General features: G+C 42.3%; 1 protein-coding gene across 3 annotated transcripts; it reads left to right on the forward strand.

Moving 5' to 3' along the window:
- Nucleotides 1-2,807: 2,807 nt before the first annotated feature.
- Nucleotides 2,808-43,369, forward strand: CTDSP2 (CTD small phosphatase 2). 3 transcript variants are annotated; one of them, XM_075851951.1, is made up of 8 exons: nucleotides 2,808-3,380; nucleotides 32,585-32,733; nucleotides 33,408-33,446; nucleotides 36,738-36,839; nucleotides 37,557-37,613; nucleotides 38,673-38,765; nucleotides 39,360-39,545; nucleotides 41,345-43,369. In XM_075851951.1, the coding sequence occupies exons 1-8, from the start codon at nucleotides 3,317-3,319 to the stop codon at nucleotides 41,468-41,470; spliced, it is 816 nt and encodes a 271-aa protein (XP_075708066.1). In that variant the 5' UTR covers nucleotides 2,808-3,316; the 3' UTR covers nucleotides 41,471-43,369. The 3 variants fall into 3 exon arrangements, with proteins under 3 accessions (XP_075708066.1, XP_075708065.1, XP_075708067.1); XM_075851950.1 differs by lacking the exon at nucleotides 2,808-3,380 and adding an exon at nucleotides 23,852-23,954; XM_075851952.1 differs by lacking the exons at nucleotides 2,808-3,380; nucleotides 33,408-33,446 and adding an exon at nucleotides 23,852-23,954.
- Nucleotides 43,370-72,089: the final 28,720 nt, after the last annotated feature.

A 72,089-nucleotide genomic window follows, 5' to 3' on the forward strand; every position in this document is an offset into this window, starting at 1 on the left:
CAAGTTATGAGCTATTTTATATATATGCAAATGAGCTTTGAAATGGACAATTGGGCGTTTTTTTTCTCGTTATGTCCAACTGGGCGTGTATTGTGTTTTTAACTGGGCGTGTTTACGTGTATGACGCTGACCAATCAGTGACCAGTCAGCGTCATACACTCCTCTCCATTCATTTACACAGCAGCGATGTGCAGCCACATACACAGAGATTAACGTTAATCAAGTGTCCTGATAATGAATACACATGATCATCCAGCCTGGACGTCATGTGTATTCACAATCCTGACACTTCTGAATATTTTCTGTGAGATTCCAGCAAGCCATGCGTAATCTCGCGAGATTACGGAGGTAATGAAAATGAGTGAAACAGGGCGACTGACTACACCAGTTTATAGGTATAGTTAAATCCAGGGGCCCTCATGGGTTGAAAGAGGGTGCCCCCTCCTTCTGAAACCATTTAGATGCCATGGTTGCTATTGACAACTGCATCTAAGGGGCTAAAGAGGCGGGATCGAAGGTAACTTCGATCCTTCCCATTAGAGCAGGAGCCCAGCTGACTTTAGGGAGCCCGACACCCTTATTTCACAGCGCCACCTTTTCACGGTGCTGTGGCATAAGTATCCTTAATGACTGACGTAAAAACACGTATGGTCGGTCAATAAGGGGTTAATAAATGTGATACACATGATAGGAATTAGAAATTACTTAGGGCCCATGCAGGCCGTGCTCCCATTATAAAGTATGGGACCACAGTCCGTAAAATAAAAAAATAGGCCGTACTATTTTTTACGGACGTTTTCTACGGCCCGGACACCTTCCCGTAAATATACGGGAAGGCGTCCGTCGGCCATATAAATGATTGGGTCCATCATTTCAGTCCGTAATTACAGATGAAATCTACGTTCGTGTGCATAAGGCCTTAGGCTACTTTTACATCACATACGCGAGGTCCGTTTAGGAAGAAAACATTTTGATTTTGAAACCCAGTTCTCATTGAGTTGCTAAACAAGTACCATCTCTGAGTATATTATCAGTGTATTATTTTCCTACGCTCAATAGAATAAAAGGTAGACCTGCGCGGCTGCGGTACAAGGGGCGTTTCAAAATACTGCAAATCCATTTCTGTTACAGACATTTTCTGCAGGTAAAATATACAAAACGGATATAGTAAATGTAAGGGTATGTTCACACGGCAACGCAAAATACGTCTGAAATTACGGAGCTGTTGTCAGGCGAAAACAGCTCCTGAATTTCAGACGTTTTGACAAGTGCATGCGTTTTTCGCGGCGTCCATTACGGACATAATTGGAGCTGTTTTTCAATGGAGTCAATGAACAACGGCTCCAATTACATCCCAAGAAGTGACAGGCACTTCTTTGAGGCGGGCGTCTTTTTACGCGCCGTCTTTTGAGCCGTTTTTTTCGGGCGTTATTCAAGGCGTAAAACGCCTGAATTACGTCCGTAAATAGGGCGTGAGAACATACCCTAACACACACGTTCAGTATAGTATATTTGGCCTAAGTATATACCAATAATTTGCAGCTCAAAACATCATCTAACGTCGAGTGAGTTGAAATAAATATATACATACAGTGTGCGCCACTATACAACTTTATTTGTGGGTTCTCTTTGTAGTGGACTGTAGTGGACTGAAAAAAAGTATGCGGACATATATTGGCTAATGTATGCCAAAAAGAGACAGCCATGTCAGGCCCTTTCTAGGATAAGGCATATACATCAGGGTGAATTCACACATGGCAGGTTTGTTGTGGAAATTGCGGCAACCATGCCATTTATCTGCTTGTAGAAATCCATTCACCTAATGCAGAAATAACCCCATTTACATGTATAGGGCGGTTTTTCAGTTGCAAAAATTTCTGCACTAAATCTGCTGCGTGTGAATTCACCCATACAATTTATTAGGGTATGTTCACACGTGCATGTCCGTTACGGCCGAAATTACGGGGCTGTTTTCAGGAGAAAACAGCCCCGTCATTTCAGCCGTACCGGCATGTGCAGGCGCTTGAACGCCGCGTCCATTAAGGACGTAATTGGCACTGCTTTTCATTGGAGTCAATGAATAACGGCTCCAATTACGCCCCAAGAAGTGACAGGTCACTTCTTTGACGCGGGCGTCTATTTACGCGCCGTCATTTGACAGCGGCGCGTAAATACACGCCTCGTATGAACAGACAAACGTCAGCCCATTGCTTTCAATGGGCAGATGTTTGTCAACGCATTCAAGCCGTATTTTTCGGACGTAATTCGGGGCAAAAACGCCCGAATTACGTCCGTAATTAGCGTGTGTGAACATACCCTTACGCTTTCCTACAAATGTCCAATTATCCAGTCTACTTAATAATCCGGCGCCTATGACATGTATCGACGCTGGATTAAAGACATGTTAGGGTATTTGTACACTGTGACGGTTATAATTTCAGTCACCCTGTTTACAGAAGGGACAGATATTCATGTGTGCATTAATTATGACTGAGAACCGATGAGGCGCCATACGCAGCAGCTGCCATGTCCCGGTGCTTTTACTACAGTGTGTATAAGACTAGATCTGCTGCCACTACAAGTGCTGGATGTCATCCATATGCATTTCTCTCCTCTGTCCAGTGCAGTTCATTTCGAGCATCAGAGGAAAAGGCGTGGAGTGAATAGAGAGCAGGTTGGAGCTGATTCAGTTTCTTTTGTTGCTCGGCCCATTAGCTGCACAAGGCTTATGCACTGGAATGTAGCTAGATAAACACTGCATAGTAAAATCCCGCCCTTTTCATACTGCCCACATAGCCGCCAGCCAATCCTAGGCGGCAGCGGTTTCAAGACTCCCCGATCACACTGCCCAGCTCTAGGAAAACAAAGCTTAATTTCCACGAAATCTTTTATTTTCCCCGCTCTGACGATCATAGCTTTTAATTGTAAGCCAAGTTACGTTCCCGGGGTGTCTCTCCGAAGGGGATTGCAGTGCAGAAGAGGCTGATCTGGGAAGGTTGTTTATCTATAGTATTGGGGGGACCTTGAAACAGCCGATGTCCTATTTCCTCTGTTGTTTTGCTGCTCTTAGTCTGGATTCTCCATGTTGAACCAATTCTGATATTTGGGCTGGGACCTGCCTGTGTACGTATGGTCTATATGTTATGTATAGGCTTTTATTCTCAGCTGCAAGTTCTAGCCGCGAGCTCAAGAAGCGGGATAGGATTGTATAGTGAGAGTGAGAGAGTCAGGGATTTGCAGGGGAGATCGCTGGGGTGGAGATCTGCAGATCAGATCTGGGAAGACAAGATCAGCACTGGATCCGTGCAAGTATTAGATGGAAAGCAGCTGTATCATCACACAAGTGCAGAGAGAAGAGCCCCTGGTGCATCCAAAACAAGGTAATGATGCGTTTTTTTTTTAGCCGTCACTTGTTTATCTGACGCGCTTCATTGCTGCTTCTACCTATTCCGCGATGGAGGGGAATCCATCCTGTTCCTCCCCGATCATCGCATATTCTATTTCACTGTATGTTTATGATTATTTAGCTACATTGTATTTCTGACTATTCCCAGTTCTGATTCTATACAAGAGGAAAACAAGTGGAGACCCCTCCCTGAATGTAGGGGTGTGATCAGGGCACATTTTAAATAATGCTTTTTCCTCCTGATGATCGTTTCTGGGTATCCTGGCATTGCACTTGTTTTGATGGTGCCACCCTTGGTGCGGAGTGTTTTCCTATTATTTGGGCTTTTCTTCTAGTTAGATGATGCGTCAACTGTTGATTTGTCCTCCGTTCTTGTCATTGGTCCATTGACATTGTGATACTAGAGGCGGTTGCGTTGTATTAAGCGGTTGGCGTGTCGATCCCTTTACTGATCAGTTATTTTGATAACCTGTATTATTATTATTATTATATTGTTTTTACGTCTATATGCAAGATCTTTTTGGAGAAATGCTATTCTCATATTCTCCGGGGTCCGTGTAGATTTGACGTCTCTTAACATCGTACATGTGTGTGTCTGGCTTGTTTTTCTAGGTATGAAGGTTAATAACTCCGCTCCACCTGTGTTGTTCTACAAAGAAGAAATAACCTCTCTTCTATTTCTACCAAAACAAACAGCCGTTTCCCTGAGTCGTACAGGTATCTGCGCTTCACGCCTCTTTGTGGTCGTGTTGTGATATGCCGCCGCTGGCTGTACAGAATATGTCCCGCGATCAGCCCTTGTATCCGTGCCCTCGAAGTGATTTCATCAGATTCGTCCGTATGTATTTGCGAATCAGAAAAAGAGTCTGTGCTAAGCTCAAAATGGATTCCTTGCATCTGTTTAGTTGGTCGGTGCCATGTGATGGCAGTCTATCCACAACCACTAGTCGCCGAGCGCGTCCAACTCGTATGTTGTTATGGTTTTCGGTGACAGATCTGTGGACGTATAGGGCTACGACTACCTGGTTGTGAAAGGGTTAACGTGTGAATGAGTGACCTATCTGTGCCACCGGCCGCCGTGTTCATACACATTGACGGTCGCAGTCCCTTTGATGTGCACTTATCCGCTGCAGCTGTTATTTAATGCAGTGCCGTGACCCATCTGGGATGTTTTCCACAACTGGTCATTTACATTTGGCGCTGTGTACCTTTTGTATGCCATTTATTTTTGTTGTTTTTACAAATTGTGTTTTTTTTTTTTTTTTTTTTCTCCAAAATTGTGTAAACTTACTTGCAGGCGGTGACGACGGGCTCTGACAGGTGAACACAACAGCCAGAAAGTTCCCCCTGCTAGGATAATGGTCATGGAAAAGGGGCTGACATGTGGCAGATTTTATAACCGAAATAGACGCATCCCATTGTAGAACCCCCATACCTGGATTTTTCCAGGGGGAGGAATCTGTCACTTATTTCAGTTTAATAATTTGTCACCTTGTCGGTAATAAAGGGTGTACGTTTTATGTAAATGAGCTTGATGGTCTAGTACCTGATATTTGAGCCACGATGTCTTTTTCTGCTTTTACGGATATAATGACATACGATCATTTATAATCCATAATGACTTCTGGCACTTAACATTATGGAGGGGACCTTTTACCTCATGTCATTAAGCTAATTTATTCAGGAGAATTTCTATTGGAAAAAAGGGGGAGGTGGGCGGAGCCAAATATCCTGAATTTCTTGGTAAAATGCGACAAATGCATAAATAGTGTCTCTGTATCTTTAAAATGGGTGCGAAATGTTTCAGATACATACTCTGTTTTATACGAATTATCTATACTTTTTAACTTCCTGTGTGACATGTTTGTTTTTTATGTTTTAACTTCCCCTTTCTTTTAGATGTCAAACTTCTCTAGAATTTTTTTTTAAATTGAAATTAGAATATGCATGCCAGTATTTCAGAGGAGACGACTCCTAAATTACCATTCCATTTCTACCCAGATGTGTTCCTGCTTGTGTTCATCTACGTACAATTTTACAGGATACTTTATGATCACAAAGAGCGGGAAATACCAATTGAAATTGTTTACCTTCACAATACAGACATTGTTGGCTTTTATTAGGGTGAAGCCACACATTTCAGATTTGTGGCGGCTATTTTAGAAAAATTGTTCAATACACCCGATACATATGAACTCTGCCCTGCGGTTACATCACTAGGGTCAATTATTTGGTGTTGCTTGATGAGATTCATTTAAAGGGAACCTGTCACATTGATGCTGTCCAATCTGCAGGCAACATGTTAAAGAGTAGGCGTTTCATACCCTGTTTATTCTGGGTTTGAGTCCGGTGGGAGGCTCTAGTCATGGATTGACAGCTATGTAAGTACTGTCATACGGGATTGTCAATCAAGTGAGACCGCCCACTGGACTCCTAAACCCAAAGATAGCTCCTCCTACTGTATAACATTCTGCCTGCAGATTGCACATTAGCATATTTAACATGACCGGTTCGCTTTAAGTCAAATATTATTTATTTCTATCCGATCACCAACATTGTCTGAACAGATTCTCTCATCTAAGTGATCGCCTTCAATGTATGCTAAGCAGTATCTACATTTAAACTGTAAACTTCTCTATCAGAATCCCGATACTAGAGCCGGGAAGAAACAGAGAATTCAACCTTCCGCAGACGGAATATAAAAAGCAGCCTGCATTCTGCTGACGGCCCTTCAAGGCATGTGCGGATCTGTTTTATCAGAAAACTCCAGATTGTAAAAGGAGCATTTCTGATCATGCGGAATTGCTGGCGGTGAAGTTAAACGTACATTTAGTGATGAATTGAAAACCACCTGTAAACGTTTAATTTATTTAATCCTCTGTAGCAGCTGAAGTTGGCAGAATAAATACCAGAATGACCCCTAATTGTGTTAAAGTGGCGCATACTATTTCCGGAGTCCTGGTATTGAGACATTCGCAAATAACAATGTGTCGCATATGTAATCTGTATCAAACCTCTGCTTCTTGGGCCTTATAATCCAGGTATGGTGAAGCCTGCGTGAAGTGGAGGACACATGTGCGGACGTGAATTACACCATGTAAGGATTGCTGTGTACTTTCTCACACAATGAATAGCTCATTCTTTTGCTAATGACTGGGCTATCCAGGCTATTAGTGGCTTCCGGCTGCTATTATTTAGCTAGTCCGGATAGTATGAGATGATTGTATTATTAGGTGATGTTTGACCTGACATTGAAAATCACCATCTCAGTGGTCTGCAACCAGCGACACTGTTGTGAAACTACAAGTCCCAGCGTGACATGGCAGTCTGCAGCTTTCTTGGTGTTCTGGGACTTGTGGTTTACTAACACCTGGAGAACTACAGGTCACAGACCAGTTCTCTTACGCTATGTTCACACGGTGGATTTTGCTTAGCAGGTTCCGCCGCAGAATTATTCCTGCTGTCGGCTGGAAGATTCCTACTCCCATTCACTTCAATGGGAGGTTTGGGCGGAATCCCCCCCCCCCCCCCCCCGAAGATCAGACAGGACGCTTCTTTTGTTTGCTAGCTGAAAAAAATCGGCTAGCAGGAAAAAGAAGTCTGCGCCTCCCATTAGAAAGTATAGGAGGCGGAATTCTGCAGCGGAATCTGACGCAAAAAATCCGCCATGGGATGGAAAACAAGTGGATCCTGCGTGTCAGAGACATGCAGGACTCGCTTACACTGAACCCGTCCGTCCTGCAGACCTGATGGATTCAGGTCTTAGCGAATAACACAGCTGCTCTGTATATAGGATACAGAGCAGCTGTATCTCAAAATGTAAAAATAATTTTTAATAAAAACTAATTTAAAAGTGGCACCAAACACACCGACGTTTTTATTTAAAAAAAACAAAAAAATGACTTTCAAAGGTATACATAGCCTTGAAGAGCAATGTGTCACCTATAGGTGACACTATAGAGAACGTTATCTTCCTTCTGGAGGAGAGAATGGTGCATACTCAAAGCATAAAGCAATATGGAGCCGAAAGAAAGATCTTAGAACTACATGATTGTAAAAATAAAATATTCCTGATGAGCACTGTGCTCTCTGCTGTAAGGAATTCTGAGAGCTTATACCTCTGTAATATGGCCTGCAATGGCACTTACCTCAATTTTTTAATTTCCATTCATACTGGGAAATGTGCCTTTGTATAAAATTGGAGGTACAGTATTGAACCTTAGCAGGCTATGGGCCAGGGGCTTTACTTTGATTCATATGGCCCCATAGCAAAGACTGGGATGGGCCCCCACCTACAAGATGATAGTAAATTGTACTGCAGACAGCAGCACAGGAGATGGATCAATACAAAAGACACATACTTTAAATAGATATATAGTAGTGTCATATATCCGAGAAAGAGAACCCACGCTAGACCGAAAACCGAATGTCACTAGCATGTTTTTCCCCATAGAAAGGAATGATGTTATTGCACTTGTCTGGGACCCTGTGCTTTGGATCTGTGCAATACAGATCCGTAATACGGCCGTGTGTATGGTCCTTTAGGTTCAAAATTGTCCCGGTTGTCAAGTGGTTAAGGAATCATGTGATCTGGGCATCTATTGGGAGTTACCCCCTAGTTCTGCTTTAGGAAAAGGAGACCATTTCGATAGAATACCAACTTTTTCATTTTTTCCACTCATTGTTAAGAGACCAGAAATCATCTGCTGTTGTTGAAGGGGTTAACTTCCTAATCGAGTAACTAGAGACATTCAACTGGAGACATTTGACGCTTTGTGCAAGGCTCGCTGGCGTCTACGTTCTGGCTATGCCAAATAACTGTTTCTAGAAAGCAGATTCGTGTCAGTCGGTCACGTAGTTTAGTGATTTGGTATGTTCTCTTTATTTTGTATCCACTTTGGTTTTCACTTGTGTCATATATTATTTTACAGTTTACACCGTTATATATTTCCCCATAGACACACAATTCTATAAAAGTAAGTATTTTTAAAAGGCATCTAAAAGTTTTACATTTATTAAATTGGCACCTGTTTCTCCCCAGAAATCGCAAATTTTAAGAGCGAATTTGAACTATAAGGGTAAGGCCACGTTGCGGTTTTAAACCCCAGAAAGCAATTTTTCTATAGAAGTCCATGCAGGAGCCCGGCCGAAATACGTTCCGTCCATTACGGACCGAACATGCTCGTGTGAATCCAGCCTTACAGAGACAAAGAAACGCAAGCAGTTGACCGCATTGCGGTCTTCAAACGTTTCAAAACCGCGTCAACGATGCACCGTGTGACCTTACCCTAAATTGAAAGCCGTATTAGCATATTCTAGGTTAGCACTTTATTTGGCTTCTTTACCCTTAGTGTGTGTGTGTGTGTGTGTGTGTGTGTGTGGCAATTGCATAACTTTCACTGACCAGATTTATATAGGTAGCACTGTACTGCCAAGGCTTTGGGCACGACATTCGGCATCACGTTTGAAGATTGCCTCAGAGTTATGTATGATCCACTTGCATTGAAAAGGTGACAAAAAGTATACCAGTCAAATGTGTGATTTTGGCAGACTTCGGGCATCTAAGGACATGCTAGACATATAGGCTGTGAGCTTTTTCGAGTGTCCTGCCCAAACGTGATGTGAATAGAGCCAAGGGTGGCAGCTGTGATTATCATCGTTGTGATTTATTAATCAGAATACAAGTGTTCTGTTATTTACCCAGTAGAAGAAAAGGATTTCGGGTTAAAAGCGAATTCTGTTATCTACAAGCAAAAGAGCCTGTTATTGTGACAAATAGCACTGTTGACAATCCTAACCGTTGTGTGTACAGAGCTTTTCTGTTGCCTAAGAGACTAGCAAACCACGCTGACATGTCACCAAAGTAAGATCGGGCCTAGATTATATCAGTTGAGACGCGTCCAACTATTTCGCGTGACATTCGCATTCCCATTCATTCCTGTTGGGATTTGTCATGTGACATTCGCATACAACTTTACTTAATTTCTGATGTAAAGAAACAGGATGTAGAATTCGTCAAAGATTATCCTGTGTAGAGAATAGCAGTAATATGTTTGACAAGGAAACTGCTAAATTCCGTTTATTAAAGAGGAGCTGTCCCCTCGCCTGACATGTCTGTTTTAGTAAATAATTGGATTCCCCATGAAGCTAAAATTCTGGAATATCATATATTTATTTTTTTAGAACCCTATGTTGTTCCGTTCCTGTTATTCCTCCTAAACATATATAAATATATTGACAACTAGGTGTTATTAGTTGGGGGTGTCTCCTTGCACAAACTTACAATGACCAATCAGTGCTGACACTTTGACAAGGGGAATGGTAACACCCAGTTGTCAATTTTATTGATACATTTTCTAGGAGGAATAACAGAGGAATGGCACAATGCTGAGTTGTAAGACAATAATATGTTACAGAATTGTTATTTCTTGGGAAATTCAAACATTTTATTATACTAGACCGGTCAGGAGAGGTGACCGGTCCTCTTTAAAGGGAATGTGTCGCTAGAATTATTTATTTTTAGTTAGTATATACATGATTAGACATTGTTCTAATTTTTTTCACAAGTCAGGAAATATTATAAATTAGAATCTAATTTATAACCTTTCCATGTGCTGGTCACTAGAGGGAGCAATTCACAAAATTGCAGCATTGGCATGTGGTAAAGCAACCTCATTGCTTTATTCTGCAAAATTGGAGAAGACACACTCGCTCTAGTGTCCTCAAACAATCCCCCTCCTTTATCCTTGCTAGTGCTGGGAGAAAGGAGGGGGTTGAATGTTCAAACCTCCTACACTGTGTGCCGCCATTTTTTGAGCGAATGCACAGTGTAGGAGGATTAGATACAGTGGTAATCACACAGTATAACACGAATATACGTACACAAACATAATTTACCTGCTCCTGCCGCAGTTGTTGCCTCCGCTCCTAGTCTGAACATATGGCCGGAAGTAGTCGTCTTACTGTCCGGCCGCGGCTTCCGTTCCACATGAAAATGGCGCCGGATGTCGCTCTGCCGAAGACCTTCCTTTTGGTCTGTGGGAGCGGCGCATGCTCCGTTCCCACACAAACGGCGTACGCTATAGTGAATGAAACGGCTCCCGTTCGCATTCTCTATGGTGATGTATGTGCCATATTCCATCTCTGTATGTGTCGTTAATCGACACATACAGAGATGAAAAAAAAATGGCAGCCCCCATAGAGAAGTAAAAGAAAGAAAAGCACAAATAAATACAATTTATTTTAATGACATACTAGAAGCAATAACATATAAAAAAAAAATTTGTGACACCTTCCCTTTAAGCATACACCCCCCCCCCCCCTTTAGTATGGAATTAAAAGCTAAGGGACTTCCCTTTAATAGGAAATGGCCAGGGCTGCACTTAGGCTGGGTTCACACGACCTATTTTCAGGCGTAAACGAGGCGTATTATGCCTCGATTTCCGTCTGAAAATAGGGCTACAAAACGTCGGCAAACATCTGCCCATTCATTTGAATGGGTTTGCCGACGTACTGCGCCGACGACCAGTAATTTACGCGTCGTCGTTTGACAGCTGTCAAACGACGACGCGTAAAATTACTGCCTCGTCAAAGAAGTGCAGGACACTTCTTTGCAACGTAATTTGAGCCGTTTTTCATTGAAGTCAATGAAGAGCAGCTCAAGATTACGGGCGTCAAAGACTCCTCGCAAAATGCGAGGAGGAGCTTTTACGTCTGAAACGACGCAGCTGTTTTCTCCTGAAAACAGTCTGTCTTTTCAGACGTAAAAGGAAGCTAGCGTGTGCACATACCCTAAGGCTGGATTCACACGAGCACATTATGTCCGTAATGGACGGACGTATTTCGGCCGGAAGTCCCGGACCGAACTCAGTGCAGGGAGCCGGGCTCCTAGCATCGTAGTTATGTACGACGCTAGGAGTCCCTGCCTCTCCGTGGAACTACTGTCCCGTACTGAAAACATGATTACAGTACGGGACAGTTGTCCTGCAGAGAGGCAGGGACTCCTAGCGTCGTACATAACTATGATGCTAGGAGCCCGGCTCCCTGCACTGAGTTCGGTCCGGGACGTCCGGCCGAAATACGTCCATCCATTACGGACGTTAATGTGCTCGTGTGAACCCAGCCTAAGACTTTTTGTAGCGCTACTGATTAAGTTTAACTATTGAGCTGCAGTCTAATGAATGAAATCTTGTGGACTGCAGCGGTCACTCAATAGTCCAGATTAATCAGTAGTACTACAAGAAGTCTCAGTGTAGCCTTCGCCTAAGGCCTGATTTACACGAGCGTGTGCGTTTTGCGCACGCAAAAAAACGCGCCATTTTGCGTGCGCAAAAGGCACTTTAAAGCTGCGTGTGTCATCAGTGTATGATGCGCGGCTGATAGATTTTCTCGCAAGCCGCCATCATTATGACACTCCGTTTTGGATGTTTGTAAACAGAAAAGCACGTGGTGCTTTTCTGTTTACATTCAGAGTTTGACAGCTGTTGCGCGAACCACGCAGTTCGCACGGAAGTGCTTCCATGCATGGTTTTCACGCACACATTGACTTCAATGGGTGCGTGATGCGCGAACAGCGCACAAAGAAAGGACATGTCGAGAGTTACGCAACGCACTCGCGCTGCGCAAAATTCACGCTCTGCACGACCCCATAGCTTAATATAGGTGCGTACGACACGCGTGAAAAGAACGCGCGTATATTACGCTCGTGTAAATGATGCCTAAGAGACCGTCTCAAGGGGCTATCTTAATTTGGAAAGGAAATGTTTAGTATTTTTCCTTATTGGTGGCAGAGGACAAGCATATGGTGCTGCCTTTTTATGTGTACTCAATAATAGCCAGAAATAAGTGAGATAATCGGTCGTTATTCTCCGTTGTCATTTTTATTGCTCGCCTTCATATGTTTATATAGCTTTAATAAAATAAACAGCAGAGTATGACTGCCGGCTGGGCTGCACTACAGAGATTTCAGGGTTGTCCCGGATATAACGTAGTTGAACGCAATTTATCCAGACCAGTACATTGTGACTGCGGTCCAATGCAAATTTGTGGGGGCACCTGCTTCATGACCGTCACTAGACTCTGGATGGCATTCTTCTAAATCATGTCAGTTGTCTTAAAGTCCTGGCATTATGGAGGAAACCTTCATGCCTAGCTGGTAGCAGGGGAGATCCAGACCTGAATTACGATTTCCATATGAAGGACGTTTTCTAAATGCAGAACAGTCGGTCTAATATATAAAAATAATTCTGCAATTTCTTTTATTTCCTCACCTGCTCTGGAGAAATAAATTCTGCTTTCTAATGCAGCTGCTCTATACTTTGCCTGCGCTTTACACTGGGACCATATAGTAGCTAGTAGGAACATTCATCTCCATTGAAACTCATATTGCCCATGTTTATTAGCATAGATTACCTATGGCTTCGTCGCAAATTTGTCTCTTCATCAAGCATTAATGAAACGGAGCCTCGAATGTTAAAAGTCCAAATGCCTATCTGCCCTGTGAGAAATTGACTTTGCCACGTGGCAGTGATGGTTGTGAGTTGTCTGATGCCACACAAGCGGGCCATAAACTTTAGATAGTGGTCACCCCATAAACATGCACGCTCAGATCAGATGTCTATGGCCAGCTTTATAATCCGATCAGAAGCTTCTGCGTAGTTATAGACAACACCGTCTACACGTGGCGAGCATTGATGACCCAATAAATTCATCTTCATCGGCCGCAAGGAAAAACAAGCTTCTAAGATGACAAAATCCCCAAATTTATAGTTTTTGCATTCAGTATGGACTCAAATATGACCTTGATCCTGGATATTTCTTGAATTTATTTTTGAACATGTCCCTTGGCAAATAGAATCGACTAGCTTCTAAATTCTGCATTCACCAGCGGTACACTGACTATGGATGCTACAATAATACAATATGTAGAATGTTGTACAGAACATGAGATCTTTTTCCACCTTCCTCTCGGAACAGCCTGAAGGGTCGTTTAGTCCTCATTATGGTAACAATACAGTCCCATCTGTCATCGGTGTCCTTTGTGTCTTTTTATAGCAGTATGAATAGTCCTTGTCTATTAGTTTGGTGGTTTCCTTTTGATGACGCTGGCTTTATATTTAGTTGATCTGGAGAGTTGTATATGTGGCGCAGGTGATCAGAGCGTATGTAAGAACTTCTTTCTCCTTCTGCATGCTATATAGTATCCATGCGGTGTGATCAGAGAACGCTGTAATCTATTCTGCGCTGCTGACAGTGTCCCCTGCTGGTGGAGACTGCAGCCGCTCAGTGCAGAAGTTGGCAGGCAGATCTAGACACAAGACCTAGTTATGGCTGCCGGTGAAAAGCACCTTGCTTTCTAACAATCACTACATGTGAATGAGTTGCTGGTCAGTTGTGTGTAGACCCCCCCCCCCCTTCTAGCATGAAAATAATAATAATAAGCACGTTTTGTGCTGTATCGCAACCCAAAGGAAGAAATAGGAGACGTCCATTTTGACTGTTTCCCCCACATCCCCTCTTTCAGACCTTCTATTTCTGTCGTCCCTTTTTTTTTTTTTTCTTTCCCAAGAGCATGCAGAAAGTCTTGTAGACGGACACATAAATAAAGTTGTATTTTATTTGCGTTCATTTGTCGTTTTATTGTCCTATTTAAAGGGTCCCTGCACATATATATATATTCCTGCTAAATGCACCTACTAAATGGTCCCCAATCTTCCAATCGGGGCAGAAAGCTTTACCTGCTCTGCAAGTTACTGTGGGCACATGAGCTCTCTGGACACTTCTAACATTGGCGGGTGCATTATTAATCAGACATTCTGGATTTTATTTTCACCTTATTGTCATCATTGGCCAGTCCAGTCCTCCTACAGGCGTCTAAATTAGGGTAACATACCTTTTTATTAGGGCATGTGAAAGGCAGTGACTATATTTAGGTCTACCAAATGGTGACGTAGATGAACGTAAATCTTCTAGCATTTGTCCCTATGACTTGTACACTCGTGAATAAAAAGGTAGTAATATGGTGCCTGTCCTTTCAGTTCTATCTTCGCACGTGTCCATGTAGCATTGTGATTTCTGTATCGATCTGTTTAATATGAAAACACTGTAGCTTATAAATACACAAAAAAATGTATGTATGATGTGTTTAATAAATGTGAAACTGTAGCTTGTAATTGTATAAGAGAATATGTAGGTCAGTGTGTCATCATAACAAATAACGGACACAAAATATGTCCCTGGTGTTTTACTGAATGTAAAAGTGTGTGTGTGTGTGTGTGTGTGTGTGTGTATGTATGTATGTATATAATATATATATATATATATATATATATATATATATTATTTTAATAATACATTTCTCTGTTTTATACATTTTTTTTGTTACAAGAATATGGTAGCCGCTCTCGCTCAGACGCTGCTGGCCTTGTTATTAAGCGGGTACCTGTTGACTTCGATGGGAACCGTACATGGGCAATTCCAAGCATTCAGCTCATCAATGTAGAAGGCATCCACAGGACAGAGGTTTTCATAGCCTAGTGTGGGCACAAGATGTGTCGGGCCTAATGAAATGCTGAGTGGCGGCAGCCTGCTGATCGTCCATGAAGAGTAACAGAGTAATTATAAACGGGTCTAGAAGTATATGGACAGTGACCAAATTTTCATCATTTAGCCTCTGTACACCACCACAATGGAGTCGAAACAAAGCAAAGAAGATGTAATTGAAGTGTTGCACTCTGACGACTTGAATCCTACCGCATCTGCTGTCCGGACTGGAAGTCATGCTCTCTATACAAAACTAGAAGAGCCTTAATGTGAGTCACATAGACTTTCATAGATAGACCTCCATCCACACAGCAGGCGGTGTAGGGTTTGGGTGGTCAGACGGCAGGTCACGTGACTGGGACGAGATTCTTTGGACAGATAAAACCAGAATTAACTTGTACCAGAATAATAGGAAGAGAACAGTATGGTGAAGGGAAAGACGATCCCATGATTCAAAACTTACCAGATCATCTATCAAACCTGGTGGAGGGAGTATTATGGCATGGGCATGTATGGCAGCCAATGGAACTGCGTCTCTGGTGTTTATTGATGATGTGACTGGATAGAAGTAGCAGGATGAATTCTGAAGTGTATAGGGCGAGACTTGAGTTAAATGCTGCAATACTCCTAGGACGGCGCTTCACCGCACAGATGGATAATGACCCAAAACATACCGTGAAAGCAACCCAAGAACTTCTTACGGCAGAGAAATAAAATCTTCTTCAATGGCTGAGTTGGTGACCTGACCTCAACCCAATTGAGCATGCTCTTCACTTACTGAAGGCAGAAAGACCCACAAACAAGCCGCAAAAGAAGACGGTTGTAGTAAAGGCCTGGCAAATTATCTCAAGGGAGGAAACTCTGCATTTGGTGATGTCCATGGGTTCAAGACTTCAGACAGTTATTGACTGCATCCAAGTATGTACAGAGGATATAGTAGAACTGGGCAATTATGACCTAAATAAAAATCACAATTAATTGAACATGTAACCTCAATTACGATTATTGAATGGTTATTTAGGCCACATCCCTTTTGCATGCCACAACCCCTATTTGCATGCTACACCATTGAATTAATATTTATCCCCGGAGCCTGCTGTATACTACTGTAAATTACCCCCTGACACTGCCCCACACAGAAAATGCCCCATAGTGCTACATACACCGTATAATGCCCCTATAACTCCGTCCACAGGGTATAATGCCCCTATAGCTGCCCACCACACAGTATAATGCCCCCATAGCTGCTTCTACATGGTATAATGCCCCTATAATTGACTTCCACACAGTATAATGCCCCTATAGCTGCCCTCACACAGCATAATGCACCCCACACTGTATAAAGTCCCCCATAGCTGCCCCATGCTGTATAATGCTTCCCCCGATTGTGCCTTTTGAAAATAATAATCGTAATCCCCTAACCCTGTTTCAATGACCAGTGGAGGAGATCCCTCTGCTCCTCTGGTCTGTGTGGCACGGCGCATACAGGCGCAATGACGTCACTGCCTCGCGTCCAGCGATACACAGTGAATGGTAGAGCAGGGACCTTACAGTCTCCTCTACTATTGGATTCAACTGTATCTGCGTCCTGAAGATGCAGATACACTTTAAACCAGGGAAAAGTAATTGATACAACCAAAATTCGTAAGATGACGTTCATTAATTGCGCTGAATTTCAATTATTTTTCGATTTAACTGCCCAGCCCTAGGATATAGTATGACAATTGTGTCACTGTCCAAATACTTCTTGACCCAGGGGTGGACATACCATTGGTGCAACCTGTGCTGCTGCACAGAGGCCCAATAGGTAAGGGGACCCACTGTTTCCTTAAAGAGGCTCTGTCACCACATTATAAGTGCCCTATCTCCTATATAAGGAGATCGGCGCTGTAATGTAGGTGACAGTAATGCTTTTTATTTAGAAAAACGATCTATTTTAAACCACTTTATGAGCGATTTTTAGCTTTATGCGAATGAGTTTCTTAATGCCCAACTGGGCGTGTTTTTACTTTAGACCAAGTGGGCGTTGTACAGAGGAGTGTATGACGCTGACCAATCGGCGTCAAACACTTCTCTCCATTCATTTACACTGCACTAGCGATATAGTTATATCGTTATATGCAGCTACGTACACACACACACTAACATTACTGCAGTGTCCTGATAATGAATATACATCACTACCAGCCTGGACGTGATGTTTATTCAGAATCCTGTCATGTCTGTTGCGTCTCTGTGAGATTCCAGCAAGGCCAGTGTAATCTCGCGAGATTACGATGTAACCTGTCATTTCAAACGAGATTATGCTTGCATTGCTGGAATCTCACAGAAAAGATTCAGAAGTGTCAGGATTCTGAATAAACATCACGTCCAGGCTAGTAGTGATGTATATTCATTATCAGGACACTACAGTAATGTTAGGCCTCATGCACACGACCGTAGCCATGTGCGGACTGTCAGCCGCGAGCCGCCCGCAAATCGCGGGCCATGCACATTATTTTCAATGAGCCCGGAGCGCAGAAGACGGCAGTAATAAGACATGTCCATTCTTTCTGCGGTGCGGGCTCCCGGGCCATGCATGGACCGTAAAAATTACGGTCGTGTGCATGGCCCCATAGAAATGAATGGGGCTGCAATTCTCCCGTGGATTTTCGGGGGAATTGCGGCCGCAAAAGCATGTTTGTGTGCACGGGGACGTAGTGTTTTTGTATGTGGCTGCACATAACGATATAACTATATCGCTAGTGCAGTGTAAATGAATAGAGAGAAGTGTATGACACTGATTGGTCAGCGTCATGCACTCCTCTGTACAACGCCCACTTGGTCTAAAGTAAAACACGCCCAGTTGGGCATTAAGAAACTCTTTAGCATAAAGCAAAAAATCGCTCATAAAGTGGTTTAAAATAGATCGTTTTTCGAAATAAAAAGCATTACTGTCACCTACATTATAGCGCCAATCTCCTTATATAGGACACTTACAATGTGGTGACAGAGCCTCTTTAAAGCAACCTTCTTCTGTCAATTAGATTGCTTGTAAATGCCTGAGCTAATGAATTTTATGGCCAACAATTACTGATAGATTGTAATGGGGGGGATTTATAATGAGATATTGGAGCGCAAGGGATCCTCCTGTCTCTGTCTGCCACTGTCTGGACCCAACTGTATTTAGAATAAAATAAAGATGTTTCTATTTTCTGCCTCATCCTAATGATCCAACAAACAGTACTTTTTAGTACCAAATGTAATATTTCTACTAGCTATACCTGATCATGGAGATCAGTCATTCCGGTGTTCACCTTTTTGTTTTTCGTCTTGTAATCCCTTTACCACTAGGTGTGACTAGAGCCTAACTCTGGTTAGCCACTTTGGTAGTTCTATGTATTATACGTGTGTGTGTGTGTGTGTGTGTGTGTGTGTGTGTGTGTGTGTGTGTGTGTGTGTGTGTGTTTTCCTTTTTACAGGCATGTGTCTTCGTTTCACATAATCTTCTATAATGAGGGATTTTTTCATCTTGAATAGTTGTTCGTTTGTGCTTTTGTAATGGATCTCTCAGGGCTGTGTACATTTTGTACAAAGACTTTACAGTCCTTGTTCTTTAGCTATAAAAATCCGCTAATGGCGTTGTTTTATTATGAGGCTAATTTATTGTTATTACGCTTCAGCACAGTTTCCAGTACCCTGAAATAACACCGTTTTTTTTTTTTTTACCTAGCGGCTGATAGGAAATGTATTCTCTTTCACCTCGAGTTGATCTTTGGCACATGTAATTTGAGGGTCCTCTCTCTCGGGGTGGGCTTTCCCGAGTACAGATTGAGAAGTGCCCTGTTTCTCTTTCTTCAATGACACAGGATCCACAAGACAGATTGAAGCACCATCTGCCACTTACATGCTGCATTACAGCAGTGCCAGCCCTCCAGTCAATCCTTGTCCGTAAATTATCTATACGTTGTGTAAGCATTGACAATACTTTTCTTTTTTCTTTTACTCAAATTTGTTTTGTTATAAACTACGTTTAATTATTATCTGGGATTTTTATTTAAAACTTTCCACAGTGGTACTATAAAGTCAACTTTTTTCTTACATTTTTTTTTAGACCTTTCTTTTCACTGGTAGCTGCCTTTTTTTTTTTTTACATTTTATTTTTGGCTTTTACGTTAGAAAAAAAAAAAAGTAGAAGGCAGATTTTTTTTTTAATCAAGTTTCCTTTCAAATTTTTACGAACGTAAATTGACCGGCGGTGTCGATTTTTTTTTTAATTCTGCAGCATGTCAATTCATCTTGTGTTTCTGTCTCCGAATTGTATCTTGACAAGATTATAACAAAGAAAATGCACCAAAATGTAAAATCTTCTTCAAAAAACAAAATATTAAGTGCATATTTTATCTGCAGTTTTGATGTAGATTTTCCACATCAAATTCTGCAACATGTGCATGTAGACGAGGGGGACTGTTCACACGCAGCAGATTTGTTGCAGTAATTTTTTCATCTAAATGGGGTTGTTTCTGCAGCATATGCATGCATTTCTGAAAGCCCTATTCAGATGAATGAAACAGTCGCAAAAATTTCGGCAACAAATCTGCCAAATATTTCTCAAGGTATTTGGAAATACTACAGTTTTAAGAGTCATTTTGGAAATAATAAGTAACAAATAACATTTAGGGTATGTTCACACGGCCTATTTTCAGGCCGTAAACGGTCGAAAAATCGGAAGCAGAATGCCTCCAAACATCTGCCCATTCATTTCAATGGGAAAACGGCGTTCTGTTCCGATGGAGCGTTTTTCGCAGCATTTTTTTACGCGTATAAAAAACGACCGCGAAAAAGAAGTGCAGGACACTTCTTGGGACGTTTTTGGCGCTGTTTTCCATAGACTCTATTGAAAAAAGCTCCAAAAACGGCCGTAAAAAACGCAGCGAAAATCGCGAGTGGCACAAAAAATGTCTGAAAATCAGGAGCTGTTTTCTCTTGAAAACAGCTCCGTATTTTGAGAAGTTTTTGACTCTGCGTGTGAACATAGCCTCATGATCAAAAAGACGTTCTTCAACTGGTGACAAACTTATATCACAATCTTAACTATTTTGTTAAAAAGTTACGGCTTAGTGAACAGACTTGATAATTTGTAGGGCCAAGCAATACGTATCTAGTCGTCATATTATTCTTCGCCATCTTTTTGAATTTTCTATTTTTGTGATCATCGCCTGGTTTATCCTTGGATACATGGCCCACTCTTGTGAAGAAATGTCTCCGATTTTTCATACCTGTCTGGCCTTTGGTAATTCTAGATTTGGTAATTCATAATGCTTGAGCCTGTGTGGCGATGAAGGCTAAGTATCCGATTCCATGCCAACTTCATAAACACTAATTCTGATTTCCAAACAAACGCGTTCGAGCTTGGGCTTCAAGGAGCTGAATTGTTGCCATTGCATCCTGCCATATAATATATAGATACGTGTACGATGTTATCATTGTATTCTGCTTTCCTGTAGTTTTGAAAAAAAACTTTGGTCTTAGGAGACCACAAGAGAACAATGAATATTTTCTGACCATAAAGAACTGAGCACATCCAATCATTTCATGATCGAATTTATAATTCGTGAAAATACAAGGTGCTCTGATACGACATGGGAGGAAACTGATCCAAGTATTGGTATTGCAGTGTGTGGTAATTTTATACCTGTGTGACTTCATAAATATAGAGGTAAGAACATTCCTGTGAAGGAAAGCCACTTTATAGCAGTACATAAACTAGTGACTCACTGCTTCATGGTAGCGTGTAGGCTTGATACATAAAACGATTTTATTACCTTGTACAATCTTCAGTTTATAGAAGACCTGTCATTAGTATAGAGTAACGTGTGTACAGACAGGAGTAAAAAAAAAAATTATATATAATTTTTTTAAAATTATTATTACATAGTCAGCTTAAAGTATAGATCAAACCAAAATTAATTTAAAGATAAAAAAGGGAGGCATGATTTGATTTTAAAGGGGTTCAGTGAAATAAATTTGACAGCCTAACCTCAGGATAGGCCATCAACCCTGCCAATCAGCTGTTCGAAGGGGCCACGGTACTTCGGCGAGCGCTGCTTCCCCTTTAACTTCTTACATTGCTCCATACTGTACAATTCTGACACATTTGTAGAGGTGGAGCTCTGTATTACAGCTTTCATCCTATCAAGTGACTAGGAGGAAGCGGTAATACTGTGTCCTGCCGCTACAATATGGAGCGGTGTAAGAAATTAAGTGGAAACCGCTCCTTCAAACAGTTGATCAGTCAGGGGTGCCGAGAGTCGGACTCCACCAATTTTAGATTTGGTGGCCTGTCCTGAGGATAAGCCATCAATTTTATATTACCGGAAAACCCGGTGAAAAGGGGTTCTCAAAATGCTCATTGTCAAACTAATGGAGATGAGGCGGCTGGCATCTTCTCTGTTCTGAAGAACGAAATCTAGATGCTGTCACTATGAGGTTTCAATTAATTTCAATGGAGACGGATTTTACATGCTTGAACTACAGTGAAATAGAGACCAGAATTTTCATGCTCCAGATTGTCGAGAGCCCTAGCTGATGAACCCCGATCCATTTGATACTGTTGACATTGTAAATTTGGGAAATGTTCAGCGTGAACTGTTGGCTCTTTTTGTGGGGTGTATGAGGACGTGGTGGATTTGTTGGGGACTCCCGACGTATGCCGAAAACAGACTGATCTGCATGGATTTGAGGCCATGCCGATTAGTGCATTTTGTTTGTCGCGGATTTCAAATGCACAACAACAGTGTTTAATATTTTTTATTTTCAGGGTATCAAACATTGATTTTTATGAGCTTGTGTTCATTTGTTCTGATTTAAAAAGGGTTGTACAGGATTACAAAAACATGGCTGCTTTCTTCCAGAATCGCGTCCGGTTGTGGCGGTATTGCAGCTCGGCTCTATTGACGAGGATGGGGCAGAGCAGCAACACCACACACAGCCTGTGGATAGATACGTACGGCACGGTTTCTTGGAATATATCCGACGTGTTTTTCTAAATCTGGACATTGCCTTTTAATCATATATGATCTCTTTTTATTTTCTTTTTGTGACACACCGTTAATTTGACTCGATCAAAAGAGTATTGTGTTATTGGGTCCAGCTTCAGGGTACCTGTACATGCCGCATGGCTAAAAGCTGCATTGCAAAAATGCGGAGTTTGCAGTAAGACCAGGTGCGGTCTGCTACCACGTGCCCGCTGTGTGTATGGGCACCCTGTGGTACATCACATATCTCATTGGTTAGTTTTTTTTTTTTTTTAATATGGAGATTAAAGTTGTCTAATAGTGTTTGGCCGAGCACCTTCCGACTAACCGCTAGATGTTTGTTCTGTGCTGCTTACTCCGTATGGAGAGATACTGCTCCCATTTAGCATTTGTCAGATGAGGTGTTAAGCACATGTGTAAGGAGGGTCCTACCTCCTGTAGCAATGCCCTGTAGATCAGTAATTGAAATAGTATAGGACATAATGTACTGCTTTCCAGCTGCTCTCCGCACATCGTTGTATCACTCAGAACCACAATGTGAATAGAGGACATTCCAGATCTGCTTGAAGAGTCTTGTCCTCCTTCAGGGAAATGGTTCTAGCTATGAAGGAGACAGGAGTCTGTTCTTATTGATATTGTAGGTCTTCTAGTAAACTGGAAAACGAATGCCCGCTTCTGTTATTTCCATCAGGTTGCTATCCGTTTTAACTGATGGCACCCTGACACATTCATTTCAATAGGGCCATGCTCACTTCTGTTGTTCTAACGGAACCGTGCGGCCATTTAGTCAAAAAATAGAATAGGTCCTACTCCTGTCAGTTTTTGACTAAACAGTCTCGGCCTTTGCATTGATTTGGTCCGTGAAACAACGGACTGTACAAGGAAAAGCCATCCGTATGCGTTTCGTGTTTCACGGATCCGTCATTAGCGGCCGTACATTAGGCCATGCATGTGTGCATGCAGCCTAATGTCTGTTTTTAAGCCGTAGTGTTTGTATGTCTGTGTGTTATTTGGGATATATGTCACGGTGTAATACTTCTGATTTTTTTATAGAACTGCAGGTAATCCTACTAAGCGATCAACATGCATTAACAACTACATTTTCCAGTAAATAAAACATTGTATAATAATAAATTCTCTGTTTAAGAGAATAAGATCTCTGCTTCTTGTCAGTGACTTGATCATGTTTAGTAGCTGAAAACCCATCCTGACCTAATCCCAGCTGCAGGGCTTGTCAGTAGAGAGTGCTCGTATTTATTTAATAAAGTTTGCACCTGTGTGAGTGGCACCTTCTTCCTCCTCTTCTTCTTCCTCCTCTTCTTCCTCCTCCGGTTTTCAGCCTCTGGATATAAATAAAAATGTTCCCATTCACTGATTACAAGCAGAGATCGATAAATAGCAAGGAATTAAAATGCATGGCAAGTATATTAGAAAGTTATGCAACAAATACGCATATGGTACAAAAACGGAACATACATTTTTTTTTTTAAGTCAACCTATTGACTTCTCTGGGTTAAAAGCGGTACCGATACGGATAGAACATGCTGCGTATTGATAAAAACGCACGTGCATATAAAAAAAAAAAGAATTTGAATAAAACCATTTAAATGTATTGGCACCGTTTTTTCATTAAAAGAGAACTGCCACAAAACATTTTATTCTCTGGCCCGTTAGAGAGGCACATTATGTAAATTGTGGTGAAGGTCAAAATTACCGGTAGTTGTATCTGAGAGTTATCCACTCCCTTCTGGTCCTCCGCTGTGTCATGTGACCAGCAATGGGACTCTCCAACTGCCACAGCGTCTCACGTGTGGACAGGAAGTCCGTTTCTCCATTCACCCCAATAAGACTCACATCGAGGCCGTGATAGTAATGAATAGGTAGACTGGCTTCCTGTCCACACATGAGACACTGTCAGTTGGAGAGTCCTATTGATGGTCACACGACCCGGCGGAGGACCAGAAGGGAGTGGATAACAAATCCAACCACCGGTAAGAAGATTACCTTCACCACAATTTACATAATGTGCCTCTCTTATGGGCTAGAGAATAAAACATTTTGTGGGAGTGCTTCTTTAAAAAACAAGACTTTATATGTATTCGATATACGGAAGTGTGAATGAGCCCTAAGATGGGTATATGTAAGACGTGAAGACAACATAGTCGAGGTATGGCAGGAAATCATTATTGGCCTAAAGGAAGACTATTCAAAAGATCTTTTAGGAACTCCCAGAGAAGGAAGCTGTGGTACTATAATAAGAGGCTTACTACAATGGACATATATATATCATGAGTCAGGTTTGAAGCTCCTACTCCCAGAATTTTCTGTCCTTGTTAGTCATTTAATGGTGACCATCTATTTCTGGCAAGAACAAAGATCTCAATATTTGATAAAGTTTAACCTGGACGGATTTATGTCATCTCCTGTTTTAAATTTAGAAGTATGGAAAATGAGATCTCAACGGCGTGTCCCGTTTTCTTTCATATGTTATTGTTGAACGCCAGCTAGGTTCACCCAAAAATGCCACCTTACATTTGTAGTCCAAAAATTAACGTTGACTAGACCTTTTAAGGGGGCTCCTACTCAAGAAGTCAAAGATATGAAAAATTATACAAATCTATGAATTTCTGCACGCAGTAGTCCCTTTTTATAGCCTGGATTAGGGCTGGGCAATTATTAGAAAAATTATGAATCGAAATTCAGCGCAATTAATCGACGTCCTCTTGCGAATTTCGGTTTTATCAATTATATTTTCCTGGTTTAAATTTTCTCTGCATCTTTAGGACGCAGATATAGTTGAATCCAGTGGTAGAGCAGGGGGCCGTAAGGTCACAGCTCTACCATTCACTATGTATCGCCGGGCGTGAGGCAGTGACGTCATTGCGCCTGTCTGCGCCCAGCTGCACAGACCAGAGGAGGATCTCCTCCACTCGTCGTTGGAACGGGTTAGGTGAGTATGTATATTATACTGCGTGGAAGTCCGTTATAAAAACATTATACTATGTAGAAACCGCTATGGGGGCACTGTACTGTGGGAGGGGCAGTTATGGGGTATTACACTGTGGGGGCAGTTTTGGTAGCATTATACTGTGTGGAGGCAGCTATGGGGCCATTTATACTGTGGAGGCAGTTATAGGGGTATTATAATGTGTGGAGGCAGCTATGGGGCATTATACGGTGTGGGAGGCACTATTGGGGCATTATACCGTGTGGGGGCAGTGTCGGGTAATATTATATACAGTATTATACAGGAGACTCCGGGAATAAATATTAATTCAATGGCGTAGCATGCAAATAGAGGGCATGGCATGCGTGTGGCCTAAATAATTGTTCATTAATCGTCATCGCGGTTACATGTTCAGTTAATCATGATTTTCATTTAGGTCATAATCGCCGGCCCTAACCTGGATCCTTATGTTAGTTGCTTCCTGGACAGTCCAAAACAATGATTTGTCATTGATACTGCTCATTTGGCTAAATTAAGCTAAGGTTGCCATATAACCCTTGATTTAACTGACATAAAAATTGGATGGGGACCCAAATTCTACATCAAGTTTTTTTTATAGACCATTGTTAAAGCGGCCACGACCCAGTGTCCGTGCCACACGGATGATGTGACACAGAGGATCAGTATTGGTAATCGGAAAGTGCGCTATGTAGTGTTTATTGTTTGTGGTTATGCAGTGATCCAACCACCTTCCTCCATAGCTGATACCAGTCAATTAGTGCTCTATATTGGCATTCTTTTCCCAGTAGCCACTTACCCAACTTATCTGGGAAAAATGGTTGTGACTGTGATTCACGTCTAGTAAGAGACCACTTTTCCAGCTCCTCCATTATTTTATAGATCTCCTCACCCACAATAGCAATGACGTTGCTATATGGTAAGACGAGTGAATACAGCAGAGCTGCAATACCAGATGTGGCCTGTAGACCAGAGCGGTGCCGATTCTGGAAAGAAGCATACCCTTTTTTCTAAGCTTGAACAACACTGTTATAGGTTTTCTTGAGACTGCTTGTATTTCATGGAAGTTATAAAAGGTATTTACAAATTGCAGTCCTAGTAATTACTGTGTTTTAGGCTCATACCTTGTACGTCTGCAGCGGAAATAGTCTGGGTAATTTCACACCAGCTCTCTGTGTTTACTACTGTCTGGCAGGTTTATAGCCCAGACATCTTTATAAGAGGCGAGTTCCAGATGGAATTGACCATGTGACCCTATATACTAGTGTTTCGGTGGGAACACCACCGGCCAGATCTTGCTACTTTTTTTATATTCTTCTTCTTTCATTGTCATGGATCCTACAGGAGTGTGACACTGAGATTGAAAGTCTGGTGTAGCATCCGATCGTTAATAATTTTAATGTGTAGCTCCATATGATAGACTTTTAATTACAACTGCCCCCCCCCCCCCTCAAACTATTTTGGTAGACAAACCTCATCTAATCAAGTTGTGGCCCTCCGTAGACCATTACTTACTTACAAAATACATTCAGAATGTGAATCTAGCGTAATGGAGTTTTTCTTCCTGGAATCTCTGTAATTAATTTGGAAAATATTATGTTGAAAAGTCAAAACTGTATACTTTTTGTTAACTCATACATTACATAATATTTGACCTGCAACAAATTGTGTAGTCGACGTGCGCTCAAATCTAGTCCGAACATCTCCCTTAGCCCAATACACAGACCTCCGGAACCAGGTAACCGGTGGACCTAGTAATGTTCTGCTGGTTGTTTATGTAAGTTCTTACGGCTGTGCCACTTTAGTCACATTTTGCTCCTGGAGCGCTTGAACGGTCTTCTAAAGTGTTCAAAATGTATGTCCATTAATGACCTAAGATCTTAAAGGGAATGTGTCGCTAGAAATTTTTTTTTTTTTTTAGTTAAACAGTTAGTAAATACATGATTAGACATTGTTCTAATTTTTTCAACAGGTCAGGAAATATTATAAATTAGATTCTAATTTATAACATTTCCCTGTGCTGGTCACTAGAGGGAGCAATTCCCAAAATGGCAGCATTGGCATGTGGTAAAGCAACCACATTGCTTTATGCTGCAAAATTTGAGAAGACACACTCGCTCTAGTGAGCTCACAGAATCCCCCCTCCTTTCTCCTGGCTAGTGCCAGGAGAAAGGAGGGGATTGCATGTTCAAACCTCCTACACTGTGTGCCGCCATTTTTTGAGTGAATGCACAGTGTAGTAGGCTTACATACAGTGCTAATCACACACTAAAACCCGTACATACACAGAAATAACTTACCTGCTCCTGCCGCCGCCGCTCCATCCGGTCCGTCCGCTCGCTTCTGAACACATGTCCGGAAGCCACGACCGTAAGTAGTCTCTTACTGTCCGGCCGCGGCTTCCGGTCCACAAGAAAATGGCGCCGGATGTCGCTCGGCCGAAGACCTTCCATTTGGACTGTGTGGGAGCGGCGCCGTTCCCACACAGACGGTGTACAGCATAGTGAATGGAACGGCACCCGTTCGCATTCTCTATGGGGATGCATGTGCCGTATTCCATCTCTGTATGTGTCGTTAAGCGACACATACAGAGATGAAAAAAAAAATGGCAGCCCCCATAGTGAAGAAAAACGTAGAAAAAAAAAAAAGTAAAACACAAACACACAAATAAATAAAATTTAGTTTAATAAAACACTAAAAGCAAATTGATCTAAAAAATATTTTTTTCGCGACACCCGTCCTTTAATATTCTTCTGCTAGTCCCATACATAAACAACCATCCCTAACAAACACTAGAAAAATTTGATATTAAAGGGAATGTCATCAGAAAATGACTCCTTGTTTAAATCAAGGGGGAGATTTATTAAGACTGGCACAGTCTTAATATAAAGATCACTGGAGTAAGATGTGCTTGATTTATTAGGAGATGCACATCTCTTATTTAAATAAGGTGCAACTCTGGCCGCCACCCGTGCTCCTGAAAGAGAAATCTGTGCCAGCTACGAGCTAACGTAGATTTAATCTATAACTTATACCAGATTCCGATGGAAATTATAGTCAATTTGTCGGGCTGTGATAGGCTATGTCCCTTTCTCTAAGCCTTACCCACTCTTCAGAAAAGTGGCAGGAGCAGTGTATAAAAAAGAAAAGTGGCAACATTTTTGCATAAAAACTTTTCTTCAATAGAAATCCATTTTTTGTTTCTCTGTCGTTATCTATATTAAAAAAATAATAATTTATCCTAAAATCCTGCAGTTTTGACTCTGGCCACTGAGCCTCACAATAGGCTGACACTTCCTGTTCTGTACAGATCACTTCTCAGCAGTCTCCTCATTATCATCACAGACAGGATTACAAAGAAAGGTAACACCTATATATAGATTTCACTACCTGGTTTTAATCCGGATCCATTCCCTTTTAAGATCGATGATCGAAAACTTTTGACAAGGAACGTGTTGATTTTGAACATTTCAAAATAATTTGATTATAAATCTTCTCAAAACCTAGACCCATAGATAACACGTTTGCTGTAGCTGGTATGTGAAGTAAGCACATGCATTCTTCTAAGGTTAGAATGTAGTTATTATCTGGGATCAGCAATGAACAGTCTTGGATCTATTCCAGCATTTTGCTCATTAGTTCAGTCTTCTTATGACCTATTAAGGCTGTTTGATGCAAAGAATTCTTTGATATGAACTTCTGATTGACCGTTTTTTAAGACGAAAATCGAGTTCACCTCCAGGCATTTCCTGAAATGTGATCTTTTAAATTTTGTAAGATGTAATTTTCCATTATGAAGCTTCTGTTCACCTAAATACCAAGAAGACGTCCGTGCAGCACAGCGGTTTCTGGCCAATACCGATAATCTTGGCAATGACCGGGTTAAAGTGTAGTGAGGTGCTGGTTTTTATATCAACAGCAAAGTATTTAAAGAAGCTCTGTCACCACATTATAAGTGCCCTATCTCCTACATAAGGAGATGGGCGCTATAATGTAGGTGACAGCTGTGCTTTTTATTTTAAAAAAACGATCTGTTTTCACCACTTTATTCGCGTTTTTAGATTTATGCTAATGAGTTACTTAATGCCCAAGTGGGCGTATTTTCACTTTAGACCAAGTGGGCGTTGTACAGGGGAGTGTATGACGTTGACCAATCAGCGTCATACACTCCTCTCCATTCATTTACACAGCGCATAGGGATCCTGCTAGATCCTTATGTGCTGTCTTATACTAACACATTAACAATACTGAAGTGTTTAGACAGTGAATAGACATTCCACGGAATGTCTATTCACAATCTCTGCACTTCGTTACTCTGTCTGTGGTAGTTACGCGTCCTCTGCTGTAATCTCGCGAGATTACGCTGCAGATGACAGGTTACAAAGAGATCACACTTCCTCGGCTGTAACTACCATAGAAACAGTAACGAAGTGCAGAGATTGTGAATAGACATCCCGTGGAATGTCTATTCACGGTCTAAACACTTCAGTATTGTTAATGTGTAAGTATAAGACAGCACATCAGGATCCCTCTGCACTGTGTAAATGAATGGAGAGAAGTGTATAACGCTGATTGGTCAGCGTCATACACTCCCCTGTACAACGCCCACTTGGTCTAAAGTGAAAATACGCCCACTTGAGCATTAAGTAAATCATTAGCATAAATCTAAAATCGCTAATAAAGTGGTGAAAATAGATAGTTTTTTTAAATAAAAAGCACAGCTGTCATCTACATTATAGCGCCGATCTCCTTATGTAGGGGATAGGCCACTTATAATGTGGTGACAGTCTCTTTAATATAAAAGTCTACTCTGGTGCATTTTGAGTCTCGAAATGCGTATTCCGTGCGGTTTTGCCACGCGGATTTGCGTGGGGCAATTCCGCCGCGTAATACAGTGCCAGTTTAATCAATGATATCCTCTTCTCTTTTACATCGTGTGGACGGTTGGGTGCGTGTGCATCGCTTACCAGGGGAAGAGATGGCACCAGGATGCACTAAGGGAAAAAGGCAAGTCAGTGGAGGCAGTTTAATGCTGTGGGCAATGATCTCCTGGGAAACTTTGTGTCGTGGCATTCATGTGGCTGTTACTTTGACAAGTATCACCTATCTAAACCCCTTCATTGCAACGGTATTCCCTAATGGCAGTGGCCTATTTCAGCAGAATAATGCCCTCTGCCAAACTGCCAAAATTGCTCAGGAATGATTTGAGGAGCATGACCAAGATTTCAAGGTGTTGACTTGGCACCCAAGTTCTTAGACCTCAATCCGATCGAGCATGTGTGGGATGTGCAAGAAAAATAAGTCAAAGCCATGGAGGTCCCACCTCGCAACTTACAGGACTCCAAGGATCTGCTGCTAACGTCTTGGTGCCAGACACTAAGGGACACCTGCAGTGGTCTTGTGGAAGTCCATGCCTCAATGGGTCAGAGCTGTTTTGGTAGCAAAAGGGGGACCTATACAATATTAGGCGGGTGTCTGATCAGTTCATTTTTTTCCCTCTGTCTTTTTTGTTTGTGTCCCTGGTTTTTCTGATCAAGTTTATTTAAAAAAGGCACGAATAACATAACGATTATGTGTGTTTTATGGGTATGGTCTCTTCCTGTTAAAAGAGAATAGAATAAGGTCATTGGTTTGACTGTCCCCTAGTGTTAATATGCCGGTATTGTATGGACTTTATTATTTTTTTAAATTTGTTTTATGTAAGGATATTTACTGTTGCGTGCTGTTAATATAATGAACCTATAACGCTTATTACCGACTACTTTACATGTTTTACAATTGTAGCACATAAAATGGATTCAGAAGTAACATCACAATTGGTGCAAGTTTATGGATATGAGGACATTATGTATTTGTGCCTTTTGAACATGAACAAGAAACATTGGAGGGGGTTTATCAATATTGTCATAAATTGCATGAAAGTTTGTGAAAATTGCACGTATCGTATATTTGGCGCATCTTGCTAGGCATATAAGACACATTTCTTTGCCTTATGCCACCTCATGACTGACGCACCAATAATTTACATACAAAAATGTCTTTAATATTTTTGTCACATTTTTAAGACTAATCTTTTGCAACACTCTTTTCTCTTAAAACTGTTGGTGTGTGCCAAATAAAATGTTTTTTTTTTTTACACCCACCCCATGTAATGCATATTTTAGCTCCATTTGTAATATCCATTTTGCTTAAAAATCTCTCCTATTTTATTCTGTTTTCTAGATATTGATGAATAATGGTAGGTGACGTGTAGCGGTAAACGGCTCACGAACACTAGTTTTTTTTAGTTCATAATTGAAACAAAGCGCCCCCTAGCGTAAAAAAAAATGGCCATAACTTTACATGAAATTAAATTTCTGCCATTTTATTGAATTCCAAACTCTGACTGCTTTGCTGATTTGAAGCTAAATAGAATCCCTTTTACCTTCCCTTTTGGACGAGGATTGGGCGGAGGCTCTGGAATCACATCCCAACGTCTCACCTTTGGCTAATAATAAAATGATATATTTGAATATTCTTCACCAGAGTAATCTAGTCCCCACTATCGTATGGGACGTATATCTCATGCGAGATGCCACAGATCTCAAGATCCTAATGCTAATTTTTGGCATTTTAATGTGGGAATGTTCTTATATTCAGACATTTTGGAATGAGGTCTTGTAAAATTTAACTGAAGTAGCGGGTTGCCCAGTACCTATGTGCCCTGAGATATACCTATTGGGACTCTAACGCGAAGACCAATGGCTACATCACACTAGAATTTTTCTGAGAGAAACTTTATTTTTGGCCAGAAAAGCCATAGCACTTAGGGGGATGGGTGATCGTCCACCCTCTGCTCTCAATGGCCCTCTATGGTTAATAAGACTGTTCCATTTGAGAAAGTTGTGTTTACGAAAGTGTAGGGGAGCATTTGTGTGCTTCTCCTCTAACCTTAATCCTGCTAATACTTATGGCCTCATTAGACCGTTTACATTACTTGGATTGATTTGTCCATTGTATTTTTTTTTTCTCTTATGTGCTACTAAATATATGTTTCATATATGGTGTTTTTACATATGAGATCTATGCTTCCTTACTTTGCCAGCTATTCTGTACCTTAGGCCTCATGCACACGACCGTGTTTTTGCGTCCGCAATTCAACCGCAAATCCACGGGTAAATTGCGGACCCATTCATTTCTATGGGCCCATACACACTATCCGTGTTTTCACGGCTCTCCGCATGTCCGCACATCCGTGCCGCAGAAACTACGGACATGTCCTATTATGGGCCGCAAATGCGGTGCGGACATGCCAATAGAAGTCAATGGGCCCGTGGAAATTGCGGATACACCGCCGTGTGTCATCCGCAGTTTTGCGGATTTGCGGAAGTGTTGCTAGGCGACGACCGGGAATGAGTTCTGTCGTCATCATGTTTTACCTAGGCTTTTTATTTTTCATCCGCATTTTGCGGATTACATACGGATGAACTGCGGAGGACATACGGATGAACTGCGGATGACATTTCACGGAACACGGTCCTGGAATTTGCGGACCAGAAAAACACTACGGTCGTGTGCATGAGGCCTTACTGTAACTGGTTTATGTATGTAATGCTTTAAAAAAAATAAACATTTCTGAAGAAAATGATACTAAAGTATCCATCTTTTTTCTTCCAGGGCTAGTGTCCAGGTCCTCACCAAAGAAGCCTAGAAGTCGGAGCATATTTAAAGCACTTTTCTGTTGCCTCAGTGCACAGAATGTCAATCGACCCGGAGGCATCGGTGAACCTCCCACCCAAAAGGAGGAGACCCAAACTACCCCAAAGGTACGTTCAAGGACATTCAACAGTCGATCTTATTATCTTTTTATATTAAATATAATGTTTTATCTGTTCTAGTTCATCTTACTTTAGCTGACCATAAATAACTCCTAAACTGGCCGGAGTTCCAGTATATTTTTTAGGCCGTATGTCGGTAAAGCAACATTCACTGAAAAATATTTGCGAAGATGGAAATGATTTTCCACGTGGAAATAGTTTTGCTGTACGGTTTTGATGTAAACCTGATTGTAAAATAAGGTTGTATGGAACTAATACAACTTAACTATAAACTTTCTAATTCCGCTCAGGGAATTTCTCTGGGGCTCTTTATTTGGAATCCTGTGTGTAAAAGCCACATCACGTAACTATGGCGCCCAAATCTTTCTATGAGATGTGACATCCTTATGGACTAAACATTTCTGCGACTAGCAGAGATTGCCCACCATGGTCACGTGAGTGGTATCGACATCACATCATGCAGAATTTTAAAAAAGCGGCAGGAGAATAAACCGGAATTGGAAAGTTTTATTTATTTTTAGGCCCATACAACCCGATTTTAAAATGGGGAACAAAGTTAGTTGACTTTTTTTTTTTTTTTTTTTTGGAACTCCCTGCTAGACAGTTGTGTATCTCATAAAGATAAGGATGTCTTACTTGTGACATTTCCCCCTTTCTTTCAGTCGGAGTTACTCCAGTGTCTTCAGTATCAGTTTTACCAGGTTTGTATCTTTTTAGAACTACAATCTTTTCCATACGTCATTAAGTATTCATGAGGTACAACGGCTGACATGTCCTAGTAAGAAGAATTTCTTGCATGCAAGCCTCTTGGAAATCCTATTTCTTACATGAAATTAATCTAATCATTCTAGTAAATTACATACCAAATCTTGTTTGCTTATATGACTAAGCTTTAGTAGGTAACTTACTAGTACTCATAGCATTAGACGAGGGCAAACCATGTCAGATGAGGGTGCCTACATATTGCTGCAGTCTTCTGAATAAATAGCTTGTTGGACATGATCAATTTTTGGAGGTAGGACAAATTCTTCATCTTTCTGTCATTTACACAGCGCTGCATGCCGCTGACGTAAAGATTACAGTATTAGTTGTGCCCCAAGATTTACCTAAACTATCTGGTCCGACCTTATGCAAGCTATAGATCCCCCCCCCCCCCCATTGCCTGATGATGCTGAATTATTCTAATGGCAGGAGACCTATACTCCAAATACCGTATTTTATCCTAAAAACTGAGCTGTAATCTTGTTGTGCGTCTTCTAGTCCGAATGCAAGCAGATGCCAGTTTATGAAGAAGCAGAAGACTGAGCTCTGTGATTCAAAGGTCCTTGCAGTGCAGTATTCTAGAAGCAGCATGTCCTGTGCTGTGTAAAAAATCTCTGCTCACTGAACCGTCACATCGTACACACAGAATTCTGTAAAATCTGACTGTTCAGTGAGCAAATAACACAGACATTTGTACACACAGCACAGTAAATCTATGCAGGTACTGATCTGCAAGGACCTTCTAGCCACGACCCCTCTTATGAACAGCAGCATCAACTCTAAGGCCCCATGCACACGGCCATAGATTTCATCCGTAATTAAGGCCCGCAATTACGGCCCATTTATTTCTATTGACCATGGACACCTTCCCGTAAATTTACGGGAAGGTGTCTGGGACGTAGAACGCCGTAAAGTGCCTGTAGTCGCGGACCGTGATTACGGGCACGACCATGTGCATGAGGCCTTAAGCAGTGACCTGAGCAGATTCGTCCCCATTAACCCCTGCCTCTCCACTCCTCTGATGTCTGGTGAGTTCAGGAGAGGGTAAGGGCACAATAGCTGCCAATACATTGTATCTCTGTGGCTGGCATTGTGGTGGGATACTGTGTATTATATCGCCTGAATATTACCCACAGGAAATGTACAGTAAAAAAAACAAAACCTTTTTCTCCACTTTTAAGCTTTAAATTATGTTTGTGTCTTTATGATCCAGTGCGCCCTATAGTCTGAAAATACGGTATTTGTGAATTGTTTGTATGGGGCAATATATAATAAGCGCAGAAAAGGAACCAGGTGTAAAAAAAGCATAGATTCAAGTTCTCTTAGGGTATGTGCACACACAAAGCAAAAAACGTCTGAAAATACGGAGCTGTTTTCAAGGGAAAACAGCTCCTTATTTTCAGACGTTTTTTAATCGGTCACGTTTTTCCGCTGCATTTTTAACGACTGTTCTTGAAGCTGTTTTTCTATAGAGTCTATGAAAAACTGCTCAAGCCGTGTAAAAAAACGCTGCGTCGGAACAGAACGCCGTTTTTCCAATTGAAATCAATGGGCAGATGATTGGAGGCGTTCTGCTTCCGATTTTTCAGCCGTTTTTCGGGACGTTTACGGCCCGAAAAACAGCTGAAAACACTCCGTGTGAACATACCCTTAAATGATAACTCCACACAAACTAGGCTTGAGCCTTGAGAGAAATGTACCCTGTCACTTCCTGTTACAATGAGTAGAGTTCTCCTTTAAGGTATTACACTGCTACTCCTGATGCAATAAAGAAAATAGACACCTAGGTAAAACTAAAGCCTTTAGCGGATGTTCAACGTTGTGATTTCAAAGAGGGTCTGCATCATCTGAGACAGTGGATGGTGGACCACCATGCCACTAGTTTTTGCTTTTTTCCGCAAAATGTATTCTCCTTTAAGGCCTGTCAGTCACACAATGCCCCAAAAAGTTGTTGTATTGCATCGTAACATGATCACAATGAATCCCATGCCAGTGTAAAGTTACTCATATCTTAGGTTATTCCATTTCTTTTAACCCTCCAATCCTGTCCCCAGATTTTTCTTCTCATTTTCATTTTCTGTGCATAGTTCATAAAATCTCAAGACATTAATTTTGTGAAATGCAGCTTCACCAATAAGCTTCTTCCACCTGCACTTTTAATGCTTCAGCCAGTGGGACCGAAGAGGGTGCTCAGCCAGCTGAGACTCCTGCCTGGAAGCATCTGTGTGACCTGCAGGTCGCAGGATCTAATCCCGGCTAGCTCTGCTCACTCTTTCATCCTCTCCAGGTAGATAAATTGAAGACCGATGATAATTGAAGTGCTGTCTTCCTGTATTTGTAAAACCATTTTATCCTGAAGGATAAATTTAGGACTGCTTAATAGATTTTTTTTTATTTTTTTTTTCTCCCGTGTGGCAGAAAGATAGTGAGCATACCCTTTGTAAGGAATGGCTGCCTATTGGGAAACCCTTTAAGATTTTAAGACCCACTAGTTTATTTAGTACCATACAGCTTTTCAAGGAAACATGCATGAAAATGGGCAGCGTTATTACACAATGTTGCGTTTTAGGTTTAAAGGCTATGTAAAACTTTTGATAGTGATTTATAAAAAATAAAAAAAAGTCTGATCAGTGTGTTTGCAATTTTTTAAATTTTAGTTTTTTATTAAATATTACTTTTTGAGATACATATGCGGTGTATTGTCTTTACGGAGCAGCTGTATCTCAAAAAGTAAAATTTTTTTTTTTATTAAAAACGAATTTGACTGTTGCACCAAACACACTGACTGACATTTTTATCAAATAAAAAATGACCACTTTCAAAGCCTTTAATTTTATATATTTTTCATATATTAACAGCAACATTTTCTAGCTTTGAAGAAAAATATATGTACATGTCTATTTAAGATTATTTTATTTATTGATTTGTTGGGTATGATGTTCTCCAAGTGCATATTACTATACCTATTTTTATTTTGTTTTTGAATCTCTATATTTTTCCTTAAATATACATATTTCTGCCCAATTTTTGATGCACGTTTCTGCAGGTGGGACAGGAGCAAAGACCTATTAGCAGGTTGTTTTAGCACAGTTTGTCTTGGCATTTCCTATTACCCTTTCTCCTTGTTTAACGTAGATGATCTGTGTCAGATTGTGCTGTTGTTTATGTATTTCCCCGAATTTTTTTTTAGGTTGCTCCGATGAATTAATATATTTCATATTCTTTCTCAGATTCCAGGTACCTCTTTACTCCCTGAGATAGTGCCGAAAGATAAGGGAAAAATATGCATGGTGATAGACTTAGATGAAACGCTGGTTCATAGCTCTTTTAAGGTAAGGCTTAATTTATATACAAGTTATGTGGTAGAGAAAATTAAGTAAATATGTATTACACTTTGTCGCCAAGAACACTGTGGGACGAGGTGTCTGCTAGTTTTCTTCAAATTTATAGTAGAAGGGTACGTTATTACTTATAACACACACTTTATCTGCTGCAGAACCACTTTTTGAAGAGCAATGTAATCCACCATTGATGAAATGCCCTCAACTTTTACAAAAACACCTGCAGCGTTGGAGTTATTAGGGTGGATTCATACGCGGCAGATTTTGTTGCAGAAATTTCGGCAATTGAAAATCCGTTCCGTTCATCTGAATAGAACTTGCAGAAATCCATTAACTTGCTGAAGAAACCACCACATTCAGATAAATGGAACTGATTTTCAGTTGCAGAGATTTCAGCAACAAATCTGTCGCGTGTGAGTCCACCATTATTGGTGTTACCGGTGAAGGAACTTCCTGCAAGAGCAATCTGCGACAGACTACTTTGGTAGGAAGAAATCCGTACCACTGATCTCTCTGTATAATAATCCGGTTCTGAAATCAGAATGTGATGTTTAGACAAATATTATACACCGACCAATTTCCATTGACGTGTATTCTCTGTAAAGTAATATATATATTTTTTATTTTTAAAGAGGGCCTTTGTGATTTAGAGAGAAATGTTTTTTTGTTTCTTTTGCCATTAATTGTTCTACTTTTTTGTTCATATAGCCAATCAGCAATGCAGATTTTATTGTCTCCGTGGAGATTGAGGGGACCACTCATCAGGTGAGAGGGCAGACATTTTTATCCTTTTATTTTCACTCTACTTTCAGAAGAAATAGTGAAGACCTCAAAGTCATGGCTGAAGCCCGATTCAAGTAATCCAGGATAGGCTGTTTCCTCATAGCGCGGCCTACTCTTGATTACTTGTTTCAGGAAGCAGCTGATATTCCGCCTAAGAGTAGTAATACATCTACAGAAGGGGTTGTTCGGTTTGAAGATTTAAGTGGGTCCTTGGGGTGTAAAATGATGTATGTCTTTTAAAGCCATGCTCACCGTTAACTTTGTTTTGTAATTTAAACACATATGCAGAAAATCCGTGTTAAATGATCCAAACATTTTCAAAATAAAATTATTTTTATTGAGACATGATAAAAATACAAAATACAGTTAATAGCATCAAAAATGGATTAAAATATAAGTCCTCACAGTAAAAGTACTGAGTGGGCTACTGGGCATAACCTCTATACCATACAGAAGTACATTGTAAATAAACAGCCATGGTGAGTCACATAACCAAAATAAACAACTGTGAAATAGACCATCAGAATCGATAGACAGAACTGGCAAGGTAGCCAAAAAAATAATAGAATAGAAGTTGACAGACCATGCAGATGTACAATGGGGTAAAGAGTAGCAATGTGCCAGGAGCCCACTTACACCCAATGCGTTTCGCCACCAGGCTTCGTCAGGGGGAAAAGGATGGATTTATGGTACATAACCATATTTTCCATTGGAAGAAAGAAGCGCTCTACTTCTAGTAATGGAACTACATGTATATCCTATGACTACCTGTCCTTGAGAATTAGGACTGTCATACTGTCAACATAAGGCTGGTTGGGGAGGAGTACAGTATAGCATTAATATGAAAGTTTATATCAATTACTGTATAACAGTTGATTAGTGATCATTGCCACATGCATAAATCCATGCGCGCCAGCTGCCTTACAGGAGAACCGATGTAAGACTACCTGAGCGGTAGAAATCATGCAGCCAGTTGCGATATATGATAAAACCAACAGTCTTATTGTGTCCTTTCTCTAACGTCCATTTCATCCTCCTTAGGTGTATGTTCTAAAGAGGCCTTATGTGGATGAGTTTCTGGAAAGAATGGGAGAGCTCTATGAATGTGTACTATTTACTGCTAGTCTTGCCAAGGTAAGGAAAACTTTCTATAATAAAAAATAAACGTAAAATCTGGTAGAATGATAGGGCTGCATCCTATAATATATAATTACATGTAGCCAGTATCAAGTCACATAGCAGCACAAAATACATAGGACACACAACCTCCCTCCTGCACACGTGCCCTCCCTATTCACTTTAGTAAATGTGTGAGGCAGATTCCAGAAATGAGCAGTAGCAAAATACGGTAAAAACAATATAGTACTACATATAATAGTATACAATACCAGTCATAGGTGTAAAGTGGAATGGTTTGTAGGATTGTCATTCTGCTGGTTCTTAGAAACATCTGTACATCAAGATTTTCCTTTTTATCTTCACAAACGTCTATGGGAATAAAATGTTTGCGTAGAACAGTACTATAATTTTGTATACTTTTATGTTGCTTTTCTTACTCAAAGTATTCAAACATGTTCCCTCTGTAAATGGCTACATCACCTAAAAATATTGTTTTTATGTATCAAAAATCCCAAAGGTGACTGATCCTCTGGATGAAACCTTTTATTGTTAGTTACTGTGACTAATCGGGTCCATCATCTTCAGCTCGGATTTATTCTTTATTTCTAGTATGCCGATCCAGTGACTGATCTTCTGGACAAGGAAGGAGTCTTCCAAACCCGTCTCTTCAGGGAAGCTTGTGTATTCCACCAGGGCTGCTATGTCAAAGACTTGAGCCGTCTGGGTAGAGACCTGAAGAAGACTATCATTTTAGACAACTCTCCTGCATCTTACATCTTCCATCCAGAAAATGCCGTAAGTGTTAAATGTGATTAGAATGTGCTCTTGAAAGAGGCGTCGTTCTTGGATTCTCTTAGGAGACGTGCATTATGTGTCTTGCTAAATGGCTGCTATTTTAATCTGCTTCAGTATCTAGACTATTGATTTTTTATTTATTTTTTCTATACATTTTGCTTTGTTTTCTAAACCTCCAATATATGGATGTATAACATTGTTGTCTGTCTGGCAGGACTGCAGATTCTGTGGTTTTCCACTTGTGAAGCTACAGGTCATTATTAAGCGCGTAGTCTCTGTACTTTTCCACGCTCCCTCTTTTGCGTTATTGCACACGATAATATTGCTGACAGATTGTATTGAGAGGTAATAAGGACTAGTTGCTAGGAAACCATTAATAATACCAGATGTCTGAAGCTTCTTTAGAACTGGGATTCAAAGTTCTTTCTGCTACATGAACGCCTGGTACATTTATTTATATATATATATATATATGTTTTGCTCAAAAATGACATTTACACCCAGGTTAATTGTCTTTTTTTATAAAAAAAATTTTATTCGAATTTTAAGACCTATTTATGCTGACACAACAACATTAAGTTTACCATATAAAGCATACATCCAAGCACCACCCCTATAAACCCGTAGTGTGCGGAGAGGGAGAAAATAGCGGAAAGAAAATAGGAAAAAAACAATTTCAATTATAAGGAATGTGGAGCAAATGAATATTGAATTCCACTATGTTGCATGCGTTCTGCTTTGATTACCAGCAGAGCCCACTAGGTTTAGGTGATCCTTCCTTCTGTTAGTCTTTTTTGTATTTTAATAAAGATGCTGAGAGAAGCCATTTTACTGCGTAAGGCCGGCATTCTATTTAAAAAAAAAATAATATATATATATATTATGGGAACATCTATAGATTTTTTACTTTTTCTGCCCACCCTTCTAAAGGTACTTTGTCTCCTGATCCTCGATATGTGGAAATACAGCTACATCTGTTCCTGAATATGGAATAGAGCTGCTTTTTGCCGCTTGTATAGAAGAACATTGGAATCTGGGGCAAAGGCGGTATGTTGGGCGAAAACATTGAAGGGGTCATAATTACCAGATGCTGGGCCTTTATGAATTTGGAAACCGCAATAGATTATACAAAGTTGGGTGTTCTATCGGAGCCTCTGCAGAGCTCTGTAGCATTGGGCGATTTTGTGTTTCTTTTTGTGCAGTATATATGGAGGATACCTGATCATAAGGAAATGCAATGCTGAAGCTGGACAGTCCTACATCAGAAATGGCATTCAATTGATTGTAGTTTTTGTTTCCATGTGCTAGGAATGACAGATTTTTTTTTTTTTAATTTTTTTTTTCATTCATTATGTATATGGTTAATAGGGGTTGCATTGTAAGAATAATTGCATGTGCCCACTACTTAAAGAAGTCCTCCAGTGAATTATTTTTACGCATAATGGGTCAAACGATCTTCATTCTGAATCCTGCAGCGTCTCCTGTAGATACCAGAGATCAGACTCTCAATGCAAGTCTATGAAAGCCTTGATGTGAAACTCAAACTTTCATTGAAACACTGACTTTGGGTTTCAAGATCAGATGCTGTAGGATTCAGTCAGAATGAAGTTCACGTGACCCTGGATGGCCAGGAACGTAGCCGCTTCAGTTAAGATAGAGAACCAGGTAAGTCAGTACACCACATTACACTTCATTTCTCCACATGTTAAAATGGGCGTCAGAAAAAAATAATTATTTTGTAATGAAATGGCACTTGTTCCTTCTTCATGGGATACTAACTCCAAGTCTTCTGTTTGCAGATACCCGTGCAGTCGTGGTTTGATGACATGGGAGACACAGAACTTTTAAGCCTCATCCCGATCTTTGAGGAGCTCAGTTACTCTGAGGACATTTATACAAGTCTTGGACAATTGAGGGCACCTTAAGACTCTTTGTCTTGACTTTAATTTCTTCAGGGGACTTTTTATATCTTAAATATTCTTTTTATTTTTGTCTTTTCGAATTTCTCACTCGCTGTGCCTTTGGCCTCGGAGGAAGAGGAACAAAAACGGATACTCCTAAGCAGATTAAGAATTTTGAGGGAAATTCATCTGCCCTTGCACAAGCAAACTGGCTGTGGCTTCCACTCCTAATGGCTTGCATGCCTAGCGGCATGTTGGCAGTGAATGCAGGGATCTATTAATGCCATTACTTTGGTGCACTAGTATAAGACCGTGTCCTTTTTAATAATGGTACCGTGTACCTATGGTTTTCCGTCTCCACTACTGTTTAGCTTTCATATCATTTTATATGTCAGGCTGTAACATGAACAAGGAGGGTGCAATGCCAAGATGCTGAAAGGGCACACACAGGTACTTTTGATAGTTCAATGACTTGACACACATTAGGGATCAGGCTGCTTAAATTGGACACAGTCATTACTTTTTCACTGATTCCTTATTTCTCTACATGCCAATTTCTATTATATGCATATTTTAGCTAAATGCACTTGCCTTGGTAACTGTTGCCACTCACCGGCGTTTAGTGCTCTTTCCAGTCGGTCCTTCTTTTTGGGAACATGCTTTGTTGTGGTGATTATTACATGTCATCTCTCTAGAAACTGATATATATGGTATTTGTATTATAATTCAAGATGACAGCTTTGCTGTCCAGGCGCTGACAGGATGCCCCAGCTTCATGCAAAAGCCAGTGATGTACAGGGTAATGTTATTACTACGACATGTATGGCAGAAAACACTGTGCAGATGATAGGCAGTGGGGTAAACACAGGGCTACTTCTCACTGGTTGCGCCGTCGCATTTGCAACCTCTGCTTCACCTAAAACCCCTCCACATTTATTTGATGGAACATGTTTATTCGTTAAATATCGACGCCAAAGGAATTTTTAATGATTACTGTTTTTAGCCACTCTGAGATTATATGTAATATTTTTTTCTAATGACTGACTTGAAGCAAAGATGTTTGTCCATCTGATGCCATGGTGGGTGGGAGAGGGGTTTGGTCTGAATAGCTTTACTGTTCGGTCTCTATTGATGGTTTGATAATTGTATTTATCAAGCCTTATGACAGTGGTGCTTGGTAACTTAAACCTGTTATTGACCATACGCTACTAAGGCAATGCCGTATTATAGCAAGGGTATGAGAAACATTCTAGTCTTTATTTATAATTCCATTGGCACTACCCAGCTATAAAATGGCCATGCCCTCGTTATGCCAGTATTTGGTCACTGAGCAGGGACTTTCCTGATAGTTTAATGGAAAACCATTCAGTGCCTTTTTGGCTATTTTAAACACACGTATTTTAAAAGCCTATAGATAAAGAGCTATTTTTTACTCTTTATAACACATTGTTTTGAATTTGGAATATGTAGCTATTCTCTTCAGACCTTTTTGGGGGGTTTTCATGCTGCCTCCCGGGTAGTGAGTGATCTACAAGATTCTGTAAGACTGTTACAAAGTAGACCTCAGGGGAAACACTCCTACTGAATTATACATTACGTAACATGGCTGAACCACTGCAGAGTCAGCCATTCTGTTTTTAACTAACACTTCTCACGTATGTCGGCAAAAAAACAAAGGAAAAACGTACATTCCTGTATGTCTCTTTCTATGGTGTGAGGATGTGCGTTTGGGATACAACCTTCTTTAATGAGGGTCTACAATAAGTATTAGGTTTTTTTTTTCTTTTTAGGTCGAGCAGCTGTTGGATGGTTTTTCAGCACATTGCTGTATTTAATGTTCTACAAGACTGATTGAATGGGTGAATTGTTAAAATATGTAATCCCTCTAACAGAGCATGTAATAAAATCTATTTTTATGCCCTACCTTGTATTGTGTGTTTTAAACTTGATAGAAACACCGCAGTCCTGAAGGTCACATATGTCCTGTACGACGAGTGGCCAAACCTTTTCAAAACTGGATCTACTTTTATTTTTTTTTTTGAGTTGGAGTCTGATTTTTAGGGGATCTACCACGGAGTAGATCTACCGTGTGGGGGGAGGCTTTTTTTAATGTTCCTTTTTTGTGGATGCTCCAGTGTCCCCATAAGGGTACATTTACCCACGTCACAATGGTCTACGACTGTCCCATTTTATATGAATGGGGCTTAGAAAAATCCATGTCATCAGTATTACAGATCCGTAATGCTGATCTGCTGTTTTTCAGGGAGATAATTGAATGACATAAGACAGCCCCTTTGAAAAACAACATTACAATGTCATGCAGATGCAATACAGACCAAATACGGATGCATCCGTATTTAAATCATGCTCTATAGACTTTAAAGGACGTTTTCCATTCGCAATACGGCTGAAAGAAGTGACTGCTTTTCAAAACGTGTGTATCTTATACGTCCATGTGAATCGCCCCGTTGATTAACATTAGCTCCGTATAACAGACGGATAAAACAGATGGAACACTGATGTAAAGTGCGCTCGTGTGAGAGTAGAATTAATACTTACCTTTAATTCGGTTTTCCTACGAAACCCTCCATGACCGCACCACGGGAGGTTGAATCTTCTCCCCTTAATAGGGACAGGAACACACAAGAGATTAAAAGCCCCTCACCCCTACTTAGTGTATTTCAAATAACCACAAGGATTAAATGCTCCAATTTAGTTTACTTGATATATATATAAAGGTGCTGTCCTGTAGGGTTTCGTAGAAATCAAATTAACGTTCAGTATTCTACTTTCTCAACTCCCCCTCCATGACAGCACCACAGGAGGAATGCCGAATAACTCATTAGGGAGGGATTACAGTATGGAGGACCTTTCTACCGTAAGACAGGTCTCCGCTGAAGGATAAGTTTAGTAAATGTGTGGATAGAGGACCATGTTACAGCCTTGCAGATCTGCTCCACAGATACATTCCCTTTTTCAGCCCGTGATGCAGCCATGGCTCTAGTGGAATGAGCTCTAAGTTTCCCTGGAGCTGTAAGACCTTGGATTTGGTAAGTTTCACATATGGTTCTCTTAATTCAGTTGGCAATAGTATTTTTTTTTTTTTAAAGCTTTTTGCCTTTATTCGGCCCCCAACATTGTATAAAGAGATTTGAGTCTTGCCTCCAACTTTGTGTACATTTTAGATATTGTAGAATAAAGGTATGAAATTGTTTCTCTGTTTCACTAGAAGGCTGTTGATAAAAAAAAATTGGTAATATTATATCCTGAGTTAGATGGAAATCTGATATAACTTTCAGAAGAAAAGAAGGATCAGGACGAAGAATAACTCTATCCTTTAAAATTCTTATATATGGTTCTCTGATGGAGAGGGCCTGTATTTCACGAACTCTACGTGCAGAGGTTATTTCAACTAGAAAAACGGCTTTCCAGGAAAGCTTTTTTTTATGTCAATCAGAGTGAGAGGCTCAAATTGGGGCATATTCAACCCTTGTAGAACTACATTAATATCCCATACCGGAGATACATTGGATACTCTAGGAGAAAGCCTATAAGCTGCTTGAACAGGTTCTGGACCGCTGGCTGTGTTTTTACGGCCAGCGGTCAGGGTCTCTGAAGTCCGCCGTATAGTCTAATTACGGCGGCACTTCAGAGACTGTGCACGCGCGATCGCGTGCACACAGCCCTGTGCCCTGGCTGTTGCTAACAGCCATGGGCACTGGGCAGAGTGTCAGGGGCCAACCTTTTGTTCCTTGAACATGTGATCGCTGTGACAACCAATCACAGCGATCACATGCATTTCTATGTAAAATACAGTGCACTCAATAGTGTGCACACAGCCCTGTGCCCACGCTGTTACCAACAGCTCTGGGCACTGGGCAGAGTATCAGGGACCAATCTGATGGTCCCTGAACATGTGATCGCTGTGAAAACACAGCAATCACATTTGTTTTTATTTTGGAATTTATGGCCGCAAATCTCCTGCCTTTTTTCTTCTCCTCACACATTGTTTCAGTGTGAGGAGAAGAAGAGACTTGAGAAATTTTGCTGCCAGAATAATACTGTGAAAAAAAATACAGTGTTACACTTCAATACACTCTTTGTATAGATAGATTTCTATCTATACAATCTATCCATCTATCTTTTTTTCTATCTATCTACCTACCTTCCTATCTTTTATTATATTAGAATAGGCAGGTAGGGAATATATAAATATATATCTAATATATATAGCAATAGCGGTTTATTTTTTTTGTTAGCGGTAGTGTAGATATAGATATATATATATATATATATATATATATCTATCTATCTACCAGTTTGTGTGTTTTTATATTAAAAAAAAAAAGTTTAGTGTTAACTTCCTCGCCATAACGTCACTATTTAGTGCTGAGGAGGTATGCGCCATGCTGTGGTCAGAGTCTGAGACCGCATCAGAGATGGCGTCAGAGATGGAACCTGTTTTGGGCAGTGACGATGATAGCGTCACTTCAGGTTCATCGTCAGGGGACGTTATCCCTGACGCAGTTTAAACTGCAGAACATGAAAGCGCAGGGCCTAGTAGCGCTGTAGCACGGGACAGCCTGGTCCCTCCAGTTCAAGGTCTTGTATGGGCACCTGCTCCATCTTTTGGGCCTAGAATCCACAGATTTACTGCCACTCCTGGCATAACTGTGGACAATACAAATTTTGTCCAAATGGATTACTTCCATTTATTTATTACAGATGACCTCCTAAATATGATTGTCCACGAAACTAATTTATTGCGAGCAGGGTCCTCACTCTCCATGTTTGAACTGTAAATGATCTTTGTCACTATGTAATGTCTGATATTGTTTGTTTCATGTCCCCTCTAAATTGTAAAGTGCTGCGTAATATGTTGGCGCTATATAAATAAAGATTATTATTATTATATGCTGCTCAGTATATAAGACAGAAACCTTCATCCACCCATGCCAGAGATTGGACGCCCACCAATTTGCAGGAATTAAAACATTTTTTGGGGCTCACCCTAAATATGGGTATTGTCAAAAAGCCCTCCATTAGGTCTTACTGGTCAACCAGACCCACCCAAGCCACCCCAGTGTATTCTGCAGTAATGCCCAGGTCTCGTTATGAGACAATAATGAGGTTCCTCCACTTCAATGACAACGCACAGGCCCCCCCCCCCCCAAGTACAGATGCAAACTGTGATCGGTTATTCAAAATAAGACCGCTACTAAATTCCCTCAATTTATTTCTGCAACTTTTACACCCCTGAGCAGATTGTAAGCGTGGACGAATCCCTCCTGAACTTCCATGGAAGACTTAGCTTTCGCCGATATCTTCCTTCCAAAAGGGCAAGATATGGCGTTAAGCTCTACAAATTGTGTGAAAGCGGGTCAGGATATACCACCGCCTTCAGGATTTATGAAGGGGGGGGGGGGATCGCTCAATAAATGTTCCTGGATGCCCCCCTGATCTTTCCACCAGCCGTAAGATCATGTGCGAGATAATGCAGCCTCTGCTTCACAAGGGGTACCACCTGTACTGAGACCATTTTTATTCCAGTGTGCCCCTGTTTAGGCATTTGCATACTGCAAGGACTGGGGCATGTGGTCCATGCGCAAAAACCGAATTGGTTTTCCGCAGCAATTAGTGGGGAAGCGCATGGTAAAGAGGGACTCCTGTGCTTATGCATCAGGAATTGCTGGTGGTCAAGTACAGGGATCGCAAAGATGTGTATGTACTAAGCACAATACAGACCGCAGGAACAGTGGCAGTGAGGGAAAGAGGGGCAACATCGGACAAGCACAAACCAGTGTGCGTGTCCGAATATAAGTACATGGGGGGGGTGGATTTAGATGACAAGGTTTTACAGCCCTATTTTGGTAAACGCAAAACAAAAACCTGGTACAAAAAAGTGGCCATTTATCTGTTACAGGTGGCAATCCACAATTCATTTGTGCGCTCTAAAAAAAAAACAGAGGCAGAGACACATCTGGATTTCCAGGAGAAAATTATTGAAGGCCTCATTTTTGATGTTCAGGACACCAGAGAATGCCCCCAGTCCGAGGATGTCACGCGACTGACTGAAAGAAAGACATTTCATCACTCGCATTCCCCCAACACCAACTAGAGGCAACCCCCAAAAAAAGTGCCGTGTCTGCAGAAAAGACAGGCAACGCAAAGATTCCCGATATTTCTGTCCCTCATGTCCCTCGCAACCAGGCCTGTGCATTGACCCATGTCTTCAAAAATACCACACTGTTCTGAATTATTAGATTTTAGTTAATTAGTTTAAAATATATTTGCCCTACATTAAATTTTTATATTTCCCCTGATTTTACTCCAAGGGTGAGGGAGGGAATGGGTGGGGGGGGGAGGGGTGGATGTCCTGTTTGCACATTTTCTAATGTTCATCTGCTGGAGAGCTCCATTTGCTTAAACCTGCAATGTCTTATTTTAGGAAACTCAAAAAAATTTTTTTTCCATTATACCCCAAGATGAATATTTTGGGATTTCTGCTTCAAGAGCAGATATTTTGTAAGTGTTCTAGAAACTCTGAGTTTTGTAAAACCAGCTTTGAAAAAAGGCGATTTGAGAAATAAGCTTCTTGTATCGTAAGCCCTCCTACATCTCTATGTGATAATAAGGCCCACATATTTGGTATCCCCATGCACGGGAGAAGTGGAAGAATGTGAAAGGAGATGAATTTTGTCTGTGGTCTATACTGTGTGTGAAAAATGCTGGTATAAACTGACGCATTTGCTAAAAAATTGCTAATTTTTATTTTGTTTCTATCGTATTCAAGAAACTTTCAGAAGAAAACTGGACTGTCTAAAAATATGATAAATCCCTTGAAGAAAACCTTGTGGGGTCTACCTGTGTGAATGAAGTCATTTATGGGGTGATTCTAATGTTTCAGCAACATTAGGCCCCCCAGAAAACCGTATGCTGCTATAAAATCAAATGCAGAATTCCTGGACCGAAAAGGCCAAAAAGCTTCCTTTTATGCCAAGCCCTGGCACATGCCCGCACAGTGAATAAAGCACACATATTTGGTATCACCATGCACGGGAGAAGTGGAAAAATGTGAAAGGAGATTAATTTTGTCCGTGGTCTATACTGTGTGTGAAAAATGCTATCATAAACTGACACAATTGCTAAATTCTTGCATTTTTTTCCAATTTTGCCCACTTTAGAGAAAAAAATAAATTATGTATACTGACAAATGCCACTAAAACAAAGCCCTATCTGTCCTTTTAAAAAGAGTGTAAAATTCAAAGATGAACTTTATTCACCTGCAGAGTTATAGTCATCTAAGGAAGCGCCTAGCAAAATCGTGAAATTTGCTCTGGTCATTTAGCTGCAAAACAGCCTAGTCCTTAACCGGTTAAAGAACCTTCTTATCCATCTATGATTGGCTGAATCTGCATCAAAGACAGAACTTACGGCTGAGATTTCAACTTTTAAGGTACTGGGTTTCTCTAACCCTACTTGTAGAAAGTCCAGTATTTTTGCAATGTTAGGATAATGGCTATCTGAGAATTTTTTTCCATACCTAGTTATAAATCGCATTAGTATTTTCTTTCCTGCTTTTCCTTAGGGTCTCAATGACCACGTCTGAGAGACCTTTGGACTTTAGAATGAAGCTTTCAGAAGCTAGGCGGGCGGCAGCTAACTGAAACTTCTGGGGTACTGGATGTATGATCAGCCCCTGATATAGAAGATCTTGAGACATTGGTAGGGCGTCTGCTATTTTTAGTCTGTTTAGAAGACCGAACCACCCCTTTTTTGGCTGAAATGGAGCTATTAAAATCAGTCTGCCTGGTTCTTGGCAGACTTTCTGGAGAATTCTGTGGAGAAGAGGAATAGGAGGAAATGCATATGCTAGGGGACAGTTCCATCTGTGTGCTAATACATCTATTCCTAAGCTTAGTTCTCTTGGACTGCGAGAATAGAAGAGGGGAACTTTTGTGTTTCCCTCAGTGGCAAATAAATCCAAAACTGGTAATCCCCATTTTTGAGTGATTTCATATGTCTTGTAGGCACCATTCCCCTGGATCGAAGTTTCTTCTGCTCAGGAATTCTGTCTGAACATTGGTGGATCCTTTTAGATGAAGAGCTGTGAGGAATAGGAGAGGTTTCTCTGCCCCCAAAAAATATTTGGTTCAGGTTTTTTCCCTTGGTGCCCCCCTGATGGCGGAGAAATGCTACAGTGGTCATGTTGTCCGAGTAGACTTTTATGTGGGATTTTTTTAACCAGATGATGAGTAGCTTTCAGTGTCTCCCACACCACCCTTAACTCTAGAAAATTTGAAGATAGACGTTTCAAGTTTTTGGGCCATGTGCCCTGGAAGGACTTTTGGAGTACCATACCTCCCCAGCCTCTCTTGCTGGCATCTGAAGTTACTGATATTACTGTAGCAGGGTGCCAGGGAATTCCTTTTTCTAGATTTTTGTGATTCCGCCACCAGGAGAGAGAACTTTTTACTTTCTTGGGTAATATATATATATTTTTTTTCAAGGATCGAGGGGCATGTCCCATCTTGCTGAGAACCTCGGATTGAAGACCTCTGCATTGAGCCTGTGCCCACATTACCGACTGTATGCACGATGTCATAGATCCTAGAATGGACATGGCTTCTCTTAAGGATACTGTTTTTTTTCTCTAGAAGGAAAATATTTTTGCCATTAGATCTATCTTTTTCACTAGGGGAAGAAAATAATTTTGGACTCGAGAGTCCAGAGTAGTTCCCGGGAAAATACTTCTGCAAGATGGAGATGGGATGGACTTTTGTTTGTTGACTATCCACCCTTGGTTCTCCAGGAGTTGGCAAGTCTGAAGGATCTGATTTTCTAGAAGAGGTTTGGAGGATACTACTATCAAACGGTCATCTAGATATGGAATGATTTGAATATCCTTTGTCCTGAGGTATGCCATCACTTCCGCCATAATTTTTGTGAAAATTCTGGGAGCAAATGATATCCCAAATGGCAGTCCATTGAACTGATAATGGAGGAACGCTGTCCTCTTGGATTACTGCAAACCTCAGAAATTTTTTGTGGGTGGGATGTATTGGGACGTGATAATACGCGTCCTGAAGGTCTATGGTTGCCATAAAGAAATTATGATCTATCAGAGGAATAATTGATTTTATTGACTCCATTTTGAAATAACGATATTTCACGTATTTGTCAGAGGCTTTAGATTTATTATTCTGTACCTTTCAGGTTGGCTTCCTTACCAGTAAGAGTCGAATAATTACCCTGTTTTTGTTCCATTATGGGAACAGGTGATATCCCTTTCATCTTTAGCCGCTTCTGAAGACCTTTCATTCGAAGAGTTATTGAGGGAAGATTTGTCTTAACAAACCTCTAGGGGGGCGGGTAAGATGTAAACTCCTATCTTGTAGCTTTCGGATATTGTTTTCAGTATCCACTGATTTTTTTGTAATCTTCTGCCAGTAGGGAAGGAATCTCGATATCCTTCCACATACACATCTGGCGTCATTGTTTGACTTGTCCCCGATTTTTGATTTAAAGAAAATGTTTCTTTTGTTACCGCCTTTTGGGTAACTCCATCTCCCAGATTTACCTTTTACCCCTGTAGTTCTGGGATGGATGAAAGGACTGTTTTCTTTTTAATCACTCTAGGTTCAGGATGTGTCTTCTTTTTGTAATTATATTTTTCTAATATAGTACCAAGGTCAGGGCCAAAAAGGTTACATAGCCTGGCCTTGGAGATGGGGTCACAAGTCCACATCTTTAACCAGAAGGCTCTTCGGGTAGTATTAGAGATTACTGCCACCCTAGAGGCAATTAGCACTGATTCGGGCTGATGTATCAGCCAAGAACCCTGTTGCCTTCTGGAGTAAAGGAATGGATGTCAGTATATCTTCCCTAGGGGTACCTTCATTAAGAGGGAACTGCATCTGTTCCAGCCATCGGTACATGGACCTTGCTACACATGCAGCTCCAATGTTCACCTGCATTGATGTGGAGGACGTTTCCCATAATTTTTTCAGGAGCCTGTCAGCCTTCCTGTCCAGTGGCTCCTTCAACTGGGATGAATCCTCAAATGGGAGAGTTGTTTTCTTCCCCCACCTTAGCTACTTGTATATCAATCTTGGGAATCTCTATCCATCTTTTTATCTTTTCCTCTTCCAGTGGAAACCGGCCTTTAAATTCTGATGGGAGAGAAAGATGTTTCTCTAAATATTTCCATTCCCCCTCCATTAAATTCTTAACATTTTTGTGTGCGGGAAAGAATTGTCTTTTTCTCACCCCCAACCCTGCGAACATATAATCTTGAACTGTGCAGGTTTCGGGGACTTCCTCCACTCCCATAGAGGATCTAACAGCGGATTACAATTCCTGCATATATTCTGAAGAGAAATAATATTTATTGCCTTCCTCGGCTGTAGATTTGGACACTGAAGGCAACTACTTCCTCCAAAAATTCACCTGATATAGAGGGAAGATAAATTTCCATATCAGAATTAGAATCTTCTATCCATAAATTTTTTGGAGTGGTAGTAGGATCAGGAGGGACAGGATTTTGAGTAAATGATGCCATGGATGACTTAATCTCCTGTCTCACCATCCCCTTAATATCTTCCTTGAGAGAAGGAGCTTGAGCTTCCCTGACCACTTTTTCAGTTCATAACTGACATAGAGGTTTTTTTCTCAGAAGGGGGTAGTTTCTTCTTGCTAATAGCACATTTACGGACAGAGGGATCTTTTTTAGGTTTAGAAGTATCCTTGTCCGTTTGAAAGATATAACATAGGGAGGGGTAATGAATAACCCTGACCATAGCAACAGAATAATAATTTAAAAAAAATAGTACCACTTACTATTGCTGTTTTCCGACTGGCTTCAAAGGGAGCAGGGTGAGACACCGTTTCCAATTCAGACATGATTCTGAAATAACACCTGTGTAGAAACTGGTCTTACCTGACCAAGTGTGTGAGCATTACCAAAAAGTCACAGGAGGGGTGGTATTTGGTCCTGAGTCCTGGGGAAGCAGGAGCAGCCATGAGGGAAAAAAGCAAGGCTAATTAATCTGGCTGCCTGGTGAGTACTCCTTAAGCCATACCCTGTCACCAGCCCAGAGCAGGCCCCTCTTGCATGTCTCCTGACCAGGGACAGGAAAAACACCGAAGTGGGGAGGGGCTTTTAACGTCTTGTGTGTGTTCCTGTTCCTATTAGGGGAGGAGATTCACCTGTGGTGCTGTCATGGAGGGTGAGTTGAGAAAGAGGCTTTATTGGAATAGCAGTTACAGTTACTTATTGTACAGGGTGGGCCATTTATATGGATACACCTAAATAAAATGGGAATGGTTGGTGATATTAACTTCCTGTTTGTGGCACATTAGTATATGGGAGGGGGGAAACTTTTCAAGCTGGGTGTTGACCATGGCGGCCATTTTGAAGTCGGCCATTTTGTATCCAACTTTAGTTTTTTCAATGGGAAGAGGGTCATCTGACACATCAAACTTATCGAGAATTTCACAAGAAAAACAATGGTGTGCTTGGTTTTAACGTTACTTTATTCTTTCATGAGTTATTTACAAGTTTCTGACCACTTATAAAATGTGTTCAAAGTGCTGCCCATTGTGTTGGATTGTCAATGCAACCCTCTTCTCCCACTCTTCACACCCTGATAGCAACACCGCAGAAGAAATGCTAGCACAGGCTTCCAGTATCCGTAGTTTCAGTTGCTGCACATCTCATATCTTCACAGCATAGACAATTGCCTTCAGATGACCCCAAAGATAAAAGTCTAAGGGGGTCAGATCGGGAGGCATTTCTTCTGCGGTGTTGCTATCAGTATGTGAAGAGTGGGAGAAGAGGGTTGCATTGACAATCCAACACAATGGGCAGCACTTTGAACACATTTTATAAGTGGTCAGAAACTTGTAAATAACTCATGAAAGAATAAAGTAACGTTAAAACCAAGCACACCATTGTTTTTCTTGTGAAATTCTCGATAAGTTTGATGTGTCAGATGACCCTCTTCCCATTGAAAAAACTAAAGTTGGATACAAAATGGCTGACTTCAAAATGGCCGCCATGGTCAACACCCAGCTTGAAAAGTTTCCCCCCTCCCATATACTAATGTGCCACAAACAGGAAGTTAATATCACCAACCATTCCCATTTTATTTAGGTGTATCCATATAAATGGCCCACCCTGTACTTAGAACATATTGGGAAAAGTATTTTGAACACTTTTCATAGACTTCAATAGTATTTTTTGTGACCACAAAATTGGTAAAAGAAGCACATTTACTTCACGATAAAGATTATAATATCTATACATACACACAAATGTGACACGGTTGCAAAACACACATGTAAAAATTGGCCTTAAGCTGGGCTGTCACATTGGGGAGACTGGGCAATTTTTTGTGATGTTCTCAACAGTACTTACATGGTCTATTTGCAATGAAAAGTATAGATTCCAAAAAGTACCAAGTGGAAATAATCTTTTAGAAATCAAATGAAGTTCATTGTTGGTCATACCGGGTCATATGTGGACAGCCTCTATCATGTGTATCTGGATTTGAAAAATGAAAATTTTAAAAAAGTTGCAATGTTCTGGTCTTGGCGCCTGGCTTGTGGGGAAAAAGAACGAGCTAGTTTATAGTTATATTGGGTTTATTAGTAAAGACAATGGATTTCAGGACCGAACTGGTCCCTTCTTTAAAAATAGAGACAGTCCATGATAGTTAAATACACAGAAAAGCCTATATTTGCTGTAGGGCGTGTACAAACTTTACAAGCCCCAATCAGACGTAAGTGATATGCTCCACATAGTAACACTCTTCAAGATGAGCACATTTGACTGTTCTATTTTACAATTTTTAAGGTAAATATAGTTCTTTGAAACAGACCAATGAGATGACCCGACGTCATGCATGTTATCTTTCTCTACTTTTGAATGCTTCTCCCCAGGTTTTATGTCTATATAACTAGCTTGCACTGTCTGTATTTTTAAAGACCTGATGAAGGGACCAGTTCGGTCCTGAAACACATTGTCTTTACTAATAAACCAAATATTATTATAAACAAGCTCCAGTTCTTTTTCCCACAAGCCAGGTACTGAGTCCAGAACACGGCAACTTTTTATATATTTTTATTTTTCAAAAACCTTCGTTCACCGTAGCATGGATTGATGCCCCAATGGAAAGCTGTGGGTGGCAGCCAGCCATATAAAACGCTATACTCACGCCTTACAGGTAGTGTTGTGCCTACCATAGCACAACTCCTAATAGGTGAATTGAAATTATATATCATCTGTTCATGCAAACGTTGAGGTCTCTGCCTAAAACAATATCTCAGTGGAATGCCACCTCCCCTTTGTTTTTTTGTTTCATGGTTTCAAGTGTGGCTGGAGCCCTCTTCTAATAGCTGGATCGCTGCAGGTTATCTGGTGGCTTATCTTTTTGAGGGACTGAAAAACTAGATTTTTGCTCATTTGGTAATCTGTGACATAACCTATTACACATTTATCTTATAAACTGACCCTTCTATTGAGCAGTACAACTCAAGGCTTCATTCACATCTGCGCTAGGGCTCCATTCCGTCTATTCTTTCCGTCGGAACGGAGCCCTGACGGACACAAACGGAAACCATAGATTTCAATGGTGACGGATCCGGTGCCAATGGTTTCCATTTGTCTCAGTTGTGCAAGGGTCACGTTCCGACGGAAAGCTCTATCGGAACGGGACTCTCGCAGATGTGAACGAAGCCTATTTCATGCTCCTTAAAATGTACCCTTTCCCAAAAATGTTTCAGTGATTTATATTTTGCGGTCTAAAACCCTTGCTACCTCCTGGTAAAAATCTTCTCCATGGAGGGGGACATAGAGGTTGAATTTCATCTAGCAGCTTTGCCGTAGATTTGGATCACACCAGCAGCTAATACACCTCAAGGGATTGTAACAACCTCTGTTTAGGACTCTCCAAGAGGGAGTACCTTTAACATCACTCATGACAACCACAAGGATCAGAGTTAAAGGTAAGTGTATATGGATCCTTAAGAAAACCTGTTCAATTGTTTAATATGGATGACGTTACGACTGTGGTAACATTTTGGGTACAGAGTTTTTACCAACAATTAAAGTCATGGCATGATCAAGATTTTTTTTCTATATATAAAACCTAAAAGTTAGATTAAAGATAATAGTTCTGCTTTCGTGGCATATGAAGCATGATCTGTGCTGCAAAACAAGACTTTTGGATAAAGTATAAGATTATTATTGTCCGCACAATGACCGTCTCTAGATTTGATCTTAACCTCTGATGGAGCCATGAGGAACAGACTGGTTTTTAGAGATGCGTTGGCTAACAACTACAGCCATTAATTGGAGACTGGTTGCTAGAAACCCACTTTCCTACAACATAATTTTATGCAGGAACATCATATTATCTCTCGCTGATCACCCCTGCCGATTAGCTGTCTGAAGGGGCCATGGAGCTCGTACCGCAGCCTCTTCATTGTTTACATTGATTTCATTTTTGTTTGTTCTTGCACACGCTGTTTTTTGTCTTAGCAACTGTGCAAGGCGTTGTAGCATTGTTCCATTCAAGTAAATGGGACAGTGATGTAATACCTTGTAAAAAGAAAAAAAAGCACTCTGCAAACGCGAAGAGTGTGTTAACATCAGAGTTAGGTTCCGTTGATGGGTTCCAGCAGACCTATGGAGGAACCCATCAACGGAAAGGCAAACCGCGAGTGTGCTATTGTTTCCGCCAAAAAAATGGAAACCTTATGGAACGGAGACAAATGGAAACCATTAGCAACAGAAGCATTACCATTGAAATCAATGGTAATGCAAACGAGAGCTATGGTTTCAGTTTGCCTTTCCGTTGATGGGTTGCCCTGACGGAAAGGTCAGACGGAACCCATCAACTGAACCTAACGCTGATGTGAACAGGCCCTTAGACTACCTAATGCACCGTATCTAGATAATTTAGCATTACTGCTACATTTACTTACAAATGTGAGGTTCTTAGCATGCATTTTGATCAAATTGTGTGAGCCCATCTGCCACGACAAGGTGACCTCTTAAGTGGGTTCCTAACCTAAATATACACCTCTATTCTGGGTCCAAGGCTAGATTCACACGAACGTGTCAGTTTTGCATGCGTAAAAAATGCTGCGTTTTTCTTGCGTTGCAGTTCCGCGTGGCATCCGTGTACGGTGCACGTCTGCATTTTTAACACGTGTATGTCATGCGTTTTTTACGTCAGCAAAAATAACTGAAGGTGGTTTTTTTTCCCTCAAAGTTTCTTTGGCAATGGGTGCGTGAAAAACGTGGACAGCACACAGATGTCGTCCGTGTGCTGCCCGTTTTCTTCACTGTAATGGGTTGCGTGGTGCGCAAAATAGGACAAGCAGGGAGTTTCACGCAACGGACACACGCTGCGTGAAAAACAACGCATGTCTGAACAGCCCCAGGGTAGTTAGGAACCAGCTTTACTCTAATGAAAAGCACCCAGAATGGGAAGAGTGCACAACCAAAAATGGAGGCAGTCACCACCCCCACATGTACAAAAAGAGAAATCGCAGCACATCACAATCCTAGAAGAATTCATGAGGGCCATTAAACAGGAAAAGGTTTCAATCGGTGAAAGCAGTGTCAAGTTGTAGCCAGTCCAACTCCAGATAGACATCAGTAGATAGAAAAACCGCAGCACACACATGTATCAAAAGGAGAATCTTTATTCCACCATAAATGGCGACGTTTCGACCCAAGTGAGGGTCTTTCTCAAGCAGCCCACACATGTACAACATGAAACAGAAAAAAGGTTGGTCAGCACATCCTAGCAAAATGAAAAATGTGTAGGTGCACGTATGCTGTGACTGCAAATAATACATGTAAAAAGAAAAAAACATTGCAACAGCACTTTGCAAATGCACTGTAACTACATAAATTTTATACTGCTTGTAGCGGTTGCGGACAGTCACCTTCCCTTACCTACCAGCGCCTGCAGACCTCTCTCTTCTTGCCGGCATCTCCCTCACAGGAGACGCCAGCAGACGCACCGCTCTGTGGTTTCTTCTAGGGTGCGCGCGCGCACGCTCGTCCCCGCGCACATGCATTTAATTATCCCATTCTCCCTAGATCATCCTGGACTACAAAAAGTGCTCTGCCCTTCCACTCAATGCCTGAACTTTGTTCTTGTACTCCCATGTTAGTCTTAGTAAACAGTCCCTTAGTGTTATCCTGTTCCCGTATCCTGCTTCCTGTATCCCGTGCTGTTTGTTCCTGTGCCTTATCTAGTGTTGGAGTCGTGTTGTGTTATCTGCCACACCTGCTGTCATACGCCACATTTGGTGTCATCTGCCATGCCTGCTGTGATATGCCACGCCTGCTGTCATGTAGCACGTCTGGTGTCATCCGCCACGTCTGGCATCATCTGCCAAGTCAAGTTCCATCCGTGCCAAAGCCTCAGCTGCTGTCTGGACTCTTACAGGTACTCTTGTGCTAAGGAGTTTACATAGGCTTTATAGACTTATTTGGCCAGCTGCCACTACGCTACAGTGGAGCGGCCTAGTGGGTTCACATAGCTGTAGATCGTGACACTGCTACGTTTACTTACAAATGTTAGGTTCTTAGCGCACATTTTGATCAAGTCGTATGAGCCCACCTGCTATGACAAGGTGAGCTCTTTTAAGTGGGTACCTTACACCGGTGCTATGAATGTAATGGCGTGTGCAAGTACGAAAAAAAAAAAAATCCATGTGAACAATGAAGAGGCCTCGGCCCCTCAAAACAGCCGATTGGTATGTGTGCTGAGAGTCGGACCCCCATTGATTTAATATTGATGGCCAGTCATAAGGATAGGCCATCAATTTTAAAATCCGGGATAATTTAATACCTTTAAAATATAAATGGCTGGCTCTCAGCTACCACTATAGGCTTCTTAGGAGCTAGCTGCATACTTTTATACATTGAGTTGAATAATGACAGCCAACATGTTATCTTTTAAATCTATGCCTATGCAGGTGGTTTTGGCCCCCTGTACCACAAATATTGGGCTTTGACTGCTATAACTGTATCTTAAAAAATTAATAATCTCAGAATTTTGCACCTAAATATAACATAAAAGGAAGAGAATCATGTTAAGGTTGAATGGCATTGTAGACAATTGGCAATGAAACTTTTTGTAGTACCACAGTAGTACTTTCACTATACATGCACTCCTGTGACAGTTTTTTGCTTTTTTTTTTGCTGTTTTTTTTATAAACCGCCGCAAAATCCATGTGTTTTTTTTTTTTGCTGTATGGCTTTATTCTGCACCATTACCACCACAGAATAAATGTACCCTACACCTACAGTCACACAGACCTAATACGACTCCTGCCCAAAGCTTTTAGTTCTGTTTATTAAGCTAAGGCTACACCACAACGTCTATTGCCAGTTGCCCTATTGGCAGCAGGTGGTTGTAACGTCTATGGCCGCGGCCCGTCGTTCTGGCTTAACCCTCGACGGCCGTGGCCATGGAGCTGTGTGTTCTCTGCTGCGTCCCCCCCCCAGTGAGGTGCCGGCACTCACTTCCTGGTATCGAGACTGTCTCCCGGAGGGCGTGCGCGCCTGCGTGTACACGGTCTCAAAGGGCCAGTGCGTGCATAATTGCAGGAAGTCTACCTGCCGCCTGGTCCCAGCCTAGCCTGCCTTGCTACTGTCTGAGTTGCCACAGGTACCCTTGCTGGACTATAGACTATGTACTATACCTGTTTGGTCAGCTGCCATCCCGCTACGCGGTCTGGTCCAGTGGGTCCACACCCCGCTGGTCCACACCCCGCAACGTGACAGTACGCTCAGGCCATGGACCCCGCTGGTCAATTCAAGGGCATGTCACCCTCCCAAGCCATGCAGGCGGATCTGCAGCATCTCCGAACAAGACAGGATCAACTTCTTGTGGCAGTGGACTCCATGGCACAGCAGCTAGGGACACTAGCTGCTTCCCTTCCTGCCTCTATGCAAGCTCCTCAGATCGACCCTCCTGCTACACCTCCTGGCAGTTCCGGCTCGGATCCTGCCATTACCTTCTCGGTTCTATGGAGACGCAAGTCCGTGCCGGGGGTTCCTGAACTAAATGCTATATCCATTTTACCCTGCACGCCCGAGCATTTCCGTCGGACGGAACCAAGATCGCCTTCATCGTGTCTCTACTTGCCAGCAAGGCCATGGCTTAGGCAAATCCTATCTGTAAGCATCAGGGACTCGAGACCCAAGACTTCCAGGGGTTCGTGCGGTTATTCCGGACTGTTTTCGAGGAGCCAGGACGAGTCTCATCGGCAGCCACTGCTATCTTTAACTTTCACCAGGAGGACACCTCCGTGTGCGAATACACCATCCAGTTCTGGACCCTGGCAGGAGAGCTATCCTGGAACAATGAGGCCTTGGTGGCATCCCATTGGCATGGTCTATCGCCCGAGATCAAGGACTAACTTGCTGCTCGAGATCTGAGGGAGAGATCTCATGAGGTTCTTCAGGAGGCCGTTTCCTAGACTGGCGCCTTACTTCCAGCAACCCCTCTTGCCTTCTTCTACTGCTTTGCCCGAGGTTCCGATGCAAGTGGATCGGCTAAAATTGTCCGTCCAGGAGAAATAGCGCAGGTGCACCTCTGGACTCTGTTTATGTTGCGGCCTCGCTGGCCATGTCGTGTGTCTGTGTCCTCAGAAGCCAAAAAACTCCAGTGCTTAGGTTTGGTTGGAGACACAACCCTGGGCGCGACTGCATTTAATCGAGAACTCTCCTCCAAACTGTTCATTCCCGTACCCATCATTGCTGGCGAGAGGCCCCATCCAGTCTCTGCCTACCTGGACTCTGGCTCTGGAGCTAATTTCACCTGCCAAGACCTTGTGGATCTTCTTCAGTTGCCTACTGTCCTGCTGGAAAGGCCGTTGATCGTTGCCTCGGTAGATGGACTGCCATTGCCTGACCCAGTTTTGTCTGTGACCAAGCCATTAAGACTTCAAATGGGAGCTCTTCATTCTGAGCTCATCTCCCTGTTTGTCCTGTCCAAGGCCATCAACCCCATGCTGCTGGGTTTGCCTTGGTTCCATTTGCACGCCCCAGTCCTGGATTGGAACTCTAGAGAGGTTCTCCAGTGGGGTCCCAAGTGTCTCGACCGCTGTCTGGGTCATATCCAGCCACCGCAGCCTCCTCCGCTTCAGTCATTGGCAGGGTTGCCTTCCTGTTTCTCTATGTTCTCTGATGTCTTCGATAAGAAGGAAGCTGGGACTTTGCCACCACATCAAGGATATGATTGGCCGATTGACTTGGTTCCTGAGTCATCCCATCCTCGCGGTAGAGTGTACCCTCTCTCCTTGCCAGAGACCCAGTCTATGTCTGCCTACATTAAAGAGACTCTGGAGAGGGACTTCATTCGTAAAACCTCATCCCCGGCCGGAGCTGGGTTTTTCTTTGTCAAGAAGAAAGATGGATCCCTCTGACCATACATTGACTACCGAGGCCTCAACTAGGTCACGGTGAAGAACCGGTACCCACTGCCTTTGATTTCAGAACTGTTTGATCGCAACGGGGGGCAACATTTTTTTCTAAGCTGGACCTGTGGGGGGCCTACAATCTGATTCGGATTCGTCAAGGTGACGAGTGGAAGACTGCTTTTAATACTCATGATGGGCACGATGAATAACTAGTTATGCCCTTCGGCCTGTGTAGCGCCCCCGCTGTGTTTCAATAATTTGTCAATTACATTTTTCGTGATCTCCTTTATGTTTGTGTTGTGGTGTATCTCGATGACATTTATGGTTTTTTTCCCCAGATCCAGTAACTCATCAGAGTCATGTCCGACAGATGTTGCTCCGTTTAAGAGAGAATCCTCTTTATGCCAAGTTAGAGAATTGTGTGTTTGAAAAAAAAAGTCTCTTTCCTTCCTGGGCTATATCATCTCCGATCAGGATCTCAAGATGGACCCTGAGAAGGTAAAGGCTGTCCTGGAGGGGCCATGCCCCCAAGGCTTAAGGGCCATACAACGCTTCCTGAGATTCGCCAACTTCTACCGGCTGTTTATTCCCAACTTCTCATCTTTGACAGCTCCCATCTCTACCCTCACTAAAAAGGGCATGAATGCCAAAGTATTGACTCCGGAGGCAGAAGCCGCATTTGAATCCTTAAAAAAAAGCCTTCACGTCAGCCTCTATTCTTCACCACCCTGATGTATCCCTACAGTTTTCTTTAGAGGTGGACGCTTCCTCTGTTGTTGCTGGTGCACTGTTGTTCCAGAGAGGTACGAAGGGCAAGACTTTGGTACACTACCGTTCAAAAGTTTAGGGTCACTTAGAAATTTCCTTATTTTTGCAAGAAAGGCACAGTTTTTTTCAATGAAGATAACAACATTAAATTAATCATAAATACACTCTATACATTGTTAATGTGCTAAATGACTATTCTAGCTGAAAACGTCTGGATTTGAATGCAATATCTACATAGGTGTATAGAGGCCCATTTCCAGCAACCATCACTCCAGTGTTCTAATGGTACATTGTGTTTGCTAGCTGTGTTAGAAGGCTAATGGAAGATTAGAACACTTGAAAACCCTTGTGTAATTATGTTAGCACCGCTGTAAACCATTTTGCTGTTTAGAGGAGCTATAAAACTGACCTTCCTTTGAGCTAGTTGAGAATCTGGAGCATTACATTTGTGGGTTCGATTAAACTCTCAAAATGGCTAGAAAAAGAGAGCTTTCATGTGAAACTCAACAGTCTATTCTTGTTCTTAGAAATGAAGGCTATTTTTCAATGCGAGAAATTGCCAAGAAACTGAAGATTTCCTACAACGGTGTGTACTTCTCCCTTCAGAGGACAGCACAAACAGGCTCTAACCAGAGTAGAAAGAGAAGTGGGAGGCCCCTCTGCACAACTGAGCAACAAGACCAGTACATTAGAGTCTCTAGTTTGAGAAATAGACGCCTCACAGGTCCTCAACTGGCAACTTAATTAAATAGTACCCGCAAAACGCCAGTGTCAACGTCTACAGTGTAGAGGCAACTCCGGGATCCTGGCCTTCAGGGCAGAGTGGCAAAGAAAAAGCCATATCTGAGACTGGCTAATAAAAGGAAAAGATTAATATGGGCAAAAGCACACAGACATTGGACAGAGGAAGATTGGAAAAAAGTGTTATGGACAGACGAATCGAAGTTTGAGGTGTTTGGATCACACAGAAGAACATTTGTGAGACGCAGAACAACTGAAAAGATGCTGGAAGGGTGCCTGACACCATCTGTCAAGCATGGTGGAGGTAATGTGATGATCTGGGGTTGCTTTGGTGCTGGTAAAGTGGGAGATTTGTACAAGGTAAAAGGGATTTTGAATAAGGAAGGCTATCACTCCATTTTGCAATGCCATGCCATACCCTGTGGACAGCGATTGATTGGAGCCAATTTCGTCCTACAACAGGACAATGACCCAAAGCACACCTCCAAATTATGCAAGAACTATTTAGGGAAGAAGCAGGCAGCTGGTATTCTATCTGTAATGGAGTGGCCAGCACAGTCACCAGATCTCAACCCCATAGAGCTGTTGTGGGAGCAGCTTGACCGTATGGTACGCAAGAAGTGCCCATCAAGCCAATCCAACTTGTGGGAGGGGCTTCTGGAAGCATGGGGTGAAATTTCTCCCGATTACCTCAGCAAATTAACAGCTAGAATGCTAAAGGTCTGCAATGCTGTAATTGCTGCAAATGGAGCATTCTTTGATGAAAGCAAAGTTTGAAGGAGAAAATTATTATTTCAAATAAAAATCATTATTTCTAACCTTGTCAATGTCTTGACTATATTTTCTAGTCATTTTGCAACTCATTTGATAAATATAAGTGTGAGTTTTCATGGAAAACACAAAATTGTCTGGGTGACCCCAAACTTTTGAACGGTAGTGTATGTGGCTACTGTTCCAAGCTGTTTTCTTCCACAGAGCGCAACTACTTTGGGGATCGGGAGTTACTGGTTATCAAGCTGACTATGCAGGAGTGGAGACAGCTACTGGAAGGCACAGTCCATCCTATCCTGGTCTTCACGGACCGTAAGAACCTGACCTACCTACAGACGGCCCAGCGGTTGAATCCTCGTCAAGTCAGGTGGTCATTGTTCTTTGCTCGGTTCCAGTTCGAACTCCACTGCCGACAAGAATGTGAGGGCCGATGCCTTGTCGTGGTCATTTGAGACAGAGGACACTGGAGTCCCCACAGAATATTATTGATCCTTCCTGCATCTTCTCTGTGAACCCTCTGCAGGTTAGAGACATCCCTCCGGGAAGAACTTTTGTGCGTCTGGCAGACAGAGGAAGAATCCTTTGCTGGTGTCACAGTTCCAAGCTGGCAGGTCACGCGAGTGCTTGTAAGACCCAGGATCTAATCGCCCGCCAGTTCTGGTGGCCCACGCTGCCCAAAGACGTCATGGACTTTGTCTCCTCATGTACGGTATACGCAGCAAATAAAGTCGCCCACTCCAGACCAGCTGGTCTGCTCCAACCACTGTCTGTGCCCGTTGCTCCCTGGCAGCATGTTGCAATGGACTTTGTCACGGATCTCCCTCCCTCTGCGTGTTGCAGTGTGATCTGGGTGGTGGTGGATCAATTTTCTAAGATGGCTCATTTTGTTCCCTTGACTGGTCTGCCTTCTGCTGCAGGATTGGTCAACCTTTTCATTCAACGCATCTTCCGTCTGCATGGCTTGCCCCTGCATATTGTCTCTGACCGAGGGGTCCAGTTCACCTCAACGTTTTGGAGAGCACACTGCGGTCTCCTCCGTGTTAAGTTGAACTTCTCTTAGGCCTATAATCTCCAGTCCAATGGGCAAGTCGAGAGGGTTAATCAGATTATGGAGAACTATCTGCATCACTTTGTTTCCAAACGGCATGATGACTGGGTGCAGCTGCTCCAGTGGGCAGAGTTCTCCTATAATAACCACACTAGTGAGTCCACCACCTCCAGTCCGTTCTCCATCGTCTACAGCCAACATCCTCGTATACATCTTCCTGTCTCTACTATGCCCCAGGTGCCTGCAGCTGACTCTACCTTCAGGGACTTTTTGCAAATATGGCAATAGAACCGATCTTCTATCCTGCTGCCGGTGGACCGCATGAAGAGAAAGGCAGATACAAGAAGACTGGCTCCTCCTCCGTTTCTTCCAGGTACGAAAGTCTGGTTGTCTTCAAAGAATATCCGGCTGAGGGTGTCGTCCTGCAAATTTGCCCCTAGGTTCCTCGGACCCTTCGAAATCCTGCTACAAATTAACCCGGTGTCTTACAAGCTGCGGCTGCCCCTACCCTCAAGATCCCTAACTACTTCCATGTCTCCTTGCTGAAGCCCGTGGTCCTGAACCGCTACTCCAGGACTCCTAGTTCCGCAGTGGTCCCTGGTGCCTCGTTCGGGACTTTCGAAGTAAGGGAGATTCTGGCCACCAAGAAGGTGGGAGGAAGGATATTTTATTTAGTGGATTGGAGGGGGTTCGGTCGAGAAGAGAGGTGAACATCGATGCCCCTGTCCTCGTGAGGAAGTTTCTCTCCCGCTCTGGTTTCAAGAAGAGGGGGCGTAAGAGGGGGGGATACTGTAACGTCTATGGCCATGTCCCGTCGTTCTGACTTAACCCTCGACGGCCGTGGCCATGGACCTGTGTGTTCTCTGCTGCATCGTCTCCCAGTGATGCGCCGGCACTCACTTCCTGGTATCGACACTGTCTACATAGTTGCCAACAGTTGTCATTTTTTTCCAGGGACACTTAAGGTGTTGCTTATCTAATGGGTCTGTCTTATGATGAAGTGCTTTATCTGGTGGGTGTGGCTAATGGGGCATGGATTTTTTCCCAGAATTCTGCATACAAATGAGCAAGCACATATTTCTGCACTAGTTTGGCTGACAACTACTATGGTGGCCAGTGTCTTTCTCTGATTATCTGGTTGTATACAGGCAGGTGATGTCTCACTTTTATCACTAGGGCTAGGCGATATGTGCTGACCACTTCTGGTAGCGTAAAAAACAGTGTAGGTAGTGCCACACACACTGCCACTTGTAGATGGTGCCCCACACTGCCCCAGTAGATAGTGCCACGTACTTCTTCCTGTATATAATCAAGTATGTTCACAGAACCAAACAAATATAGCGGCTTTGGCAGGTCAAAAGTATATTACGTGAATATGTAGTCAAAAAAGAAATCACAGAAAAATCAGCTAATCAAAAAAATTACATAGTAAAACGTAACCTTTAATTAATACATTTGGAAAAAAAGGGAAAATTATTATCCCTCCAAATAATGATGCAAAAAATAATAATCGGGGTGAGGGAGAGTTTTTTTTTCTTTTGTTCATTGAGTTGAGAGAACAAGAAAAACAACTGACCCTGGTATATCCTATCCGGTCACCCTTCCTAGTCGGAGAAGCAAGCGTAGATAGCTCCATCCATTCACAGGGAAGCTCTCCAGGCTAGTTTAGTCCTGGAATCCCTAATTGGCCTACCACATGCACTATCATCATTGTCTACAATGAGGGTTTCCAGAACTGAACTAGCCTGGAGAGCTTCCCTGTGAATTGATGGGGTTATCGTCTCCTTCTCTGTACTACTATGTAATTTTTTTGATCAGCTGATTTTTCTGTAATTTCTTTCCTGTAGATAATGCCACAGTGTTTCCTGTAGATAGTGCCACACACAGCCCTGCTTTTTTAGATACTGTCATACACTCCCCCCCATTATAGATAGTGACACAATCCTCCCTTTTTAGGTAGTGCCTCACAGCCCCCCCTGTAGATAGTTCCCGGATACCAACCAAACAAATAAAACCTTATACTCACCTAGCCCCATTCTCGCGAAGAACGGAGCTCCACAGCCTCCTAAGTCCTGCAGCCTACTAGGTACCGAGATGGGATCCCTGCGTAGGCCGGCGTGATCCAGTGACGTCATAGCGCCGGCATGCGCAGGGATCCTGACACTGCATCTTATAGGAATGGCAGAACAGGGAGGTAACTATAGCATTAATATTACTCTTCACTAGAAATAAGGGGTCTAGCCCAGACCATTATCCTTCCTACCAAATTTTACAGTAGACACCATGCATTTCGGTAGGTAATGTTCTACTGGCATCTGCAAAACCCAAATTCCTCAATCAGACTGCCAGATAGTGAAACGTAATTCATCACTCCAAAGAACACATTTCCAGTGGTCTAGCTGACGCTTGGCATTGTGCTTGGTGATCTTAAGCTACTGTGCAGCTGTTTGACTATAGAAGCTCATTTCTTGAAGCCATCCTATGAAAACAGAAAACACCACCCAGGTATTCTTGCAGAATGCAATCTTTTACTGATTTAGGTTACAACTGGAACTCACAGATCAACAGTCATCAACTTCTAAATGGTCTAGCCCAGGGGTCTCAAACACGCGGCCCCTGAGGCTGTCATCCGCGGCCTACTAGCGCTCTGCCCGGGACTCCAGCTCTGGGGTTCCCCCTGACATCTCTGTCCGTATAAGGACAGTGATGTCAGGAGCAGAGCTGGAATCCCAGGCTGAGTGCTAGAAGCGGCTCTGCTCTGGGACTCCAGCTCAGGGCAGGCCCTTGACATCACTGTCCATATAAGGACACTGATGTCAGTGGCTTCCCCAGAGTTCCGGAGCAGAGCCTATACTAGTGCTCTGCTCTGGGACACCGGCTTTGGGGTTGCCCCTGACATCTCATTCCGGTCCAGGAGGATCCCCTGACATCACTGTCTATGGACAGTGACGTCAGGGGCTGCACCAGCAGAAGAATCCCCAGCAACGCTCTGGCTGGGGATTCCACACCTAGAGGGAGCCCCAATGGACCTATCTTGTGGGGGGGGGGGTGGCAGCATCTACAGAGGGCACTGTGGCAGCATCTACAGAGGGCACTGTGGCAATATCTACGGAGGGCACTGTGGCAGCATCTACAGAGGGCACTCTGGCATTATCTACTGGTGGATTCGTGGCAGTATCTACAGAGGAATCTGTCCTAACTGAAGTCTGAAATTGTTCGCACATGCCCTAGTTTGCTATTATTTATGCCTAAAATTCTGCAAAATTCACACCAAAAACATCTCATGGGAATACAGCCTTTGTGCTAGAGCAGGGGTCTCAAACTCGGCCGGGTAAGTGGGCCACATATTGAAAAAATGGGAAGTTGACGGGCCGCATTACTTTCAAATTTGATACAATGCAGAATTATTGTTAATCAATTAGTTATTTGAACTACTATAACACTATATTACTATAATAACAATACTACATTACTATAATAATACCGCTAGGTTTAAAATTTGAGGGAATTCTCCACGTGCTTATTTCAACAATTCAGTTTTCCAGTTTAAGTGTCGTTAAATGCAGTCCGGCGGCTCAGTTGGCAGCGTTTGGCAGACACACATGTCAAGATTGGGCAGCCCCTTTTTAGATAGTGCCACAGTGCCCTCTGTAGATAATGCCACAGTGGCCTCTGTAGATAATGCAACACACCCCTAGATAATGTCACAGTGTCCTCTGTAGATACTGCCACACACCCACTTGTAGATAATGCCACAGTGCCCTCTGTAGATGCTGCCACAGTGCCCTCTGTAGATGCTGCCACAGTGCCCTCTGTAGATGCTGCCGCAGTGCCCTCTGTAGATTCTGCCACAATGCACTCCGTAGACGCTTCCACAGTGCCCTCCGTAGATGCTGCCACCGTGCCCTCCGTAGATGCTGCCACAGTGTCCGCCATAGATGCTGCCACAGTGTCTTCCGTAGATGCTGCCACAGTGTCTTCCGTAGATGCTGCCACAGTGCCCTCCGTAGATGCTGCCACAGTGCCCTCCGCAGATGCTGCCACGGTGCCCTCCGCAGATGCTGCCACAGTTCCCTCTGTATATAATGTCACACACACCCCAAGTAGATAGCTCCATTGGGGCTCCCTCTAGGAGAGGAATCCCCAGCCAGAGCATTGCCGATGCTTTGACTGGGGATTCCTCTGCTGTTGGAGCCCCTGACGTCACTGTCCATACACTGTGACGTCAGGGGATCCTCCTGGACAGGAATGTGATATCGGGGGCAACCCCAGAGCCGGTGTCCCGGAGAAGAGCACTAGTATAGGCTCTGCGCCGGAACTCTGGGGAAGCCACTGACATCAGTGTCCATATATGAACAGTGATGTCAGGAACTTGCCCAGAGCTAGGGTCCTGGGGCAGAGCCACTTCTAGCACTCTGCCTATGATTCCAGCTCTGCTCCTGACATCACTGTCCATATATGGACATGGATGTCAGGGGCAACCCCAGAGATGGAATCCCGGGCAGAGCGCTAATAGGTTCTTCCTGGGACTCCAGCTGTGCTCCTGACATCACTGGGACTCCTGCTCTGGGGAAGGCCCTGACATCACTGTCGATGTATGGACAGCGATGTCAGGGAATTCCACAGAGTCACGGAGCAGAGCCGATACTAGCGCTCTGCACTGGACTCCGCTCTGGGTGAGATCCTGATAACACTGTCCATATATGGACAGCGATGTCAGGGAATTCCACAGAGTCCCAGAGCAGGGCCTGTACTAGCGGCTCTGTGTCCCACGGGCCGCAGATGACTGCCCCAGGGGCCGCGTGCTTGAAACCCCTGTGCTAGAGTATACAAAAATAATGAGAAAAAATTAATAAGAGATCAAATCGCCAAAAGGTTTTAGGCCCCATGCACACGAATGTGCTTTTTGCGGCCGCAATTCCCCTGAAAATCCACGGGAGAATTGCGGCCCCATTCATTCCTATGGGGCCATGCACACGACCGTGGTTTCCACGGTCCGTGCATGGCCCCGGACCGCAGAAAGAACGGGCAAGCCTTATTACGGCCGTGTTGTGCGGTCCAGGCTCATTGAAAATAATGGCCGCGGCCACCCGAAAATCACGGCCGTGCACATGGTTACGGTCGTGTGCATGAGGCCTTCGGGTTCATGCACACGGCACTGCCATGCATTGACAAAAGGCTCAGTCGGAATCCGTATATATATATATATATATATATATATATATATATATATATATATATATACGGAGATATTCTCCCTGAGTAACTATGCTTCTAAGAGAGAATACATCCATACATGCGGAGTCTGATGGAACAGGCCAAAAACTTTTTCTGTCTGATTCTGTACAAAAAAAATTCTCGGGATGAAATCCGAGGCATGCGAAGGTACAGTGGGGCCATGTGTACAAGACCTTGCTATTTTTCCCCCAATTCACCTCAGTTGTAAATAAAGGTTATGCATTTTAATGTCAATGACACAGCAGTCCCTTGGGTGACTCTACTTAGTTTTCAGATTATTGCTTTGAATTTGTACGACAGACCATACACTTGAAGAAGGTGAAGACGTCCGCATATGCGTGAAGTCAATATTTATTTATTCAGCAATATATCTTGCACCAGCGACATTTCGGCTCAATATGAGCCTTTCTGCTGGAGCGGGCCCAGCCTGGATGGTCTGTTGCTGTGTGGAGCATCATACATTCTAAGAAAGTGACTTAGGGTGCTGTTTCTATCCATTCGTCTTTGTAGAACGTCCACTTGGTGACAAGTCTGTTTTCCCTAATCTGCACTTTTTAGTGAAGGTCATGGTGGTGTTCTGATAAGCAAACAAACATAACAACAATTCACTAGAAAAATAAATCAAGGAAATGCCTGACTTTTTTTTTTTTTTTTCCTTTGTTTTAAACAAGACTTGAGTTTTTGTTAAAACCACAAGATGGCGCTGATGCTTTGCTTTTTGTTTTTACACTTTCCAGAGAGTGGAAATCTACTAGCGTAGGGACGCTTAGGGAGTAGATTTATAAATGCATTTATTTTCTGGCATAGTCATATTTTTATGAAGAAACTTTCAATTGTGTCGGGAATAGTGGGTGGGTCTTCACAATCGCATAGGTTTACCAGATTTTTCACCACTTTTCTCATTAGTTGTGTCATCTTCCTCGGCAGGCCCACAAAATGTTGAGCACAATACACATTGCACTACTTTCACATACTGGCGAACCACTCGGACAGTGCCCCAGTCTTAGTTAATGTGCCCCAATGTACTAAATACATATATATTTGAATATATATTTTTTTAAGGAATATATTTAAAGGATTATTATAATATTTAAAACATATTTTGTCATATTTTACTTGTTGGGCTGAATGAGCTTCAAATCAGCAGTTATTGACATGTTCAGGTTGGTTTCCAGTTTGTGACTCAATGGGTGAGCTTGATCAAAACTGGTTCCAAAGAAAAGCGGAGTCATGGCTCATGGCAACCAATCAGTGCGTGAGCGAGCTCCATACATCACCCCCCGCACCAGGATGTAATGGCACGTGCGGGTTCGTGAAGAGGTTATCCCTTTAATGCCCTATAATGTACTTTTACATCACAGAGACCGTTTTAGAGCAGTGATAACTTAACGGCATCCACTGCTGCAAGGCCAGGACCGGAGCTAGCCTCTGATCCGACCGATTAACCCCTTAGATGCAGTTCTCAAAAGAGAGCGCTGCATCTATGGGGTTACTAGTAGATCGGCACGCAGAGTAAGGCCTCTGGTTGCCAAAGCAGCCATCGCTAAGTTACCGATGGCTTCTTTGGCAACCGGAGGCCTAACAATAGCCTCCTGTCTGCCAAGTACGGAAGCCTGTTGTAGAAAATCATGACACTACCAGAACAGAAGGGGGGATTGGATATACCATATTTGTACCATTACTTTTTGGCTGCACATTTGTCTTCCCTATTAAAAAGAACGGCCCTATCCGAGCCGCATGACAAGGTGGAAGAGGAAGTGGAGGAGACTAGGGACGCAAGGCTGGGATAGACGGTGCTCTGGTTTGAGTGCCAGTCTAACCGGAAGCAGCAGGCGGAGCAGTTGTCCCGCCCACCCTCCCTTTATTATTGGTGTTCTTTTTCATTTTGGTTTCTAAGTTTTAGGGGGGGGGGGGGGGTTTAATCTTCTTGTAATTTTATTTTACTCCTATTCTAGTACGGTGTCACGGCAGTTTGGGGGCGGGTTTCAGGGTCCATGGAGTTGGTCAAATTTGGTGGGGGAGGGATTTATGGTAGGGATGGTCCCTCCCAAATTATGTTATGGGGGATCTGGTTTATTTGGGCTCCTGCTTGTTTTGTTGTTTGTTAATAAAATGGCTGCTGCGGCCAGTTCATTCCAAGCAAAAGCCTCTGTGTTTATTGGGCTAATTAGAGTTTATGATAAGTCTGAGACATAAGGGGGGGGGGGGGTGAATTGGTACAGTAGCAAGATACACGGTAAGACAGGACCGAACTCTATTATCCCTTGTCGTGGAAAAATATAGATTTTTTTTTTGATTGCTCAAGTTAAATCCCAGAATGAAGTGGCTAAAAGTATTTTTCATGTTTTAGAAATTAAGTCAAATAAAATGGCCCCTAAAAATTCAATGATGGGATTATTGGGGAGGGTTTGTAATCGAACTAAAAAAAGATAGTCAGGATGGAAGGATCCTTAGATATTACTCTGATATTTTTTAATGATTCTTTTACCGAAGTGGTAAAAGTGCCGGACCCAGTTTATTGGGTTGCTGTATTTGTAAATCATAAACTAAATAACAGCATGCAGTGTCAATCAGCTGCTTCAAAGGCCAGCAGGATATTGTCGTGTATTAAAAGAGGCATAGACT

Source organism: Rhinoderma darwinii, chromosome 2 (assembly GCF_050947455.1).
Source record: "Rhinoderma darwinii isolate aRhiDar2 chromosome 2, aRhiDar2.hap1, whole genome shotgun sequence".
Taxonomy (NCBI): domain Eukaryota; kingdom Metazoa; phylum Chordata; class Amphibia; order Anura; family Rhinodermatidae; genus Rhinoderma; species Rhinoderma darwinii.

Excerpts from the sequence above, each read along its gene's own strand:
- CTDSP2 (XM_075851950.1), top strand. The coding sequence starts at position 23,867 with ATGAGACACTGTCAGTTGGAGAGTCCTATTGATGGTCACACGACCCGG. Across the intron at positions 23,955-32,584 it reads GATAACAAATCCAACCACCG|GGCTAGTGTCCAGGTCCTCA; the intron begins GTAAGAAGATTA and ends TTTTTCTTCCAG. Across the intron at positions 39,546-41,344 it reads TCTTCCATCCAGAAAATGCC|ATACCCGTGCAGTCGTGGTT; the intron begins GTAAGTGTTAAA and ends TTCTGTTTGCAG.